General features: G+C 32.7%; 2 protein-coding genes across 2 annotated transcripts; both read right to left on the minus strand.

The window, feature by feature from the left end:
* Positions 1–38,680: 38,680 nt before the first annotated feature.
* On the minus strand, positions 38,681–40,070 carry LOC124940411 (probable purple acid phosphatase 20). Its single transcript, XM_047480928.1, has 3 exons — positions 39,185–40,070; positions 39,004–39,092; positions 38,681–38,926 (listed from the first exon to the last, which is right to left on the minus strand). The coding sequence occupies exons 1-3, from the start codon at positions 40,043–40,045 to the stop codon at positions 38,749–38,751; spliced, it is 1,128 nt and encodes a 375-aa protein (XP_047336884.1). The 5' UTR covers positions 40,046–40,070; the 3' UTR covers positions 38,681–38,748.
* A 5,340-nt stretch (positions 40,071–45,410) lies between these two features.
* On the minus strand, positions 45,411–50,210 carry LOC124940410 (ribosome biogenesis protein WDR12 homolog). The gene is made up of 14 exons (XM_047480927.1): positions 49,924–50,210; positions 49,565–49,665; positions 49,180–49,286; positions 48,517–48,552; positions 48,334–48,419; positions 47,844–47,911; positions 47,656–47,766; positions 47,455–47,580; positions 46,890–47,033; positions 46,659–46,767; positions 46,229–46,365; positions 46,098–46,133; positions 45,899–45,998; positions 45,411–45,778 (listed from the first exon to the last, which is right to left on the minus strand). The coding sequence occupies exons 1-13, from the start codon at positions 50,084–50,086 to the stop codon at positions 45,909–45,911; spliced, it is 1,314 nt and encodes a 437-aa protein (XP_047336883.1). The 5' UTR covers positions 50,087–50,210; the 3' UTR covers positions 45,411–45,778; positions 45,899–45,908.
* Between the last annotated feature and the right edge of the window lie 10,738 nt (positions 50,211–60,948).

Consider the following 60,948-nt stretch of genomic DNA (forward strand, 5'->3'; position numbering starts at 1 on the left):
TTGTTTCACTGATGATCTGTTCTTAGTGGCTCACACAGATGTTGAATCTGTTATTACAATCAAGGAAGCACTGAAAATGTTTTCTAGTATTACAGGTTTATTCATTAATGAAGACAAAAGCTATACTTTCTATGGAGAATGAATGAAAGAGAATTTGAAGCAGAATATATTTAATATCATGGGGATAAAAGAATGAACGCTTCCAATAAAATAACTTGGAGTCCCCTTATCTGCAAATCAACTTCAAAGCTCACATTTTCTCCCACTTATTGAAAAGGTCAGAAATTATATTTTAGGTTGGGCTACAAAAAACCTGCCTTATGCAGGAAGAATAGAGCTTGTGAAAAGAGTGACTATGATAATCATTGGCTACTAGGCACAAAAAATAGTCATTCCCAAAAAAGTTATGGATGAATTGGATAAGATGATGAGAGACTTTATCTAGGGTACTCAAGGAAGAGGAAGAAAAAAAGTCAAATGAGAAACTGTATGTACCCCAAAGGAAGAAGGACGGCTTGACATTAAAAATGGTGTCATATAAAATCGAACACTCAAAATCAGACATGTATGGGCCCTTGAGATGAAGACAGATTCATTATGGGTCAAATGCGTTCATACGAGATTCATGAAAGGAGAAGCTAGCATATGGACATGCCAATTCAAAAATAAAATGGCATGGTCCTTGAAGAAAATCCTAAGAACTAGAGGAGAGGCATATCGGATGATGAAGTTCAGAATCGGGAATGGAAATGGAATATTATTCTGGCACGATCCATGGTTAGAGAATAATCCCATAATTCTTCGGGAGGAATTCCAATCTATTAGAGTCAGAATTAGAAGAAAATGTATCTTGTACTCAATTAGAGATATTCAAAAAGGAAAATGAAGCTTTATTCTTAGGAGTGTTCCATAAGGAGTCAGAATTCTGAATCTGATCAATAATATACAATTCAATGGAAACATTGATACAAAGAGCTAGGATACTGTTATGAATAGAAACTTCGTGGCAGGAAAAGCATGGGAGATCATTAGAACAAAGGAGGTGGTGGTTGATTGGCACAAATTAGTTTGGTCTTCAAAGTTTATACCTTGAAACTAATTCATTATTTGGCTTACATTCAGGAAAAGATTGGCGACAAGAGATAGAATTAAGAAGTATATGAATATTTCAGATGTCAATTGCCCAATCTGCACAGAAAAAGAGGTAAGCATTGATCACTTGTTTGGGAATTACACATTTATATCCAAATTGTGGATCAATTTTGCTCCGAACATGAATATCACTAAACTTCTAAGTACATGGAACAAAATCATAGAGCTTATAAAGAAAAAGGCTAAGGGCGATAACTTTTACGCGAATGTTTTCAAATACTTTTTTGGAGCCCTGGTCTACAATACCTAGAGAAAGAAATACAAGAATTCATAGCACAAATAAGAGAACAGAAGGAAAAGTTTGGGATAATATTGTTTCTGATGGAAACGCTCTCATAAATACATGGAGGGGAATTCCGATTAATGAAGACAGTTGGAAGCTCAGCCAAAGATGAAATATCCCCTATAAAATCATTACAAGGAAAGGAAGATTCAAATAGTTCTTGTTTGATGATTTGTTTGTAATTCAATTGTTTGTTGTTCTGTTTATTCTGTAATTCAGTTGTTTGAAACTCATTTGGTTTTTTTAACAAAACTAGGGTCTGTCTAGTTTTGTTTTTTGAAACAAAATTTTCCTCTTTTGGGGTTTTTAATGAAATGAGACTAAGCCGTTTTTCCAAAAAAGTAAAATTAAGAACAATATTTTTAAAAAATATTCTTAATATTTATATGATCAATTTGATCTTTTGATTTTTTTTAATTGTTTTTAAAATAATATATATATATATTATTCAAAAGTAAATTAAGCCAGTGAAACCAATACACTAAATAACACTAGTATAAAATAGAGTAATAGTGATGATATTTATTGTCGCTATTGATCAATTTATTGTCGCTAAAGATGAATAACTACAGTAAATGGACCCGTCGCTACTGATTTCGTAGCTAAAAAATAGCTACATGAATAAATACTGTGACTAAAAGATGGCTACGAAAATAAATTACTATGACTAAAGATGACAACGGGAGTGAATTACTGTACTACAAAGGTTATTACTGAAATAAATTATTATAACTAAATATACATAAATTTCTATTTTTTTACCAAATCAATTTACCTATAAAAATGTTCAAATTTATTAAAATATAAATTTTTAATAATAAACTAAATCATTTTATTATCAAAAGAGTCAAACATAATATTTCTATCATAAACAAATATAATTTTTCAATCTTATAAATCTTATAAAGTGAGCTTAAAATAAATATAACAATTTTCTCCCTTTTCCAAAAATCTTTTTTTAGCATTATCATCCATAGTCATCATAGTAATCCCTGTCAAAGTTCAAACTGAAAAATATTATTAGTGATCATAAAGTACATAATATTTAAATCTTGGTAATCAATGATTTAGATAATAAAATACTTAACCATCAATAGTTAAATATTGATATTGTATGAAAAATACAACTATTTCAAGATTATTAGTGAAATCAAACTCCCCCATTGAAGAATACAACTATTTCAAGATTATTAGTAAAAAAATCACTAATTGATAAAATACTGTTCTAATTTAGTAGTCCGTATTGAAAATTATAATTATTTCAAAATTATTAGTGAAACCAAACTCCCCAACACCAACCAAAAAAATTGATATGATATGAATGAACCAAGATTATTAGTAAAACCAAACTCCCTAACCAATATTTTGAAAACTCACCAAGATATACAAAAACATAGACAACAACTAGCTTCACCAAATGACTAATACAAAAATTCACTATGTAACAGATGAAAAATCCCACGTTATTCCACGTACTGAGCTGAAAACAATAAACAATTGATCAATGAACTTAATTGAAGACATAAAAAAGGCTTTGTTCAATTAGATCCAAAACTAAATACCATAAAAAAAAGGTTTTGTTCGATTAGATCCAAAACTAAATACCTGCATGACTTTCCTAAAAGAAAATCTAGAGGATAGACAAATAATTCTGATAAAGCATTACCAAATCCAAAAAGGAATGAACTCAATAAATCCCCTATTTTCTCACTTCACAATCACGAAATCTATGTTTGCCCTATCAGTTTAGAATTAAGTATAAGAAATATAATCTGAATTCCAAAACTAAAGTTGGAATTTATAGTTCAATGTTTCATTCCGATCAATTAAGTAGAAATGACCTAATTCTTGTATAAAACATGTCAATATTCCTAAAAGAACTCACGTTTGAAATTAACATCTAGAATTGAAAAAACTCAAAAAAGATTTCAAAGTACAACTAATAATATTATCTATCATTGGCTTGGAATTTGTTCTTTAACAACTCTTTTATAGCTTTAACTTCAGCTTCTAAGCTCTCTACTTTTGATTATAGCAATCATTATTCACATTTACTTGTTGTTTGGTCAGAATATGTCCTCTTAGATCTTTTGGCTTTACTCCACCTCCATTAGGGGCGAGCAAATGGGTAAAATCAATCCGTTTTGTCCGATCCGTATTAAATCTGATAAGAAAAATTAAGAAAGTTAATTTTCAAACCGGCCACACATTAAAAATTTTGAATATTTATTCTAAATAATCAAAAAGGGAGAAATTGATAGAAAAATTAAGTAAAGTTAATTTTTGGAACCGGCTAGAAAAACTAAACAGTTGTTAACTTTTATGTGCAGGTGGAGGCCAAATCGTATGAACCAGTTGGAGCCTCATAAACCGGTTGCTGAAATACTTCAAAGAAAGCAGTTCCAAATGATCAAGTCAAAGGTCAGATGAACCGGTTTCCACTCTCTCAAGTGACCGGCCAGCAAAGACAAAAGTTCACGTACTAGCCGGATCATATCGCACAAGAGACAAAACCGGAAACTTCAACCTACAAGAGTGATGTAACATGACGAAATAGACGTGTCTCGAAGGAATAAAAGAAGATCAGATCCGATCGGAAGCATGCGAGGAAAGCAATGATGCTTTACTGATCTGAAGTTGACAACCTGAGGTGCATGTCTGACACGTGTTCAAATATGAAAACCGATTACGTCATCTTACACTCAGAGTTGTCTGCATGATTGCCAAGTGTTGAGGAAGGTGAAACGTGCAAGTAACCTTTCTGCATCGGCGTGATAATGTTCAACCAATCCAGAGGAGAGAGAAGAAAATGATCGTTGGATCTCATCAGCTATAAAAGGAAGATGAAGCGTCATCATTTAAAACACAGTCAACGAATCATCAAGCGAAAAATACGAATAACATTTTTCTAAGAAAAGCGATAAGTTAGAGAGATAAACTTTTACGATCCAAAACCGGTGTGTCTAAAACCGGAAGCTTTCTGTGTCTTGTTGTGTTGAGTTATTGTATTACATCAAAGAGTGAGTTGGTGTAACCGGCGAGTAGCGAGTTGGGCTCGACCGGCAGTGTTGTTGTAACTATAAAAGTTAGTGGAGATCCTTCTTATAACCAGAGAAGAAGGGGTGACGTACGAGGGTTTACTCCGAACATCCATAAAAATCCTTGTCTCGTGTTCTTTCTTTCGTTTCATTACCTACTCAACTAATCTAACCTCAAACCAAATTAATCATACTCCGTAAACCGGTCCACTCATATCTCTAAAATCGACACCTTCTAAAACATCATCTAAGTCGCATACGTTGCTTCAAACTAAAAAGGACATTTCCGCCCTTGAACCCGATTCAAGAGTCTGTGACAGTTTGTGTAGTGCTGAGAACGGTTATAGTCTCTAACCGGACTATCACCAAAGTGTTGTGTGTGTGTTGTAAGCGGCCACCCTTCCTGAAACCGGAAACACCCTAGTCCTCCAAGGGCGTCCCCGATCCTAATAAGTGGTATCAGAGCGAGGTTCTTAGCACTCAAGCAACCGAAGAAGATGGGAAGCATGACCCACAGCGACGAGCCGTCAATGCTAAACAGCGAAGCGTTTAGCAGTTGGAAGAAACAGATGTATCTACATCTGATTACGTTAGATGATGAGATGAGCCGATTCCTGAAAGAGGGACCGATCAAGATCAACAAGGAGGCAGATCAATGGTCAAATGAAGATCGAAATATTTTGGGAATTACTAATCTTAATCAACTCATATCATGATTATGCATATTAATTACCTAAGTAACAATGAGAAACCGGGATATGTGTTCAGGGAGAAGCTCTCGCTTCTCAAACCATATTCAAATAGGCCATTGATAATTCAAAAATGCTAACCGGGAAGAAGTCTCCGGTTATGCCCGATTACTTTATAACTTCAAATCACATGTATACTTACTATACGGTTGAAATAACCAGGTTGAAGTGGATATACTCAATCCAAAGTTGAACAAATGTTGACGTAACTCAACATTTTTTCACAATCGGAACAAAACATCCAACTAAAACCGGTCATGGAAAACCGCTTAGTACAAATGCATTTTGGTCTGATGGAATGAACTTCTCCGGTTAACTTGGGATGACTAACTGAGTTTTCATGCATACTTTGATAAATGAAGCCTATAATAAATGAAAATAGTCTACCACAATCGAGATGACGACATGTGTCCATCATCAAGAGAGGGAAACTCACATCTTGTCAGCAGATTTTTGTCATCATGAATATCTCGGTAATAATTAGTTTTTGCCTTGGAAATAAACATTATTTACTTCAACAAGTTAAAGCCTATTAAATAACTGATGACATCATCAAGCATGCTTAACCTACTAATTTAGCCGAACCCCTGGCTATATAAACCACCCTTAAATCTTCACAAATCTTCACAAAATTACTATTCACAAAAACAGTTTTGAGCTTAAAACTCTCTCTCAAGAACATGAACTCCAACTCGTCAGCAAAGAAGATCCTATTGGAGGATTTTAATTCAATCTACCAATATGAAGACCATGAGGTTAAAGAAATGTTCTTAGTCGTTGAAAGAAGCGGGCTAAGAGGATTCCTCGAAAACAGATTCATTCTCGACTACCTAGTAGTCGAAGAATTCTTCCAGACCGCAAAGGAAGTGCATCGAGACATAATCGTTGCACAAGTTTACGGTCAGAAATTTATATTCAGCGAGATGGATTTCGCTGAATACTGCGGTTTGCCCACTAAAGGGGTAACTGACTTAACCTACTCCCCGGTGACCATGGAAGAAATGTGTCGTCGGTTCTCAAACTCTGACATCCCGGTTAGACCCTGGGGTGCTAAAAGCCAACTCTCTCACAAGTACCAGCTTCTTTGTGAGATTCTGGGAAAGTCCATCTTGGGCAGAGAGAAAAGCTACTATTACACCCAAAGGCTTTTCGAGATGATGATTGTTGTAACGGTTGGGATACCGGTTAATTGGTCCTGGATTATCTTCAGCAACCTGAAGAAGATGCTCCTCTCCAACAAAACCGGCTACGCTTCTCAGCTGAGCGGTTTTGGGGCAGTCTGGACATCCACTCCGGACCTTTCGTAACCCTCCATCCAAAGCATGTGCTCACTAAAGAGAGAGTACAAGAGCTGGTCGACCGGTGGGAAGCAGTTAAGGCTAAAAGAAATCAAGCGGCCGAATCATCTAACGTTTAGCCTGTCTACCCTTCTGTCTCCTTCCTTTTTTTTTCAAAACCGGTAATTCTGTTGTACTACCGGTTTGGTACCACCATTAATGAAGTTTATTTCCTTCCATTTTAAAATCATAAATGATCAAACATTTAATGCGTCATACCAAATCAAATCAAATCACTCTTGGAAACAGAAATCTCCATTTTCAATAAGCATGCCCGATCTGATTCGACATGACATGTCTTTATTCTCTTGAAAACTCACAAAGTCATTAATGACCAGACATAAACGGTTAGATTTTTCAAATATCCTCATTAAATGCATCCAACCGTTTCAAGCTATAAAAGGGGACTCAATCTTCCATCTTCAAAACACATTTTCTTCACCCTTCTCTCTAAAGCTTGAAAGATCAGAAAAACCCTTCAACCTTTCTCACTCTTCCTAACAATGTCTGCTGAACTTAGAAACACTCTCATCGTCGACTTCGAAGACGTAAAAGATAGTAGATATCATGACTGCATCTTCCAACCGATCATCGAATCGGGGCTTCAGGGATTCCTCAAAGGCTCAGACACTATCCTCGTAGAGGAGGTGTGCGAGTTTTTCAATAATGGCCACATTCTAGATGATGGTAGCATTCGCACCATCATCGACGGTCAATTTCTTCGGATTACCGAAGATCAATTTGCAAACTCCTTTCACCTTCCAACCGAAGGCTTTTCTGACTTCCCAACGCCATTCCTTCCGGCTAAGGAAGACTTCTTCCAGATCTTCTCTTCTTCCAACGTACCGATCAAGGACTTTGGGAAGAAAGAGAAACTTGTTCCTCACTACCAAATCTTACATGATTTGGTTCAAAGGTCTATCATGGGCCGAATGCCAAACCAGAACTACAACCGGGAGGCCTTCGACATCAAGATAGCCATCATCCGCAACTCGTCAATCAACTGGGCAACCTACCTCTTCAACAACCTGAAGTCGCTCATAACCGCTTCAAGGGGAAGGACCAGTTTCGCCCCTCAAATCACCCGGTTTCTGATGGCCCAGCGTCGTACCTCGAACCCGGTGTTCCGGTCGGACCGTCCAACACCATCACCATATCCATGCTGGACAGATGGATATCAAGGATTGAGGAACGGACACCCGACAACACCGTGAACAAGTGGTTCGACAGAATGGTGGAAGGGGATTGGTTTAAAGAAAACTAAGTTAGTTGTATTTCTTTCCGTTTTTTGGTCATTTTGTTGTACGACCAAAACCGCCTGATGTTAACTTTTTATCATTTATAAAATCTCTAATTTTAAAAGTCTCCGGTTTTCCTTCCATATCTTTCCTTCCGGCTTTTAAAATCTAATAAACACAAAACCTCATGTTAAACGAAACTTCCGGTTAACAACGCTTCAAGTAAAACCGGAATCTCAAGCAAAACGAAAGGTTTGAAAATTTACCGCCCACGGTTTTATCTCCCAAAATTTACTGCCCATTGATTTTCCACATTTACCGCCGAAAGTTACTATAGTAACTTTTGGAGGGAAAGTTGGCGCCAAAACACTAACAATTGACGGTTCTTCTTCCAACCGTTCGGAACCGTCGTCTATATAAGTTCAAATCAGCCCATTCGTCACATACGCTTTCTCTCTCTAAAATTTCCAAATCTTCAAAGGCATTCTAAACTCCGATCATCATCGTTCTTCATCCTTTCCTCTCAAAATCTACCATGGCTCTAGTCAAAGCACCCTTCCAATGGATGTTGCAGGTCGATTTCGCAGACATTGATGAACACGCTGGAGACAAAAACAAGGTTGTTCTCCAATCTCTAAGAGATTCAGGATTAGAGGAGTTCTTATCTGGTCCGTTCATTGTGTATCCGACGGCGGTAATGGAGTTTCTCGCGACGGTGACGCTAACAAAGAGGAAGGTCTCCGCCACCGTCAACGACAAGGAAATTCTGATCACCGAGGAGCTATTTGCTGAAGCCCTCGGTTTGCCCAACACCGGTTTGGATCTCAAAACCGACCTAACCGATGTAGAATCTAATGCTGTCCGGTTGGTGATATCGGCTAAAGATCAGGATCTGGTGATTCACTCAAGCCGGAAGAACAAGTTGAAACCGGAGTTCAAGTGGCTGCTGAACATCATCACTCGTTCTATTCAGGGAAGAGGAGGTAACTTCGATAACCTGACAAAACTTAAGCTCAAAATGATGATGGCAATTGTCCGCGGTGACAAGGTGGATTGAGGAGCTGTCATTTTCGAAGAATTCTGTGAGATGGTGATTCAGAAGGATGGCCGGGTTCAGGCCTTTGCAATGCAGATTGTCAAGATTCTCAAGTTTCTAAAGTTAGAACTTGGTGAAGGTGAACCACTCCCACCCAACAATATTCTCAACTCCAAGTCGATGATTGAGAAGCCCGACAAAGCGGTTAAACCGAAGTCCTCCGGAACGAAGTCTTCCAAGGGGACCAGTTCTTCCGCTCCGGCTGAAGAATGTTCAAAACAAAAGAAACCGAAGAGAAAGGCGGTTGAAACCGAAGCCGCACAAGAAACAAAGGGGAGGAAGAAGTCCTCTGCAAGGAAGAGCTCCAGCAAGCCGTCGGACTCTGAGAAAACCCTTTCCTCGGATAATCCACCAGAGAGAACCAGAGACATCTTCCAACCCATCCCTATCAATACCGTTCGTCCTATTCCTGTTCACTCTAACTCACCAAGGCAAATCGAACCCTCGGGAAGCCACAAAAACGAGTCCGCATCAAAGGAGGAAGCAGAGGTAAGTATCAACTCTGAAAACTCCAAGTCCCCAAGCAAAAGGATCGAAGAGGTAATAGCCGACGTAGGCTTAAATACCTCTAAAGCTATTGAGGACATAGTCCAAAACATTGCAAGGGAAACCGAAGACGATGTGTCAAGTCGTCGTAAGTCAGTTGATCAGGTTGAGATACCCGATCAAAGTGAAGTTCAACCGGCCGAAGAAACGGCCAAAACCGCAAACATTACTTCTCCGGCTCAGGAGGGTAGCTCTGAAGAACAGGAACCATCCGGTTCCGCAGGGAACAAGTCAATTCCAGATGACACAGCAAACCAATCGGCTCAAGATGGGCCAACCGTTTCATCTTTCATACCTGAAGGGTCAGTTCAGGTTAACAAAGGAAAAGAGGCCCTTGTTGAAGATTCGACAGTGACGGGGAAAGGTACTCTACAAACCGGCCCCCAACCAGAAATCCTAACCGGGGACACGACCACTCTTTCCGCAGAACAAGAGGAAGAATTGTTCGAGGGGCTCATCAGGGATATGAACAAAAGTGCCAGTGATGTGATATCACCATACCTCCTATGGGTACAGCTTCGTTGTGAGACAAAGCTGTCGGATATGGTTCCAGAGATGAGCGGCAACAAACATTAGGATAAACTCATAAAATTGGAAGAAATGGCCCTCAAGCTGGCACACACCAATCTTATTCAACCCGACTTCAGCAAAACCGCGGTAATTCGCGAATACGCTCGGTTACAAGCAGTTGAGGATGCATTAAAGGAAGTGGAAGGAGCAACGCTAACTCCAATTGAAATGAAAATGTCTGAACGATTTCATCCGGTGCGGGAAAAGCTCCTGCAAAGCCTTGACCATCTTGATGCACAATGGAGAAACGGTTGCCGACACCAACTTAGCAATGCCGACCTATATAAGAGTAAGCCCTTCTTTGTTGTCGGGGAGACATCTAGAACAGCGGAAAACCGGGAACGAGATCCTCCTCAAAATGCTAAGGCTCCGGAAATTGATCAAATGAAGCAGGCGGTAATCGACACCATTGAGTCATGTCTTGGACATTACAAAACTGCAACCGATGAGAGGATTGCAACAGCTGAAGCGAATCTGTCAAACACTATACGGGGATCTGTTCAAACCGAAATAGCCAACACCGTTCAAACATCTATCAAATCCATGATAGATGAGGCTGTGCAAACCTCCGTCAAATCCTTGATCGCACAGTCCATCCAAACCGCAACCGCTCCTCTGATAGATATGTTGCAGACAATGGCTATTCAAATTGGGGAGTTGACCAAACTCCAAGTAAGCAAGACTTAAGAGCAAATCGAGTCTGATGCCGAAACCGCTAAGAGGCTGCAAGAAGAAGAAAGGGAAAGGGAACGGTTGCAGAAATAAATTGAGGAGAAAGATCATGAGTTTGCCCAGAAATGCAACGAGGAAGAACAAGCAGCTATCCAGGAACCCACACCAGCTCAACCGTCTCACGCAATGAAAACACGAAACAAGAAGAAAAGGAAGGCGGTTAGGGAAGTAATAAAGCTGGCAGAACAAAGCAGCCAAAGAGTAATTGTACCGGTCGGCTGAACGTGCAACCTATTGCTGATGAAGAAGAAGAAGAGGATATCGAAGAACTTAACCGGCAAAAGAAAAGAACAATTGAAAGGTCAACCGCAACTCCAAGCTCCAGACCAATTGTTGTTCAACTGCCTCATCCACCAAAACCAGTCTGTGCCGGTTTTGGATTCGGCAAAAGGACTCCCGGCATCTCAAGTGTGTGGGCCGGATTTCAGATTGACGCTGAAAGACGCGATAGGGAGTGGAAGGCAAGGGAAGAGGAAGAAAGAAGACGGCTTGAAAAAGAACTGGAGAAAGAACTTGAAAAGGGGGGACCATCCAAGCCTTAGTCCCTTTTTCTTTCCTTAAAAACAACTTATGTTTAACTTTGTTTCAGAACTTAGTCGTTTTATCATACTTTTGAATTTTTTAGTCTCTACATACATTTTTGAAAAACTCAAACACATGTTTTGAAAATTTTCTTCAAACAGAAAATAATCAAAAAGGGAGAAATCGCTAAACAAGTTTTTCAAACCGGCCACACATTACAAGTTTTGAATATTTATTCTAAATAATCAAAAAGGGAGAAATTGATAAGAAAAATTAAGAAAGTTAATTTTCAAACCGGCCACACATTACAAGTTTTGAATATTTATTCTAAATAATCAAAAAGGGAGAAATTGATAGAAAAATTAAGTAAAGTTAATTTTTGGAACCGGCTAGAAAAACTAAACAGTTGTTAACTTTTATGTACAGGTGGAGGCCAAATCGTATGAACCGGCTGGAGCCTCATAAACCGGTTGCCGAAATACTTCAAAGAAACCAGTTCCAAATGATCAAGTCAAAGGTCAGATGAACCGGTTTCCACTCTCTCAAGTGACCGGCCAGCAAAGACAAAAGTTCACGTACCATCCGGATCATATTGCACAAGAGACAAAACCGGAAACTTCAACCTACAAGAGTGACGTAACATGACGAAATAGACGTGTCTCGAAGGAATAAAAGAAGATCAGATCCGATCGGAAGCATGCGAGGAAAGCAATGATGCTTTATTGATCTAAAGTTGACAACCTGAGGTGCATGTCCGACACGTGTTCAAATCTGAAAACCGATTACGTCATCTTACACTCAGAGTTGTCTGCATGATTGCCAAGTGTTGAGGAAGGTGAAACGTGCAAGTAACCTTTCTGCATCGGCGTGATAATGTTCAACCAATCCAGAGGAGAGAAGAAAATGACCGTTGGATCTCATCAGCTATAAAAGGAAGATGAAGCGTCCTCATTTAAAACACAGTCAACGAATCATCAAGCGAAAAATACGAATACCATTTTTCTAAGAAAATCGATAAGTTAGAGAGATAAACTTTTACGATCCAAAACCGGTGTGTCTAAAACCGGAAGCTTTCTGTGTCTTGTTGTGTTGAGTTATTGTATTACATCAAAGAGTGAGTTGGTGTAACCGGCGAGTAGCGAGTTGGGCTCGACCGACAGTGTTGTTGTAACTATAAAAGTTAGTGGAGATCCTTCTCATAACCTGAGAAGAAGGGGTGACGTAGGAGGGTTTGCTCCGAACATCCATAAAAATCCTTGTCTCGTGTTCTTTCTTTCGTTTCATTACCTACTCAACTAATCTAACCTCAAACCAAATTAATCGTACTCCGTAAACCGGTCCACTCATATCTCTAAAACCGACTCCTTCTAAAACATCATCTAAGTCGCATACGTTGCTTCAAACTAAAAAGGACATTTCCGCCTTTGAACCCGGTTCAAGAGTCTGTGACAGTTTGTGTAGTGCTGAGAACGGTTATAGTCTCTAACTGGACTATCACCAAAGTGTTGTGTGTGTGTTGTAAGCGGCCACCCTTCCTGAAACCGGAAACACCCCAGTCCTCCAAGGGCGTCCCCGATTCTAACAAAATCCAAACTAAATTTATTCAATCCGCAATCCAAATCATTTTACTAATTAATACGGATTGGATTGAAAATGGATTGGATAATCCAAACTAAAAAATATTTATATATATCAACTTGAAATTAGTCAACAATTTTTTTTTAATTTTTTTAAAATTAAAAAAAATATTTTTTAAAAAATAAATCGAAATTTTTTATTATTTTTAAATTTGAATCTGAAAAAAATAATAAAATAAAATATCGTTGTCAAAGCGATGATAAGCAAATATATATTATATTGAAATGAAATTTAATTTAAAGATAAATAAATTAAAAAAATATAATTTTATTTAGATAATTTGGATAATTTGGATAATCTTAATCCAATCCGATTTAATTCAATTCGAACTCTATCTGATCCGATCTCAATCCAATCCGAAATATTCAATCCGAATTAGTATTTAGAATTCAGATTGGATTGGATTTTGGATTAATTCACCCAATGCTCACCCTTAACCTCCATAACCAAATACATGACTATGTTTCTGAGTTCCAAAGCATTTCTATATGACTTGAAAAGAAGATAAATGGAGTTCCTGACTATGAACATAATATATTAATTAAGAAAACATCTCTTTTGTGGATAATCATTTTGTCTATCATGTTATTGAATAATCACAAATTTCTTAAAATAACATGAACATGATAAAATTATCAATAAATGAATTAATAGATTAGAACGATATAACATGCTTAAGTTGAACAACTAAGTGTAACTCTTTCATAAACGGGATAATGTATTTGCATTCTTCCCAAATAATGTTCAAAATCCTTAAATAGGCAGGACAATATAGCACAATTGGAACTTTAGATGGAAATGGTATTTTAACATGACATCATAATTCAAAAAACTCTTATAAACAAACTCAAAATATATTTTTTTCATTGAACACTACATTCAGAATTTTATCTTAAATTGTGTAAACATCAACTTTTTGAAAAGTCCAGTCAATATATAATAAAATATTATTTTGATTAATATTATTTGTATGGTAAATTACTAATATGTTCAAATGCAGCCTATTATGGGTAATGTTATACTATGCAAATTGTTAAATTAGAGAAAATAGACATGTATCAGTAATTACATTCTCTGAATAAATGTTAAAGTGTCAATTTCTTTTGATGGTAATTTTTTGAAAAGAATACCAAAATAAATACATTTTCATTGACAAATATGTGGAGATCCAAATAGAAAATGTTGACCAGAAGAATATAAAATCTTACAAAGTAAAGTATTTGACTTTTTGCTATTACTTAACCATGTTGTTTATAGGGTTGTATTATGAATGATGAAAAAAATTGGAATTAGAAACATGGCATGATCTGGGTAAAGTCTACATAAACTTATCTCGATGGCAGGATGCCCGATTATGTGTTTCGAAATGTGAAGGCATCAGCCAATATTCTTCTTCGACATGGAATCTTAAGGGTATACAATTTTGTGTTGACTACTAATGAAAATCTATGTTTTATGGGCAATTGATTAGATATGAAATATTGTGGGTGGGGGTGGAGGATGTGATGGGGTTTAGTCTTTTTTACTTAGAACATGTTTGATTCATCCAGGGAAGGGTGAGAAGAAAGAAGTTGTTAGAGATTTCTCAAACTCTCTAATAATTGAGCTGAGGCACATACAAAACCACAATGGAAGTTATTCTGAGGGAAGAGGGAGGGCAGGGTCGATTGTTGGTTGAAGCCTTCTGACAGAAGTAGTGAAGTTGGATAGGATGAATGCTTCGACTTGGTATAATCTTGGAGTTCTTTATAGAAATCATTCATAATACCACCCACTTATATTATTAAATTTGGTGAAATCTAAATGACATATTCAAACCTATAATGATCTTTAACTCATAGTATATCTCATGTATGAACATTCAAAAAACAGTTGAAAGAGGCAACTAATTGATTTCAATTTTACATCTTATTCCATAATCAACCATACATGAATAAATATATTTTAATAAACAATAAATCCAAAAGAGGGTTCGGTACACCCATTTTAGTGAAATTGAAAAATCCAGCTTCCCACATACTTCTGAACATGATAAATAGGAATTTAACTGTAATTTGTATTAGTTGTTTAAGTTGTCCTTAGTCTCAAATAGTTTTTAAATAAGACAAAGAAGAAGTCCTTGTGGACATTTTGTTTAACACCTTTGTGGACAGATAATAGAAAAATATGAATAATCAATTATGGTAGAGACTGAAGAATATGAATAATCAACTGGTATAAAACAAACAAAATAAAGAGGACTTTATTTTTGTATGACCAAGAAGATAGAAGACTAACAACATAACTAACATACCTTCGAAGTGATCTCTTCGTCAAAATGTAGAAGTATTTGCTGAAAAAGAACCTAGTTTAACGGAATTCGATCTCAATGGAACAGAATGTTGTCAGCTCCGACTGCATCTTCTGACTTGGTCATCGTCAAAGTTTATCCATCGTCAAAAGAAGCAAGAGAGAAGTTGATGTTTTTAATCGACAAACTGAACGAGAATGAAAGAGATCGCACAAGTAAAAATCGACGAACTGAACCATAGACAGAGAATCAAGGAGATCGCAATACGAAACAATCTCCTCGTCTAAATGTGTAAAAGTGTTTACACACTTGAAAAATAAACCTAATCTAATGGAACATCTCAACATAACTGAACATTGTCGATTCTGATGTTAATCTTCTAACTTCGTCACAACCAAAATTGATCTGATTTGCTCTACTAATTGGAGATAAAGAGGTGAAATAATAGTTTGGTTGTCTACGTATGAATCTCTCTAACTTCACTTGTAAGAAGACATGAAAAATAAAGACAATCAGTCCACATGTAGCAAGATCAAAATGAAAGTTAAAAAATAATTGGACTGCTTTTAAACCATCTTTAGTCCATCAGATTTAAATGAAATTGGATCTACTTTAAGCCACCTTTGATCCAATAATAAAAAAATAATGACCAGAACTATTTTTAGACCACTTTAACCTAATAGATAAAATGAAAGTTATAAAATAATTAGGACTACTTTTAGAGTTTATATATATAACTAATTTGGTGTAGCTCAATATTTTTAATTAATTTTTTTTGTTTAAAATAATAATTAATAATTAATCTTTTAAAAAAATAAAATAATTTAACCACAGGATATAATAATGGCAGCTATTGATAAATAGTTATTTTATTTATTTTGATCAAGAGCGACACTAAAACTATAATGTCGCCAAATTCGGTCGCTAATAATTCATTTTTTACTAGTGTAACCCCAATTAGTCAAGTTTAATTAACAATTAATTATAAAATGATTCATTATATATAAATTAGTTCCAAAGTATCAACAAATGAGACAAAATAATCAGATCTAGGGAGGTAAATGAATCGAGTCGAACCGAGTACCATACTACTCGAACTCGAGAAGTACATTATAAATACTCGAACTCGAACTCGATCGAGTACCAAAATTTATACTCGAACTCGAAAATTAAATTTTATTAATTAAAATTATAATTTACCACTAAATAATATCTCAAAAATAATATAATATTTATTTGACAAACTACACATATATAATCATAACATTATTTTAAAATAACAAATATAAATACCATCACATAATTTAAAGATAACAAATGTTAATTCAATCACAAACATCATTTAAAAGTTACAAACAAAATTGAATATTTAGAAGATGTTCATCACAATTCAAAAATACTAAAAGTTACAACATGAAATTTGTGGAATATTTAGAATATTCTTGTTACTTCATGGCTCAAGGAATTTGAAGCGCAATTTCTTTAATCTTCGGCTCTTTTTGTACATAAGAAAATACATTTAAAATTAAAAATTATATTACAAATATTTAAATGTAAAAATTTACCTTTGTCTGTTTTTTTACTCCATGAAGGCACATACACCAATCTCCTGCACACATTAATACTTGTACTGTTTCTGGAGCCAATGATGAACGATAAGCATCAATGACCCTCGTTCCAGTACTGAATATTGATTCATAAGACACTGTGGTTATTGGAATTTCCAAAATATCTCGGGCCATCTTTGACAATATCTTATGTTAGCCTACTCACTTTCCACCATTCCAAGCAATCAAACTTCTCTCAATTCACCTATGGCTCAACGAGTTTAGATAAATAATCATCCAACTCAGAATTCGTAGGGCATAAACCTTGATTTGTCTTTATATATTCATCACAATCATCCCAATCTTCTTGTGGTTGACCATCACCTCCAACTTGATTGCCACTAGAATGTTCTTGTTCTTCAATATTGTTTGCAACCACATATTCATCATAGAGATCATATAAAGCTTTTTTAATCTCTCTAAGTTTTTCTTGGGCATCAGCATTCAAATATATTCTTGAGAAACAAAATTCAACACTTAACATTTTCAACCTGGGATCCAAAATAGCTTCAATGGCCATCAATAAGTTGCTCACTCCCCAATATTTGTCAAATTTAGCTTTCATTCTTTGAATCATTGCTTGTACAAAACCATCTGCAACATTAGAATTTCTATCTAACATCATTTTAATCTTTTTCACTTCTTGAATGAACAAATTTGATGTTGGATATTCACTTCTAGAAATAACTTGAGCATACTTTCTCAACCTTTACCCAATCTTCTAAACTATGACAACAATCATAATGTGGATCTCGATAATCAAATTGTGGAAACACTTCACGATATTTAAGTGCACAACTTAACATCTCATATGTCGAATTCCACCTTGTTCGACAATTATGGATTAATTTTTTCCCAGGCAATTGCAATTATTGCACTATTTATAAAATAATAATGATTCTTCCATCTGATCGATTAATATAATCAACACTTTCTCTTATCTTTCTAGTGATGTCAACAATCTCGCTTAACCCATCTTGAACCACAAGATTTAAAATGTGTGCACAACACCTCACATGAAAAAGTTTTCCTTCACATAACAACTTGTTGGCCCTTGAAAAATTATCTTTCAATAAACGAATAGCTGAATCATTGTTTGAAGCATTGTCAACTGAAATATAATATATTTTATTTTAAATTCCCCAATCTTTCACACATTTGAAAATGGCATATGATATTTGGAGACCTCTACGAGGGGGAGGAATGTGTATAAAGTTGAGTACTCGCTTATGCAACTTCCATCCAGAATCGATCCAATGTCTAGTCATCACCATATATTCAATCTTTTGATTTTTAGACTTCCACATATCCGTTGTTAAACTCACATGTTCAACCTTGCTTAATTGATTCTTCAACTTCTTCTTTTCTTGTTCATACACAACCACACAATCAAATTTTCCAGTGACACGTGATATTTTTTTCCATTCAGGCATACCCATCTTTAACATCATATTAAATTCTTCTTCTTCTAAGATAGTGAAAGGATGTTCATGCATCAGAATTCAATGAGAAACTGCCTCTCTCATTCTTTCCATATCAAACATTATAGAAACAAAAATAGGCCGATAGGATGCACAATTGGTTAAATTGTAACTGAATAATGTTTTTTGTTGTGCATTCCTTTGATTGTTCAATCTTACACTACATGTGTCTAAATGTCTGTGAAAACTAGTGGTCTGCTTGCTTTTAGAAATTGTCAAATTTGCTTTACAATGAATGCACTCTACTTTTTTGATACCATTGATCTCAACTTCTTTAAACTCTTCCCATACGCCAGATTTTTTAAGTCTCTTTTTCGGTAGAAATAAACTCGTATTATCCTCTTCCATGCAATCTTCTAATGTTTTGTCCTTATCTAAGTTGTCTTCAATCTCTTAAATAACATCATTAGATATTGGAAGTGTAGAATTAACTGGCGAGTTAGATTCTATCATATTTGAATTAGAAAAGTTTGATAATCCTAACAAATGAGTTGAACTAGGTTCAATAAGATTAGAATCACTTATAATATTTAAAATAAATTCAATTAAACACATTTAGAAAATATCGTTCATAAGGAAGAACATAAACAAACTTATAGAGGAAAATGCATAACACATACCATTAACCTTATTCTATTATTAATGAACATGCTATTACTATTGATAATAGAATGATATGCATTCAACTAAAATCTAAGTACAAACAATTACATTATAGAACCAACACAAATACAAATATATTGAGGTACTAATATTTTTCTTCATTCAATAATGTTAGAGCATTTAATACTATAATGTTTTTCCTTTTACAGATTTTCAAAAACAAATGTAGATTAGATCACTAGAATATGAAGTACCTGAGTGATTTTGAGGAAAAAAACTGTTCATTGAACTCAAAGTTTGATGAAGACTAAACTAACTGCTCCCTCCGTTAATAGAAGAATCCGAGAAATAGTTGCTTTCGAAGTTCTAAGTATCTTTGATGGAGAAAGTGTCTGGCTGCTGTGATAGGATAAAATTAGGGTTTTATTATATATATATATATGAATATATTATATATTATATACTATATATATATAAATATATTATATACTATATAAATAAATAACGAGCTACTCGATCAACAAATATAAAGCTCGAGCTCGAGCTCAATTTTATAATCGAGCTACTCAAACTCGACTCGAGCTCGGTAAACCGAGTTCGAGTCGAGCTTTGACCGAGCTTCTCACGAGCAACTTGACTCGTTTACACCCCTAGTCATGCCTAAAAAATCTCATAAGTAAACGAATTTGTTAAAAGAAAGTGCTTTAGTGAAGATATCTGCAAGTTGAACTCCAATCTTTATGTGCTTGATCATCATTTCTTCATCATTCATTACTTCACGAATGTAGTGATGTTTGAGGTTGATGTGTTTTGTTCGACTATGAAATACCGCATTTTTTAATATAGAAATTGCTGATTTGCTATCGCAAAAGAGAACCGTAGCCATATCTTATTTCTCCCCATGTCTTCTAAAATCTTCCTTAACCAAATCACTAGTTTGGTTGCTTCATTTTCCGATACGTATTTGGCTTCGGCGGAGGAATGTGCAAGTCTCTTTTGCTTCTTCGACGCCCATAAAAAATACCTAAATCGAGTGAAAAAAATATCCGGACGTACTCTTCATGTCATCCATGCTTCCAGCCCAATCGCTATCATAGAACCCAAACAACTTAATATCTTCACTATCATTTCTTTTAAACATGAGACCATACTCCATAGTCCCTTTAATGTATCGCAACACTCTATTTGCAACTCCAAGATGAATTTTGCTTGATCGCTGCATAAACCGAGATAATAAACCCGTAGCATACATGATATCGGGTCTCGTAGTCATAAGGTACAACAAACTCCCAACCAGACATTTATATTGTATTGCATCAGCATCACCACTAGCATCATCTTTCATTAACTTCTCATTCACTACCAATGGATTCATCACGGGATTACAATTCTCCATTTTGAATTTTGAATGAATACTTTGGGCATACTTATTTTGACAAATAAACACACCTCCATCATTTTTCCATCTCAATACCCAAGAAGTAATGTAACAAACCCAAATCATTCATCTCATATTTCTTCATCATATCAGTTTTGAACTCATTAATCATGTTTTCATCATTTCCTGTAAAAATAAAGTCATCAACATAAAGAAAGGCTATGAGCATATCGGATTCACCGTGCTTGATGTAGAGTGTCGGCTCGCTAAGACTCTTGAAAAATCCTCTCTTAGAGAAATACTCATCGATATTTCCATATCATGCACGAGGTGCTTGCTTCAATCTATACACGTTTTCTTTAACTTGTATACTTTTTTCTTCTTCTCCTTCAACATTGAAGCCTTAAGGTTGTATCACATACACCTCTTATTTCAATACTCCATTCAAGAATACAGATTTCACATAAAGTTGGTAAAGTTTTCAACCTTTGTGAGCAGCTAATGCAATCAACATCTTTATCATTTTGTGTCTCGCAACCGATGCAAATGTCTCATGATAGTCGACTACGGGTTGTTAAGAATACCCTTTTGCCACCAATCTTGCCTTGAATTTTTTAACCGAACCATCGGGACTCATTTTCGTCATGTAAAATCACTTCAACCCAATCACATCTTTTTCTTTTGGCTTCTGTACTAACTCCCAAATTTCATTTTTTCAATCATGTTGATTTCTTCTTCCAACGATTTCACCCAAACCTCCTCTTGAATAGCTTGTTCAAGGCTTTTAAGTTCTACAACACATAAATTACATCGAGCATATATGTCGTTCAAATTTATCATTTTTACCGAAGTAAGGATTAGAATGGATGAACTCGCCCCGGGTTGTGTTGTCGGAGATTGTTGATGCTCACGTTCTTCATATCTTTTTTTTGGAAAACGGTTATAACCATTTCATTAAAATTCCAAAAGTGGGAGGGTCAAGAATCAAATATAGACAAATTTAGCTGTGATTAAATGATGACAATCAAAGACCCTAAAGAACCTGATTAGTAGCAATCAAACATACAAGAAACAAAGATTACAAACAAAGATTACAAACTGTATCAAATCCTAATTATCCCAATCAGGATTTTTATTTCCATACCAACCTGATGTTTCAACATGTTGTCTTTATCTTCCCCTTGTCCTTCCTCTTCCTCTTCCCCTTCCCCTTCCCCTTCCCCTTCCTCTTGCAATGAAAGGGGGTGAACTGAAGAGGTTGATGAATACTGCCTATTCTCATTTTGATTTATTTCTTTATATGAACCTATTCTGATTTGATAAAAATAATTATTATTCAAAATTTCCGGTCTCTTCACATTGTTGTTATCAACTTGAATTTCGAGATCATTGTCTTTATTTCCTTCAACTTCAGCTTTAGAATTCTCAGTAACTTTGGATTCCTCTGTATCAACCTTAGAATTCTCTTCTTCCTCTTGATTAACCTGAGTATCTTCCTCTCTATTTTCTTCAGCAACCACTTCAACTTGATTTGATTGAGAATCCTCAACTATCTCTTCAACATGATTAGGTTGAGGTTCCATCTCCTTCTTCGTACTACTTTCTTCTTGTATATAATTTTCTTTATCTTCTGTTTTTTGTTCTTTAACCACATTTTTCTCTTTGAAAATAGGCACATCTATTTCATTTACTTGCATATTTACTTTATGGCCTTTATGAATTTTCTTATCTTCTTCCTTAGCCAAATCACATTTTGGGCTTGCATGTTGGAAAGTATTACAGGTCTTGATCGGTAACCACAGATTGAAAGGTCTTTCTCCACTATCTTCAACAATTTATGAGCGTCTGCCGAACAGTCAGCCTAAAAGTCCTGATAGTGATGTCACTCCTGCCAAAGACTTTTCACTCATAAGTGATTTCACTTTTTATCGGTCAAAAATTTCTTTCAGTAGGTTTTCCTTTTCTATCTACTACGGTCATACTTTTCGGCAGTATGCTTCTAGGATGCACCTCAATGCTAATTCTAGCAAATGTTATGTGTTCTCCTCCTTCAGTAATTGGATCCATGTATAATGGTCTACACAATAAACCTGCAAAATGACTAAGTGCTTCAGAATTTTACATATGTACAGGTATATTTCAGAGCTTGAACCATATCTGTGCAGTTTCTATTGGCTTACTCAATAGGTTCAAGTCTTCAGACCATTTTTTCAATTTCATACAGTTGGATCCTATATATGTATGCTCATTTTCTAGAATTTCATGCAGATTAGATCCTTTCTTGAATTTAAAGAAATATAAATCATGGACATTTGCTGAAATATTCTCTAGCCCTTCTCCTTCCCATTGCTTCAACAGTGCATCTTTAGTAATTGGGAAGGATACTCTGTTTTTCCCTATTTGTTTCCCACAAGTACATTTTCTCATTCCTATATACAGTTTTCTTCTACTTCAGTAGACAATTTAAATTCAAATTGAGAATTCAATACCTCCACTTTTGTTTGTGTATTACCCAAGTAGATTTTCATTGACTTGTCTCGATATCTTCTTCTGATCTTCTTCAAAAATAGGCATTTGTACATCCTCTACACCTTTCTCTTTCCAATCCCATTGTTCTTTTTCATTGAAGATCACATCCCAACTTTCAATCTCTTCGACATGGTGCTATAGCCAACGAATATACATTTTTCACCTTTATCTTCAAGTTTTTTTCTCATTTGCTTCGGGACATGAGCATAGCAAATGGATATGAACACTTTCAAGTGATTGACTAACGACTTTCTACCCCCGGATCATACCTTGAATGGTATTTTGTTTTCAACCGCCTTTGTCGGACATCGATTTAATAAATAAACTGTTGTATAAGTTGCTTTGGCCCAAAAGATCAATGTTAACCCCTTTGTATTCATCATGCTTCTCGCCATCTCGACAATTATTTGATTCTTCCTCTCAGCAACGCCATTTTATTCTGGCGTAAAACTCATCGTCAATTGTCTTTCAAGACCAATATCTTCACAATATTTCTCGAACTCCTTCGAGTTGTATTGTCTTCCTCTATCAATTCTTAACATTTTAATCACCTTATCACTTTCTCTCTCAACCATTCTTTGAAACTTCTTGAAAATGGAAAATGCTTCTGATTTTAGCCTCAAAAAATAGACCCTAACACATTCTTGAAAAATCGTCGATAAAAGTGATAAAATTTTTGTTATAACCTCCATGAGAGTTTTTGGACATCGGACCACAAATATCGATGTGAATGAGCTCCAACAATGATTTTGCTCTCCAGGCTTTCTCTTTCAGAAACGTCTCTCGATGGATTTTACCAAGAGTACATGTCTCGTAAACATCATGCTTGTCGTCAATATTTGGCAACCCATACACCATATTTTTTATACTTAGCAATTTCAAGCTCTCAAAGTTTACATGCTCAACCCGTTTATACCACAACCATAATATATCTTCAACATTGACCTTCATCGATGCACAACTTGCAGGTTTAAGATTAAGATGGAAATTTTGATTCCTCTCCATATTGACAACCGCAATCAACTATCTATTATTTTTCTTGTCAAAATTTTTACAATAATCATCATCGAATTATAATGCATGATTATTTTGTATAAGTTTCCCAACACTCAGCAAATTTTGAGCTAAATCCGGAACAAACAACACATGCATCATGGATTAACAATTTACCTTTCTTTGAATCTATGGAAATTGTACCTCTTCCATTTGATTTCACCACAACACCATTACTCATTGTGATCCGATTTATGTTGCTCTTGTCATGTTTCCAAAAAATCAACTCATCTCCGGTTATGTGATTGATGCACCCACTATCAACATACCACTCGTTATTATTTTTCCGCTAGTCGCTTGACATGCAAAAAATGTGCTTCCATCACTCTCACAATTTCTTTTCTCCTCGGTATAATTGGCATGCTCTCTACTTTGATCTCGATAATCTTTTTGCATATGACCAAACATCTTGCAATTAAAACATTGAGGTTTACCTTTGTGATAACAATTTTTTTCAATGTGACCCGATTTTTTACAATGATGGCAAAATTTGTTATCATGGAGTTTTTACCTCTTCCATAACTTCCATCGTCACGAGAAAATTGACGTTTACTCGAGATTTTAGTATAATCTTCTTTTACACTCACTTTTGATTGAAAGGAACTTTCAAGGGAAGTTTTAGTATGTCGCTTCATCTGTTGTTGATGCATCTTAAGAGAACTCATCAAATCGTGAATACTAAGTGACGAGAGGTCCTTCATTTCTTCAATAATGGTCACCATATTGTCATACTTTGGAGAAAGACTTATCAAAATTTTCTTACAAATCGTTTTGTCGGTCAAGTCGTCGCCAAGACACTTGATTTGATTTACAACTTCGATCACCCTTGAGAAATACTCTTGTAGAGTTTCTTTCTCCTTCATCCTCAAATTTTAAAACTCTCGTTTGAGAGTTAGGAATTTCACTGTCTTCATTTTGTCGCTTCCTTCAAATTCCTTTTGCAATATATCACATGCTTCCTTCGATATATTAACCCCTATTATTCTCCAAAAAGTTTACGAGAAATACTTTGTTGAATAATAAACAAGGCCTTCGCATCTTTCTTTTTGTTCTCCTTTAACTTTTTATCGGATGACCGATCTAATGATCCTGCGGCATTCTGATCTTTAGTGTGTCCGTTCTCCACCAAATCCCACTAATCTTGTGAGACCAGGAGTGTCTTCATCATAACACTCCAATAATCATAATTTTTTCCGTCGAAAACGAGTTGGGCTCCTCGTATCGGCCAAGAATCTCCTATCATTGCCATGAATTGATCTCGAAGCTCTAATACCACTTTGTTGGGTTGAAGAGAAAAATAAGGAAAGGGAGGTTACAAAAGGAAATGAAATATTATTATTTTCTGTTTATTCAATCATACCATTACATTACTATGTAAATATATAATCAAGATAAAAATATTTTCTCTATACTTATAACCTTATAACCTTCCATATTATTCTAATCAATATTAATTAATTAAAAATATTAATTTTAATTAAAAACATTAATTTCAATATTATAATATAGGATGATAAGCTATTATCTTACAAATAAGTTAGTTTGATCTTGTAGACCGATTCAATTGAAAAAAGTACCACCAAAAAGTTGTTCATAACATTTATTTTTAAACTCTTTTCTACTGAAGATTTTAGATCTCAAACTTTTAAGAGATATTCTAATTATTTACTAATTTTAGAGTTTGTCACAATTTTACAATTTCAAATTCCCCACAATAGTTTAAGAATCGAAACTGTTATTTCAAGAATAAGTCAAAATTAAAACACACAACTTTCCGTTATCTCATTGATTGTGGAGATACGTTGTGTTGAGATGATGTCTTATAGGACACATTTACAACAAATAAATCACAATGTAACAAAATAAGTTATAAGTAACACTCATATATATATATATGTTTAACAATATATAGAATAGAGGGGCAAACATAAATGATAAATGTACAACTATGAAGAAAGGCATAATAATAGGGTTCAAATTTAACTGACAAGAATACAACAAAAGAAAACTGCATTAATAACGGAATTGATAGTGGAACTACACATGTAAATTAAAAATAATGCGCTAATTACTCTAAAATAAAGAAACTTAAGTTGCACATTTATGTAAAAAATGCAATTTGATTAGGAAAGTCTAAGATGTTGACAATTCAACTTAGAGTTTCCAAACATAAGTTATTAGTCGATTAACCTTGGCTAATAATGCTCTTAAATTACATATATAAAGAGTGCTCGTATATAAATTAAGAGAGTCCTAATTCATTAGTTAAAAAAAAGGAAAAAGTGTTAATAGAAAAAGAAAAGAGATATTTTTTTTCTTTATTTTCGGACAATCAAATTGCGCCACGTAAATCTCTTGCACATCCTTTTTTTCAAATTATCTCCCCCTATTATTTCTCAAAATAATTTATGTGATTAAAAGCGTCTTAACTGTATTTGTTTGCTGGGAAAATTGAAAGATTATAAAAAGAAAAACAAAATAATTTGAGTTTCGAGAACTTACCGTACAAGTTTTTGTGAAGCGACAACCAACAAAAACTACATGTTAAGAAAAAGATTATTAATCTAATGGAATGTTGAAGAATTGAAGTATATATCACTAAACAAATGACGTTGTTTTATCACAGTTTATCTAGAAGATTCAGGACAAATTAAATAAAAACGTAAAAAAAAATACCACATATTATTTGTTAGAATAAATAGAGAAATTGTATTATGTTAGAATAAATAGCGAAATTTTATTAATTAATAATATACCGAATTACATAAATTATGTCTATATAATATAATATTTATGTTATTACAACTAATAAAATTATCGCACAAAAATAAAAACAAAATAAATTTAAAAAACTATAATATATAATTAATATTTAAAATTCTTAATAAATAACGAATAATATATTAAAATAAAAAATAAAACGCTCTCCTTCCACATTTTATTCACTTCGATAAAACAATTTATCTTCTCACATATTTTTTGGAATGAACCTCTCATCTCGTGACCTTACACTTTCACTTTATCAATAAAATATTTTATTCATATTTTTTAATATTTAGCATCGTGACCTCACACTTTGGTCAATCAAATATTTGATTCATATTTGTTTAACCACTTCCAATTGATACCGACCTATTATCCATCGACAAACCACATCACAATCACACTTGGTTAAAGGGTTGTACTTGTTTAATTAGGTTGCAAGTTTGAAACATACATATAGCATTTTTAATTTTATTTTTAACCGTTTTAAGTTTATGGGCGGGTCAACCCACAATTCGACTCAAGTATTCATTTATTCTCACATATATATTCAAATTAACAACAGCTCTCAACCCGGAAATTCGAACACTTTAAAAATTAAGCATCATTATATATATACATATATAAATATATATTTATATACATATTGATTAGCTAGTTAAAAAGTTGAACTTATATTGTTAAAATGTCTCAGATTCAGCAAATTTGGTGTTGAATTTAAAATATAAAGTGTTGTTAGCCTAGTTGGTTAAAGGGTTGTACTTATTTTTGTTAGGTTGCAAGTTCGAAACATACATATATAATTTTTAATTTTATTTTTAACTATTTTAAGTTTATGGGAGGGTCAACCCACAATCCGACTCAAGTATCCATTTACTCTCACATATATATCCAAATTAATCACAGCTCTCGACCCGACAATTCGAACACTTTTAAAATTAAGCATCATTATATATATATATATATATATATATATATATATATATATATATATATATATATATATATATATATATCCGATACGGTTTGGATACGACTTGGATACGTTTTGGGTAATTTTAAAAAAATAAAAATTTAAAGAGGACTTAAATGCTTAAAATAAAACTAACCTTAAACTAATATTTCCTCCTCTTGACTAAAGCGTCCCTCATCTTACTTTGTCTCTCAAATGTGCCTTTTAGATAAACTTAAGATTTACATTAAATTATTGACTAACTCTTAATATATTTTATTTTATTTTTAATTATTATTTTATATAAATTTTTTAATAATTTTGAATAATATGCGTATCCTAAACGAATTGTATCATATATTTTCAAAATTTTCCGTATCGTCGTATCCGTATCGCATTTGATGCGATACCCGTATTCGTATCAGTGCAACATAGCACACAACACTCTGTTAAACAAAATAACATCTGTTTAACTCACAATACTGAAATCTCATACAGAAAGAACAGTATGTAATACAACTTAACAATCTAGCAAACTTGTAAACTCTTAGAAATTGAGAGCTTGAGCGCTTGAAAGATAATTCACACAAAAAGCTTGAGACTCGTAAGAAATTGTGATCAAAAGGTTAAGAACAGTGGTGCAAATTTTCTTCCAATTCTTCTTAAATAGATAAGAGCTCAACGGATAAATTTGCTTTAGAGGACACCTGTCCTATTTCGGTTGGATGTGTGTCAGGGTAGTACATCAAAGAATATACGTTAGAAGGTGGATGTACTAGATGAAGATAGTGCGTCGAATATTCATTAATGGATCGTGGTGTACTGGAAATGTACATCACATGAGATTTGAAATAGTTTGGCACGTGGTAGTCTTTTATAGGTTTAGCTTAGCTGTTGTGTCAGACTGCCAATAACGGATGCTTAATCAAATACCAAATTTGATCAAGAACCGGAAACGCTTCATAAAACTGAATTTAATCAAATATCGAGTTTGATTAAATACCGGATGCGCCTTGTATAAAACCGAACTGGTTAAATACCGGGAGCTGATATAACACTGAATTGGTTAAAATACTGGACGCGCTGATATAAAATCGAACTGATCAAGTTAAAGTAGATAATATCAAGGCTGATGTAGGGGATACCAAAGTTGATGTTGAAAGAAACAAATGCAAGAATCTTGAAATTCAAATAGAGGACAACAAAGATAAGAACCTAAAGTCCAAAAAAATAACTTTTACTATCATATTAGCACGGACTCGTACAAAGAAATATTACACCATGGGAATAAACAAGTCTCGTCATCTTCTTCTATTTAATCTCCTTAAATCATAAGAGGAAAGGGAAGGGGAAGAAGACCTTATGATGCAACATATTTAAATGGAAATAAACACCCTGATTGAGATAGTTATGATCTGTTTTTTATTGTATTCTTTTCGTTTGTAATTTTTGTTATTTGTTTTTTATAAATGCTACTAATCAGTTTCTTTAGTTTTTTTTATTGTTAACTTTTAATCATAGATAGGGTTTGTCTAGATTTGATTCTTAACCCTCCAACTTTAGAAATTTTTAATGAAATGGTATTAACCGTTTTAAAAAAAGAAAAAAAAAATCTAAAATTTGAAAATCAACACTAAAGTTTTAATAATACCAAAATATACATATATATATATATATATTTTAGCCATAAATTATTTTGGCGTTTTAATATATGTTTTAGCCGTAAATTACTTTGATTGTTTTTCTTAATAAGGTGAATAAATACATATAATAGAAGATTAATGAATACACATTCCATTAATCAACGTGACCTTTGATATACCCAAATAAAGTAACTGAGATAAAATTAACTTTTGTGGTTAATTTTTATTGTTATACCGATGATGAGTTACTAACCCAACTAGCATGTATCCTGTGCATTTGCACGAGTAATAATATAAAAAACTGTAAAAAAATATTACGACAAAATTTTTATGGGCGGGTCAACCCACAATCCGACACAAGTATCTATTACTCTCACATATATTCAAATTAACCACAGCTCTCGACCCGGCAATCCGGACATTTTAAAAATTAAACATCATTATATATATATTAGCTAGTTAAAAAGTTGAATTTATATTGTTAAAATGTCACGCATTTATCAAATTTTGGGTTGAATTTAAAATATAAAGTGTTATTAGCCTAATTGGTTAAAAGGTTGTACTTGTTTTGTTAGGTTGCAAGTTCGAACCATACCTATAGCATTTTTAATTTTATTTTTAACCGTTTTAAGTTTATGGGCGGGTCAACCCACAATCCGATCCAAATATTCATTTACTCTCACATATATCCAAATTAACCACAGCTCTCGACCCGGCAATCCGGACACTTTAAAAATTAAGCATCATTAAATATATATGGAGTGTTATTAGTCTAATTGGTTAAAAGGTTGTACTTATTTTGTTAGGTTGCAAGTTCGAACCATACCTATAGCATTTTTAATTTTATTTTTAACCGTTTTAAGTTTATGGGCGGGTCAACCCACAAAATCCGACCCAAGTATCCATTTACTCTCACATATATATCCAAATTAACCACAGCTCTCGACCCGGCAATCCGGACACTTTAAAAATTAAGCATCATTATATAGAGAGAGATTAGTTAGTTAAAAAGTTGAACTTATATTGTTAAAATGTCACGCGTTTATCAAATTTTGGGTTGAATTTAAAATATAAAGTGTTATTAGCTTAGTTGGTTAAAGGGTTGTATTTATTTTGTTAGGTTGCAAGTTTGAACCATACCTACAACATTTTTAATTTTATTTTTAACCGTTTTAAGTTTATGGGCGGGTCAATCCACAATCCGACCCAAGTATCCATTTACTCTCACATATATCCAAATTAACCACAACTCTCGATCCGGCAATCTAGGCACTTTAAAAATTAAGCATCATTATATATATATATATATATAGATTAGTTAATTAAAAAGTTGAACTTATATTGTTAAAATGTCACGCGTTTATCAGATTTTGAGTTGAATTTAAAATATAAACTATTATTAGCCTAGTTGGTTAAAAGGTTTTACTTGTTTTGTTAGGTTACAAGTTCGAACCATACCTATAGCATTTTTAATTTTATTTTTAACCGTTTAAGTTTATGGGCGGGTCAACCCACAATCCGACCCAAGTATCCATTTACTCTCACATATATCCAAATTAACCACAGCTCTCGACCTGGCAATCCGGACACTTTAAAAATTAAGCATCATTATATATATAGATTAGTTAGTTAAAAAGTTGAACTTATATTGTTAAAATGTCACGCGTTTATCAAATTTTGGGTTGAATTTAAAATATAAAGTGTTATTAGCCTAGTTGGTTAAAAGGTTGTACTTGTTTTGTTAGGTTGCAAGTTCGGACCATACCTATAGTATTTTTAATTTTATTTTTAACTGTTTTAAGTTTATGGGCGGGTTAACCCACAATCCGACCCAAGTATCCATTACTCTCACATATATCCAAATTAACCACAACTCTCAACCCAGCAATCCGGACACTTTAAAAATTATGCATCATTATATATATATATATATATAGATTAGTTAATTAAAAAGTTGAACTTATATTGTTAAAATGTCACGCGTTTATCAAATTTTGGGTTGAATTTAAAATATAAAGTATTATTAGCCTAGTTGGTTAAAAGGTTGTAATTATTTTGTTAGGTTGCAAGTTCGAACCATACCTATAGCATTTTTAATTTTATTTTTAACCGTTTTAAGTTTATGGGCGGGTCAACCCACAATCCGACCCAAGTATCCATTTACTCTCACATATATCCAAATTAACCACAGCTCTCGATCCGGCAATCCAGACACTTTAAAAATTAAGTATCATTATATATATATATAAATATTAGTTAGTTAAAAAGTTGAACTTATATTGTTAAAATGTCACGCGTTTATCAAATTTTGGGTTGAATTTAAAATATAAACTATTATTAGCCTAGTTAGTTAAAAAAAAATTTACTTGTTTTGTTAGGGTGTGTTGGAGAAATCGAATAATAGCACATGTTTAGCAATTCAGAAATAAAAAATCTACAACAAGGCCTAACAATTCTTTTTCCCTTTTGTGTAATCAAATAGGCAGCCAAAACAATTGAGCATCAAACAATCAAACAATCAAAGAAACAGAGAGCAGGACACCAAGATTTTACGTGGAAAACCAAATTAGGTAAAAACCACGGGACACTTCGGTCACTTAAATCATCCACTATATCAAATGGGTATACAATGTAGTTCAATACAAGCCTAGAGGTAATCTAACAGAATTTATCAATTGACCTCATCCTAACTTGTCATTCACATACATTATCATCATCACTAAAGATGGCTAACCAAATGGAGAAGAGATAAAGGAAATCAGAAGAAGAACCTGCTACTGCAACGGAGGAATTGTTGCTTCAATGGAGGAAGAACTGCTGGAAGAGAGAGAGAGAAAAACCACCCAAAAACTGCTGTGTTTTTTTTTCCTTAATTAAATATGCCCTAATGGGCTTTATTAATTTGTTAGGCCTAGCTGCCAAATGAGCTGACCCAACAAATCTCCCCCGTCAGCGCAACTTCGCGGGCTCCAATAAACCCGCTCTCTCCCGACAATCTTCAAACTTGTCCTTAGGCAAGGATTTCGTAAACATATCGGCACCATTCTCACTTGTATGAATCTTCTCCAAGTTCAGTTCTTTTGCCTCAAGCACATCACGTATCCAATGATATCTCACGTCGATGTGTTTGGATCTCGAATGAAAAGCTGAATTCTTTGAGAGATGAATGGCACTTTGACTGTCGCAAAACAAAGTAAACGTCTCTTGCTTTTGACCCAACTCTTGTAGGAACTTCTTCATCCATAACACCTCTTTACATGCCTCAGTTGCTGCAATATATTCAGCTTCTGTAGTAGACAAATCAACACACTTTTGTAACCTTGACTGCCACGAAACAGCACTGCCTGCAAAGGTAACCAAAAAATCTGATACAAATTTTCTTGAATCAACATCACACGCCATATCAGAATCTGTAAAGTCTTCCAAAATAGGAGTATCACTTCCGAAGCATAAACGTGCTTTCGAAGAGCCTCGAAGATATCTGAGAATCCACTTAACAGCCAACCAATGTTCTTCTCCTGGGTTGGAGAGATACCGACTAACAACACCAACTGCGTGTTCTATGTTCGGTCTTGTACATACCATGGCATACATAAGACTACCAACTGCAGAGGCATAAGGTACATTCTTCATTTCATCTTTCTCTTTCTCACTTGTAGGACATTGTTTAGAACTCAACTTGAAATGACCTGCAAGTGGAACTGAAACCGGTTTTGCATTTTTCATTGCAAACCTCTCAAGTACCTTCTCAATGTACTTCTCCTGTGATAGCCAAAGTGTTATGTTCTTTCTGTCTCTTGTGATTTACATGCCTAAGATCTGCTTCACTGAACCCAAATCCTTCATCGCAAAAGACTTGTTCAAATCCCTTTTGAGCTTCTCAATTTTTGCAATATCTTGCCCAACAATCAGCATATCATCAACATAGAGCAGAAGAATAACATAATCATCAACACCGTATCTCTTGATGAAAACACAATGATCAGAAGTAGTCTTACTGTACCCATTTGCTTCCATGAAGGAGTCAAATTTCCTGTACCATTGTCTAGGCGCTTGCTTGAGCCCATACAAGCTTTTCCTCAACCTGCAGACAAGATCTTCTTTACCTTTAACTTTGAAACCCTCAGGTTGTTCCATATAGATCTCTTCCTCCAAGTCACCATGGAGAAATGCAGTATTCACATCCAGTTGTTCAATTTCCAAATCTTGACTAGCAGCCAATGCTAACACAACTCTGATGAATGACCTCTTCACAACTGGTGAGAAGATCTCTTCAAAATGACAAAATCAATCCCCTTTTTCTGTCCAAAGCCCTTCACAACCAGTCTTGCTTTGTATCGAGGTTGTGAGCTATTCTCTTGGTACTTCAACTTGAATACCCATTTGTTCTTCAAAGTCTTCTTTCCTTTTGGAAGTTTCACCAAGTCATAAGTTTCGTTCTCTTGCAAGGAATTTATCTCTTCTTGCATTGCCACCGACCACTTGTTCTTGTTTTCATGAGACAATACTTCTTGATAGGTTTCTGGTTCTCCCCCGTCAGTCAACATCACATACTCATTGGGAGGATACTTACTAGAAGGTTGTCTCTACCTACTAGATCTTCTAATATGTTGATCATTAGGTGGCTCTAGAGAACTGTCATCATCTTGTTCAGCTTCCTCTGTTGGTTCAGCATCAACTAGAGGAGTCTCATCAACCGCAACTTGGGCATTTTCCACATCATTGGGCTGTGATTGTGGTGTACGAATCCTACCATTGTCAAGCAATTCATTCTCTGTAGACTTCGGCTTTTCTTTTTTCTCAAAGTCTTCAATGGTTTGATCTTCAAAAAATACCACATCTCTGTCTCTAATGAGTTTCTTGTTAACCGGATCCCAACATCGGTACCCAAATTCTCCGTGGCCATACCCAATAAAGATACACTGCCTCGTCTTGCTATCAAGCTTAGCTCTCTTATCTCGAGGAACATGAACAAACACTTTACAACCAAAAACTCTCAAGTGATCATAAGAGACGTCTTTACCTCTCCAAACTCTTTCTGGATTGTCGCCATCTAAAGGAGTTGAGGGTGAAAGGTTTATCAGATCAACCGATGTCTTCATTGCCTCTCCCCAAAAGGATTTTGGCAACTTAGCATGAGACAACATACACAAAATTCTCTCATTGATAGACCTGTTCATCCTCTCTGCAACTCCATTCTGTTGAGGTGTTTTTGGCACAGTCTTCAAAAGCTTAATCCCATGACTTTTACAGTATTCCACAAATGGCCCTTTGTATTCGCCACCATTGTCCGAACGAACACATTTCAACTTCTTCCCAGTTTCTCTCTCCACTTCAGCGTGAAACAACTTGAAGTAATCCAATGCTTGATCTTTAGTCTTCAAGCAATATGCCCACACCTTCCTTGAGCAATCATCGATAAAAGTGATGTAATAATGAGCACCACCTAAAGTCAAGGAATCCATAAAACATATGTCTGTGTGAACTATATCTAGGATATTGGGCTTCCTAGATGGAGAGAAACTTTTGAAGGAAACTCTATGTTGCTTACCAACTAAGCAATCTATGCATGTCTTCAAATCTGTGGACTTTAAGCCCTGGAGATCGATTGTCTTGGAGAGAACTTGCATGCCATTCTGACTTAAGTGACCAAGTCTCTTATGCCAAAGCTGTGCTGAACAATCATTAACTGCATTTGCTTCTCCCCCGTAAGACTTAGTCTCTGTCACATAAAGAGAACTGACCTTCTTTCCTTTATCTATCACCAAAGACCCCTTAGTGAGTTTCCATTTTCCTTCACCAAAGTAACTATGATAGCCCTCATCATCAAGAATACCAGTAGAGATCAAATTTATCAGAATATCAAGAACATGTCGAACATTCTTCAAAAGTAGTTTGCACGAAGTGTTAGTATCCAAACAGACATCTCCTTTTCCAACAATCTTACACGTAACATAGTTTCCCAACGTCACTGAACCAAACTGTCCACTAGTGTAAGAAGCAAATATATCACAACGATTGGTGACATGATAAGAAGCACCTGAGTCTACCACCCATTGTGTATCTTGAGAAACAAGGTTGATACTATCATTTTCGTAAACAATATCGATGTCGTTACCACCCACATCTGCAACCTTACTACTTCCATCTTGCGTATTCTCCTTTTGTTCCCGCTTCAAAGATCTGCACTGATACTTCTTGTGTCCTGGCTTGCCACAATGATAACATGTAATCTCTTTTCTCGAGCTGGATGTTCCCCGTGACCTGTCTGAACTGCCACTGCGATTCTTTGGAGTTTTACTTTTACTTCTACCCCTTTTCTCAGTCGCGAACACCTGACTTGGAGTCGAGAAGCTCTGTTCTTTTCTTCTAGCCTCTTCATTCAGCACGCTCTCTTTCATCATTTTCAAAGTGAGCTTACCTTGTAGAACAGAATTGGTAATTGAAACCACAAGTGTTTCCCAACTATCAGGCAGAGAATTAATCAAACACATAGCATGAAGCTCATCATCAAATTCCATTCCTATCGCAGCCAACTCATTTAGAATCCCCTGAAAAGCATTTAGATGCTCAGACATAGAAGACCCATCTTGATATTTCAACGAGCAAAGCTTCCTAAATAGAAATGCTCTGTTTTGAGTGTTGTTCTTCTCATACAGTTCACTCAAAATAGTCCACACCTTATAAGCATTAACTTCAGTAGCCACATGCTGATACACACTATTGTCAACCCATTGCCTGATTTTACCAACTGCCTTTCTGTTCAGCTTCTTCCAATTTGCATCTGTCATAACCTCTGGTTTGCCTTTATCACCCAAAATAGTGTCTTCATAATCATAATTACACAATAAGTCCTCCATCCGTGACTTCCAGATTGTGTAATTGGTAGCTGTGAGTTTGATCATCGTTCCATTACTGCTCAACGATTCTTCCATTTGAATTATACAAAAATCACCACCAAACGAACTCAGCTCTGATACCACTTGTTGGAGAAATCGAATAATAGCACATGTTTAGCAATTCATAAATAAACAAGCTACAACAAGGCCTAACAATTCTTTTTCTCTTTTGTGTAATTAAATAGGAAGCCAAAACAATTGAGCATCAAACAATCAAACAATCAAAGAAACAAAGAGCAGGACACCAAGATTTTACGTGGAAAACCCAAATTAGGTAAAAACCACGGGACACTTCGGCCACTTAAATCATTCACTATATCAAATGGGTATACAATGTAGTTCAATACAAGCCTAGAGGTAATCTAACAGAATTTATCAATTGACCTCATCCTAACTTGTCATTCACATACATTATCATCATCACTAAAGATGGCTAACCAAATAGAGAAGAGATAAAGGAAATCAGAAGAAGAACCTGCTACTGCAATCCGGACACTTTAAAAATTAAGCATCATTATATATATATATAGATTAGTTAGTTAAAAAGTTGAACTTATATTGTTAAAATGTAACGCGTTTATCAAATTTTGGGTTGAATTTAAAATATGAAGTGTTATTAGCCTAGTTGGTTAAAAGGTTGTACTTGTTTTGTTAGGTTACAAGTTCGAACCATACCTATAGCATTTTTAATTTTATTTTTAACCGTTTTAAGTTTATGGGCGGGTCAACCCACAATCCGACCCAAGTATCCATTTACTCTCACATATATCCAAATTAACCACAACTCTCGACCCGGCAATCCGGACACTTTAAAAATTAAGTATCATTATATATATATATATATTAGTTAGTTAAAAAGTTGAACTTATATTGTTAAAATGTCACGCGTTTATCAAATTTTGGGTTGAATTTAAAATATAAAGTGTTATTAGCCTAGTTGGTTAAAAGGTTGAACGTGTTTTGTTAGGTTGCAAATTCGAACCATACCTATAGCATTTTTTATTTTATTTTTAACCGTTTTATGTTTATGGGCGGGTCAACCCACAATCCGACCCAAGTATCCATTTACTCTCACATATATCCAAATTAACCACAGCTCTCAACCTGGCAATCCGGACACTTTAAAAATTAAGCATCATTATATATATGTATATATATTAGTTAGTTAAAAAGTTGAACTTATATTGTTAAAATATCACGTGTTTCTCAAATTTTGGGTTGAATTTAAAATATAAAGTATTATTAGCCTAGTTGGTTAAAAATGTTGTAATTATTTTGTTATGTTGCAAGTTCGAACCATACCTATAGCATTTTTAATTTTATTTTTAACCGTTTTAAGTTTATGGGCGGGTCTACCCACAATCCGACCCAAGTATCCATTTACTCTCACATATATCCAAATTAACCACACATCTCGACCCGGCAATCCAGACATTTTAAAAATTAAGCATCATTATATATATATAAATACTTTACTTATGTTTGTCGTCTAAGCCTATATGAAGAGCACAAATCGACCTGAACAACGAAAACAAGTGTCATTCAAATATTTTAAAAACCTAGAAGATATATGATATGAATGTTCTATTTATGGGTAATCAAAATTAATGTATCAATAGGTAAGTATGATGTGTGTGGATATTAAAGCACAACTAGTTGGACCATATTGGGCCTGTAAGATATAAATTTATATATATAAATAAAGAAAAATAAAATAAATTTTACAACCTTAAATGTATGCGTATTCAAATATTTATCTAAATTATGTTGGGTTGGTAAACATTTTCAATTTCAAATAATTACATTATACATTATTAATTGTACCTAAGGTCATAATAATTTTATAAAGACCAAAATTATACCAGAATTTACAAAATTATACCAGAATTTACAAAATTCTGTACATTTTTAATAGTGTTTAAACATGCATTATTTGTTTGTTTTTTACTTTTGGGACAACCTTATATATTTACATATTTAATATTGATGTGTTATTGTTTTGTTTTCTTAACTAAATAAACACATAAAGTTATTCAAAAATAAATAAAACAGAATTATAAATAGATTATAAGATTATGATTGTATTTATTTGAATTATAATTTATATGATTCTGATTTCTGATTATTACTCTGTTGCAAATGAATAAAAGAGTATTCAATAAAATAAGAATGGTAAAATTGAGTGAATTTAATTGAAATTGAAAAGATGTATATCCATAAGTCCTACATAGAAGGCCAAGACATTGAGAAGCCCAGGGCCAAGACATTCATCAAATATAAATAAATAAATAAATAAATGTAAAGAAAATTAACATTACCCAATCAAAACCAATATATAAATTAATCAAATTTTCTCAAAAATAAAATAAAATTAATTAATCAAATTTTGTTTCCATAATATAACTTTTTTCAAACTATTGTTCAAACAATTTTTAGTTAGTCATCATAAGTGATAAGTTCATAGTGTTAAAGATTTAAATAAGGTAAAGCTTAACAAATATAAGACAAAGGTGATTAATTTGAGAAATGAATAACAATACAAAAAGAAGTATATAAGATATGTAAAAGACAAAGATATTTTGTATTCAAAGTTCAAACCCTAATACATTGATAGGAATAACACATTCTAACATTATTTTCTTAATTTGTTTAGCAAGAAGATATCGAAGAAAGAGCAGTTAGATGGATAGTGTCTGAGGTAATAGCTTCATTGTCGTCATTTCGGTGCCATGTCCATTGAGCCTGAGTTCCATTAACCATCAATAACTGCCCATGCCCAAAACTTGCCTCCCTAAACTTTGATATATTAGGTTGTGGCTCTATATACCTGTCCAAAACAAATATTATTATACAATCTTTGATTCTTATAACTTTTTCTTTAACCTAGAAGAAAATAGGACTTACTTTGTAGCCAGTCCCTCGCGGTTGCCTCCGTCGCCTATGTTGATATAAACGGGTCCACATTTGTTGAGTTTTTCTTTATAAACACGATCCTAATATAGTAACAATGAATAAATTTATGTACGTGTTAGGCACAATTTTAATATTTTTTTCCTCAAGGGTTACATATTAGTAAATTACTTACAAATCGTTCATATGCATGTATGTGTCCGGCAAACACAATATCCACTCGAGCCTTAAATAGTAAGTTTTCCATCGCAGCCTTCATTCCATCAGCTTCGGACTCACCTTGGTGGTCCGTGTTTGAATTGTACCACGGTGCGTGCACCACCACTATCACCCATTGCGTTCTCTTCCTATCGATTCGGGACAGGTCACTCTCAAGCCACTTGAATTGATCTGAACCCTCATCAAACTCCACGTATGAGCCCAACATAATGATATGGGCACCAGCAACATTAAACGAATAGTATAAGTTGGAGTTTGATCCGCTCTCCTCGTAAGGCATGTGCCATCTAGTGTTGTAGGCCGTGAATGGATGAGAATGGACTAGGGGGATTTTCTCAACCTCATGGTTACCTTGAGTAACCATCCAAGGCCTACGACTAGCTTGTGGCTCGACTAGTCGGCCAAAGGAGTCCCACATTGGTTGTATCCTGTCGGCATATGATAGGTCCCCGGGATTAATTAGTACGTCGTAGGTTGATTTTGCAATGTGTTCAATGGTGGATTTGGTCCAATATGTTTGACCTAAATCACCGGTAACGACGAAGTTTACGGGGAATTGAGCAGGAGGGGTCTTGAGGTTATACTCGGGGCCTTGACCTTCCGAGCCACAAATGTAATAGTATTGAGTGTTAGGTTTTAATGGGCCAATGACAACTTCGTGGATCTCATCGGATTGGTACCACATATATTTATAGGAATTTATTGTCCCACTCGAAGAAAATTTGTAATCTCCTGGAGAAGTTCCATACTTGACTATGGCCGGAGTGTCGGGCGCTTTTGTTATCCACGATATTCTCATCTTGTCGCTTCCCACCATCGATATATGCACCTATACTCATTTTTACAATAGTTAAATTTGTTCACATAAATTTAATACAATGAATTTAGTGGTTAGTTGAATAAGGTCATGAAAACAATTACTATTGATCTAATTCGATACTAATTGTAAAATTTATTTATAATAGAGATTGTTAATACTAGCCCAATTTTTTTTTTTAAATGACAGTTTTTAATCCAATTATATTGGATCTTATAGAAGATAAGTCAATTTATTGATAAAAACAAATACATAACTAATTGATATAAGGTAGATTTAGAGAGATTTGAACAATTTTATGTTTGATAGATAATCTCACCAATGAAATAAATATATGAGCATTTTAATTTTGGATAATTGAGCCAAATAACATCAATTCTTTTTATGCAAAATTTTAACTAAAATTTTATTATTTTATTGAAATAATCCAATAATATCAAACAAGACCTAAGAGGTGGTTGATCTGTATACATTCCACATCACCGAAAATTCAAGGCATCGTGTTAGTTTGAGTTATTTAATTAAATCTCAAATAACTCAATATCCTATCGAATAAGTATAAAAAAAAAAAACTTTGATTAAAAATGAATTATATCACCCAACATAGAATACTCGAATTTAAGGAATCATTATTCATGAATGTAGAATCATCTACTAAATTAAACCAAGTAAAAAAAAAAATTAGAAAACATTTCCATGAATGGATAATAATATTTTCCTTGAAATAATACGTGTAAAATACGATTAAATGAAATAGCTGCAATTTTAGAAAGAAAAACAAAAATTGAAGCGGCAAAAGTCATCTTTCAGTTTTCACACTGTTTAAGCTCCTTTGATTTTGTTTTTTCAACTACGGCATTTCTATTATATAAAAATCATTCTCATTATCAAATTACTTAATATCAACTATAAATTACCAAACTATATCTACTCTATTTTTATTATATTTTAATTTTAAACATAAAAATATTGAAGAAAAAAAAAACGAGTTATCGAGCTCATAAGTTTTTTAAAAGAACGGATAACTCTTTCAAAGAATTTTAGTAGTTATGGTTTTGGATTGTATCGTTTATGTATTTTAAAATCAAGTCTATGGTTTTTCTAGCTCGATTCAAATAATTTAGGTCCGTTTTTTATTTCTCTTTTGATGGGAGAACGACGTATCACCACAACACTAGCTGAAAAATGATAAAGGTTGAAGAGTAAAAAGAGATCAAATTTATTAATTTTTCAACTAATCATATTAACCCAAATTAACTCTCCCTTCCAAATTTTTTTAGAATATTTCTCATCTTTTAGTGAAATGACCCAAAATCATTTAAAAAAAACTCTCCCCGAGGATTATAGTAACTTTCCGTAGAAGTAATAATTAAAATAAAAAACTTAATTATTATTATTATTTTAAAAAAACTCGTACAAATCCTAAAAATATATCTCAAGATCAAACAAGCTCTAAATTGTTTATCATATTTTCACACACATAGATCTTCCCTACTTAAAGTTTGGCTTAATTAATCAATATGAATGTAATTTTACATATACAAGTACGAAATAATGAGCGGAGGATACTATATATATATATATATATATACCTGTTCAGGCAAAGCATGATTCTGATCATCGGAATGGAGAATCATCGGAGATGGACGGGCCGGCGGGCGTTGATAAGCAAAAGAACAGGACATTAATGTTGTGAAGACAACAATGATCACCATTAACGTAAGAGACAGTTCATTTCGAGAACCAGCAGATATAGCCATGGAGGTATAATCGAGAGAGAGAAAGAAAGAATAGAGAGAAGGAAAGGATCTCAATTTTTAATATATATATATATTTATTTACATAGATATTGTATGGTCAAAGATTGATGTCATCTGCGTCTTCTTAATTTCCTTTTTCAATTATTTAAATAATTCATTTTCATTTAAATCATTAAGAATGTGTTAAAATAAAATAATCTGAATAAAAATATGATTAATAGAACTGTAGTGTTTATTATAAGTATAATATTAATCATTCTAAATTCTATTATGGTATTTTAATATTTTTATTCATGATTAGAGAAATTATTAATATTATTTTGTAATTATATTAGATTAATATTTTTATTTTTTTATTATTATATTTTATTTAATTAAAAATATAAAATATTATTATTTTTATATTATAATAGTTTAAAATATATAAAGTATTAAAATGTATCATAATTTAATAAAATATAAACTTCTAATATTTTATTATATTAATTATATATATTTTTTAAATACACATAAACAAATAGTTATGATTCAATTTTTTATTTAATCAAAAAATTATTTATCAAACTCTTTAAAATATTATATATTAATAATTAATTAAATTAAATATAATGTTTTACTAAATAATATATATTATAATATTACATAATATTTTTTAATAACATTTTATATTTAACTTTTTTAATATTTTTTAAATATTTATTTTATATAAAATTGTTATTTTATTTTTAAGTTTTTTATATTTTAATTTATTTATTATAATTTTATTATTAATATATAATATATAAATTAATTATATAAAATTAATTTTATTATTGTTAGTTATATTTTATTTTATTTTATTTTAAATAATTTTTCAATATTATTTAAATAATTGAAATAATTTATTTAAATAAATAAATTAAATTTTTTATTATTATTTTAATTATAAAATAACATCTTATATAATTATAAAAGAAAATATATATATATAATATTATAATTATAATCATGAGGGAGAACGTGGGGGAAAGTGAACATGATGGGATAGAAAATGTATTATAAAGGAATAGATGATTCATAAGTATCCGAAAATTAAATGAATGTTCTGAAATGAAACTCATCGACCAAACACTTCATTTTATTCATTTTCTATTACTGAATAAAAAAATCACATATTTTAATATTTTAACTTTTATTCTAGAGAATGTTAAAAAAATCTTAATTCAATGTATCCTTAAATATAATATTGATGAAATCTCTAAATTGAACCAAATTTACGTTAACTTAAATTTGATACAGACCACATTTTTTTCTATTTACTATAATTTGACTTGGGGGAATTGGAGTCAAACTGAAATCTGGATCAATTATTTTATTAAGATTAAAAATATTATAAAAAAATATAATTATGATGAAATTTATTATAAATTAATTATAATTATAATGATGCTTAATTTCTAAAGTGTCTGGATTGCCGAGCAAGAGCTATGGTTCATTTGGATATATATGTGAGAGTAAATAGATATTTGAGTTGGATGGTAGGTTGATTCGCCCATAAAACTTAAAACAGTTAAAAATAAAATTAAAAATGTTATATGTATGTTTAGAACTCGCAACCTAACAAAAACAAGTATAACATTTTAACCAACTAGGCTAATAAAACTTTGTATTTTAAATTAATCACTAAATTCGATGAATGCGAGATGTTTTAACCATCTTAGTTCAACTTTTTAACTAACTAATATATATATAATGATGTTTAATTTTTAAAGTGTTTGAATTGTTGTATAAGTTCTACTTTTATATATATATATATATATAATTTTCAAAATGTCTGAATTGCAGGGTTCGAGAGTTGTGATTAATTTGAATATATATAAGAGTAAATTAAAAATATTATCGCACATTTTTACTATATTTTTTCGGTTTTTATATCATTACTCGTATAAATGCACGAGATACATGCTAGTTTAAAAATAAAATCACTTATTATAATTGATAAAAATATAAAAAAAAAAATTAACAACTACATACCCATCATTTCCAATTAGTACACATGAATGAAGAACAATATTTTTAAAGCAAACTCTTAATATTTATATAATCAATTTGTTCTTTTGCTTTTTTATTTAATTGTTTTTAAAATAAAATATATACTATTAAAAAGTAAAAAAAAAAAAAAAATCAATATGTATGATTATGCCGGTGAAACCAATACAAAGTATAATCTCGATAAATGTTTGATAAATAAATAACCTCGTCTAATTAATAATTTTTTCTTCGGTCTCAGCTTAGTCCAATGGACTTAACGAATAACCTCGCTTAATGCATTAACGAATAAATATAAATGAATAAAACGTAATTTAAAAAAAAAAAAGAATAGCCTATTCCTCAGTATCTCATATATGTTTCATAATTATAAGAATTGGTCAAGATCTTTTAAAAAAAAAAAGATCGTTCTTTACTTTATGTTTAATGTAGAATAATAAAAATAAATCAATGAGATAGTTGAGTGGACTAAAATGTCAGATTGGGAAGTCCATAGAAAAACAATTACTAATTGACCGAAGTGATAAGCAAAAAGCCGTTCAAGGAAAAGTAGATTCAACATTTGTTCCAATCCGAGACATAAACAAGGGAAGGGTAATCAAAAATAAACCTGCTAAAAAAACAAAGACAAGGTTAATGAGGACGGACAAAAATTCGTAGGCATATTTCTATAGTGGGATCTTTGAAAAGTTGATCATTATGAGTGTTACGGACGAATTTGATTGAGAAATCCAATGGCAAAAAGAAGGGATTAATTAGCTCGTTATTCCACTATATTTCAAATAACATATTTTTATTTATATAATATATCATAAATATATTTAATCTGACTAATTTTGAAACACATTAATTAGTAACAATTTTTTAAAAATATTTCCATAGATGATTGACCATTTTTTAAAAATACTTCCATGGTTGATTGTTTTTTTCCTCCCAAATATAATATGAATGTAATTAAGGTTTGCATGTATATATATATATGAACTTAATAAATACAAATGATATAATTACAAAAAAAAAAAATATATGATCTAAATTAATTCTACTGTACACTAAATAACTACAATTAGCCAAGTTTAATTAACAATTAATTATAAAATGATTAATGATATATAAATTAGTTCTAAGGTGTTGTAATTATATTGATGATAAAATGCATTTGAAAGACGAATTAACATTAAAATTTTAATTTTAATTTAATTTTAATTTAATTCCATAATAATTAATACTCAATTTCTATGATAGAAAAAAAATATAATAGAAATAATTTAAATACATATTAATTTAACATGTTAAGTCCCTATATTTAAAAAATCATAGTAAATTGTTATATAATAAGATATTTTGTTGGAAAAAAAAATTATATATATATATATATATTAAAATTTTATTTATAATAAGTAGAATCAAAAATTATAAAATCACCTTAATTTAAAATTCCAATTTTAATTTTTAATCTTAAATAATTTATTACAAATAAGAAATAAAAATTACACCACAATTCCAATTCTTGGGAAAGGACATTATGTAAATGGTGATATTGTAATATGCAAATAATATGTATTATGTGGTTCAAGAGATGACCAAATAAACTGAAAAAAAATTACAATTCATGGGAAAGCAAAATGCATAAAATTAACAAATTTTCAATATTAGAAATAACCCCCAAAGTAGCTTCAATCTTCATCCACTGAACATAGACCCACCACATCACCTTCAACATACAAGGTTCATCTAAGACTCAAAAACTTGAGGTTTGGATCAATGCATTACACCATTGGATAGAATCACAATTGTACAACAAATTTATGGTCCTGGGGAAAAATTAACCTAAAAGCTCAGCTAAATTACTAATTAACATCTCAAAATTGGTTTAAAAGCCACAAAAACTCTACTGCCAAACTTGTTTTGCCTGAGATTTTCATCACCCCATAATCATTCATTGCTGCAGATAAAACAAAAGCATTGGCAGAAAACAGAAGAAGCATTATAATCAAGTCGACCACATTATAGTTTTCATACATTTTGGATGAAAAGATTGAAATTAATACAGCAAAAAGTCTACCTCTTTGTTACTAAACAGAAATGCCCGAAGAAATGCAGAGTTTTGAGTCTGCACCTCCACTTACGATGCTATCGTCTTTCCACCAATCCACGCATAACACCTGAAATTTTAAATTGGGCACAAAATTTGAGGGTGATCTCTTTTCAGCTCACAAGGCAATCTCTATATAAACTTAATAAAGAATGAAACATTAAGATACCTTGTCATTGTGGGAACCAATAATTGCCAGTGGCCACTGCAAAGGTGAAATTAAGAAATCAACAAATCTTCCTTTCTATTTTTTTTTTGAAGAACATAGTATAGAATAGATAATACTATTGACCACATTACCGCAGTTCTTAAATCCCACAGCATAACTTTTCCATCATAAGATGCAGAAGCCAGATGAAACCATGATGTCTTGTGCCATTTGCAAGACGAGATCCAGGAACCATGTGATGAAAACTGGAAAATAGGAGCCGTAGTACCTATACATAAATATATGAAGCAGATGGATATTATGAGTAGTTAATAAGTCCATGTTTGGTTAGGATGTAACTGGAATTTGGAATTATAATTCCATTAAATTGAAATGTACATAATTTTTAGGTTTAAATTTCTTCCTTCCCACTTTAGAATTACAGTTCTACTACTTCTACAAACATAGTAATTCAATTCATACAGAATTGGGATGAGAATCATAGTTACAATTTCAATTCCAATCATACCCATCCAAACATAGCCCAAATGAAGTTGCTATATATAAGAGCAAGGGAAAAACCTGGCTTGCGAGGATCCCATACACGGAGAACTGAGTCAGAGCTCCCAGTTGCGACGAGAGCAGAGCTTTCTCCTCCAACATCAAGACAGTTGACAACTTTTCCAGTATACTGATAGAAAACAAGGATAATAAATATACAAAAAATAATAACAAGTGGGTAGGTAGAGTTGGTTGACTTTGAAAAGTTGAGAATCACGATAATTATAAGAAAGTGTGACAAAGGTTACATACCCTTTCATCTGTAGCCTCCTCTCTTTCAATATCCCACTTTCTAATGGAATGATCCCATGATGCAGAATAAATGGTGTTATGTTCTGGCCAGGAAACAGAAGACACACACTGAGTGTGACCCACAAGGGTGGAACTAGCTTCCCCCTTATACAAAAGAAAATCAACATAACAGTTAAAGCAAGTTAGACACTTGAAGAAAGAAATCACACTCAAGCTTATCATAATGGAAAAATATACTTATGGGATTTTTTTGGTGTGTATTGTTGTCCATATGCCCTTTAAATGTAGTTGAAAATGCATATTTAGGTCATTTTATATTTAAAAAAAAAATATATAAACAATAAGAAATGTATTTTGGTCGATGATTTGAATGACGGTGAAATAAGGGACTATTTGAATTAAATCCAAATAAGTTTCCTTAAACGAGGCCTATAAGACTATTAACTTTTAAACTCCATGTCATAACACCTGTCATTCTGTCACAATAAAATAGGATAAATATAATATTTTCAACAAGAAAATCATCGAGTTTTAAGTGATATTTATATTCCCAGGAATATACTACCTCTGTTTGAACTTCTACATCATCAACTCCTGTTTTTCTCTTCTTGGTAGATACTTGATCACTTCCTGCATCAAGTTGATCTGTTCGCCACAATTTGATGCTACAATCCCAAGAACCAGAACAAATCTGCAAACACATGATTAAAACAGTGTGAAATATCTCTTTAATGGTTTCCAGTATGTCGATAAGAGATTTTCTGACCCTATCTCCAGAAGGCTGTGCTGCAACACTTTGAATAGATGCAGTATGTCCAGATAAAATCTTGTAAGCTCGAATCTTTGTAGATTGTTCAGTGGAATCCTCTACATCAAACTTTAAAAAAATAGTATATGCTGTTAAAACTGGGTGCATTCTAGATAAGCATGAAATCTAGGCTGTGCTCTTGATACCTTCCACAGTCTAACTGTTTTATCTTTTGAAGCAGTAGCAAATGTTGTATGGTTGGAACTTGACAAACCTGCCCAATGCATTACCCAAAAAGTAAGAATTAAAAAGAACCATGTCACAAAGAAATCAAAGTTGGTTAAGTTGAGTTTGAGGAGAACTGTTTTCACCAAAAAAACAAAATGTAGTCAGCCTAGGGCATTTTTTGGTAAACCCAAAATTTTACCCAACTTAAACAACCATTTAAAATTATCCATAAGATTTTCAGGTGGTATGGGTCCTGGGTGTATAACTTGGATCAGAAATGACACATGGCCTCAATGCTTGGCCCCTCCAAATAACTAGAACATTGTATTGTATTGTACTAAACACATCCACAGATATTTTCACCAAAAAAATGGCATTGAGGGTTGAAACTAGAACATTGTACTTGTATTAAACACATCTACAGATATTTTCTCAAAAAAAAAAACACGACTATAGATTTTTTTCTACCTTTCTGATTAACAATAGTTATGGAAGTAATCGGATCTCCATGTCCCTCTAATATATGCGAACACAGATCAGCACCCTTCCACACCCTGCACAAGGTGATGCAATTAATAGGTTTATTATTCTTCAAACATCGTATATTTCATTGTAGACAAAATTGCCTACATTCTAAGTTTTAGCTTTTACCTTCCTAAATTGTCATAGCATCCTGTCACGATGAACCTGTGTGATAGAAGAACAAAGTTTGAAAAAACACAATACTTGAAGCTATTATAATGTGTAGCATAAAAAACATCCAGGAAAGGGTTACAAAGGAAGAAAAGGGGAGAGTATTGCAATAACCAATTGACTAACAGTACAAATTGTTTCTTAATTCAATATCTGATGTGGCCAGCAATAGAAACTTGCGAAAATATTATGTTCCAACTATTCATGACAACAGGCTTCAAGAAAACAGTTGATACAACTCTAGATTTTCAGACCAAAGAATTAAGACGAAAAATTCTTTGAGATCATAGAAAACAAAGGACTTCACATAAATCCTCTGGAACTAATTAGTAGGACTTCAATATACAAGTACCAAATTTCTACATGCACACCCTAACAAATATACATGAAAGGATTGCTATAGAAAATCATCAAATAAAACCAAGCCCGTTATTCACCATTCAACTACAAATAGAAGAAGCATGTGCATAAAACTATTCTGCACCCAGATAACAGTATTCTAATGACACAAATGTCAGATTCCTGAATACAACAAAGTTCAACAGTTTGTTGTTATTTGAGAGGAAACATCGTCGAAAATAAAGTGAATTTACATAAGTTTGAGCAGCATAACTAGCTTACCCAGGATTGGAACCATCAATAGCACTGACCCAATCATCATGTAAAGAAGGTTCTTCCTCTCTTCTTGGGATTGCAGCCTTTCCATATTCAATTTCTAAAACTTTCTCCTGTAAGACAAAAGAGCTTGTTTGAAGACTGGTAGATGTATCTCAGACATGAATAAACATTATTTCCCTGCCCTATGAGTGTCTTTGCACTCCTATTCTATTCTTGTGCTGCAATTGACAACATAATGGATTCAATACTATAGTCATGGGTGGTTCAGGTGCTTCAAAGAAATGGAAATAATTACAGACACTTCAAATTACATAAACTCAACCTACATACAGTACCATTAATTGTCTAAGCTAAAAATGACTGAAACACACTTAGAATGAAGAATTACCGCAGAGATACCCTTGGCAACTAGAAACTCTTCAAGTGACATCCGAATTAGCTCTCCCCCAATAAGAAAATCGAAGGGCTCGAGTTGCCAATCATCATTAACTGGAGTTGAGGAACAAGAAACATAGTTAGTTCATAAGAATAAAGAACAAAATACTAATTACTAGCAGATTAATGTTCAATCATCTTCCTTTTTTCTTTTCTTAATTATTACAGTAGGTGATCTATGTTCAATTACCCACTCAGCATTTCTTTACAAGCTTGTACCTTTGAGTTCAAAAATAATTGATTCCTCAATAAATTCAAAATAAAATTGCTAAAGAAAACCCATTTCTTTGTAGAAAACACTTGGGTACCTACCAGCTTGAAGAAGGTTGTTGACGATGGCTGAGAGACCCATTCTGGTAAGGTTGGATGGAATAGCAATAGAGGTGCTCGGAACTTTGAACGGAGCCTTAAGTTTGGTGACGAAGCGTACATGAACACGCCTTGATGGTTCATCAGAAGCTCCATCGTTATCCATATCTCAGTAAAGAAGATGACTGAACTGAACAACTGGTAATCAAGAGAGATGATGAAACTATAAGAGGCGACTGATATTGAGAAACAGAGAATAGGGTTTTGAGAATGGTACTCGTAAATCTTAAGATGATAAACGTTTTAATTTTTTAATTTTTTATTTCTTTTTACTAATAAGAGACCAGACGTTTTAATCTATTTTTTTAATTTATTTATTTTTAAGGGTTTCAGAGGTTGGGCCGTAAAAATAAAGTAACAAAGCCCACTCTCTTGCATATAAATAATATTAAAAAGTAAGTACTACAAATTTATTTTCCTTAATTTTTTGTATTTTTTTTTTGTGTCAGAAGTTCCCTTTTACGACTTTCTCATGTTTCCTTCACATGTATAAATAAAATGGTCATATTTTTTTTTTAATATTTTTTATAAGAAATTAATTCATAATAAATTTAATTGTTAGTCAGATATAGAGATAGTACTGGGTACCGTTATATTCGATATTCGTCGACACTCGATGGAGGGTCAAATTCGAGTTCGTGCATGGGGAGGAAAGAAGGTACCAAATCGAGTTCGAGGTAAAGGGTACGAGGATTTAAACTCAAACCTAAAATTTAATACACAATTATATTAATATTAATATTTAAAATAAAATATTTTTTTTATTAGGTCTTAATGTGAACTTTCATATTAAACATCACAATAAATATATCTCTTGTCTACCCGCAGAATAAACAAGAGTTATTATTAAAGGTAAATGGTTGGTTAAATGTTATTTTTCTCCTCACTCTTCATCTTCAATCTTACATTTTAATTTTTTTTAACCTTCATTCTAATTTTTTTATTCAACTATAATAATAATAAGTTTAATATTTTCTTCAACATCTATTAAAATAGTATGTAGCTAAGTAATTATGCATTATGTCCCTTTATTTTCTTCAACATCTTAAAAGTATGTTTATTCTTTTTAAATTTCTACAATCTTATATTATGTATTTAATTGAGTAATGTGTTACCTGAAAAATCAGAAACCAGAATAGAAATAGAGATAGTCGTCGATAACGAGTCCGATAGTAAAATAGAAATCAAGATTTTTTTTTTTTTTTGGTTAAGAACGTACTTCATTACCTAATGGTACTCTGTCAATCCTTAGTTAATTAATTAGTAAACAATATAATATAACATCTATCCAATCAAAATAAATAGTTTATGATCTAGATGTAAAATTGTATAAACAATTTATAAATGATGAATATTGAAGTAGAAGAGTAAACCGAATGAACAATTAAACGGTATCAGAAAAATATTTATCAAAGTTTTCAAGTGACAATTAAAACTATCCTTAATCGATTATTTGTAAGCAACGCTGAAAAATCTCATGACAAATGTTATTTGACAATAAGGTCAACTTGACCGGGCTCTTCACCTATTATCTAAGCAACACTGAAAAAAAAATACTTATCATCATCTTCTGACAATCTTGCTTACATCGAATTTCTTCTTAAGTGAAGTTTGACAGACTTTCTGTAACCCTAGTAGAAATTATTTTCGTGTATGTGTATCAATAGGAAATTATATTCGATACTATACTTGGATGATTGATCTTCTCTTCCCCACTAAGAAGAATTGAAGTAATATCGATATGAAAGGCGATCTGGTATCGCTTCTTTTGTCTTCCTCCTTATCAGAAGTTCAGTAAGAGTAAGATCGGTGTCATACTTCTTTGTTCTTACTCACATCCATCAATAAGATCAGAGTGAAGTCCGTCCAACTCACTTCATAGTGATGGAAACCCTACGGGAAGCTCTCATTTACGAATGGTGTCACTTCTTTTGTCTTTCCTCCTTATCAGAAGTTCAGTAAGTGTAAGGTCGGTGTCTTACTTATTTGTTCTTGTATCCATCAATAAGATAAGAGTGAAGCCTGTTGGACTCACTTCACCGTGATGGAAACCCTACGGGCTACGGGAAGCTCTCTTTTACGAATGAAGGACCTGAGGAAGGGATTTTGATTTTACTTTCTTTCTTGTATTCGGTACACTAAACACAAAGTCAACCCCCTTTCATCTTGGGCTACTCCATGCCTTCTTAGTTCTTGGGCTAGACAATTTATTTTTACTTGGCTTAGTCTCTTTGAACCTCTACCTAGAGCATCGTTTTTTATTTTACCTGATGAAAATGATGGGTTCACTAGATTCGCTTTGATGTAAGAATTTGGGTTGGTCTAGTTACGTTAGTTTGTACCCTAAACCGAATGTGTTTGTCTCGGAAGGATGATCAAATTTACTATTAAACTATTTTCCTGTTCCAAGTCAACGTAGGATAAGCAATTCATCATTTTCAAAATAGACTCATGTCGACACATATAAGTGGAAAAAACCGCTTCTTCTTCCTCATCATCTTTTCATAAAATCATTTGGCGACTCTAATTTTCAAATAAATAACATTTTAAATTAGTTATGTTTAATTAATTTAAACTAGGGTCTGGCTAAATTGTTATTTAGCTCCCAACTTATTAAAATTTGAACAAAATATTAATTATTTTTATATAATTAATTTCTTACCTTTCTAGGTATTTTCAAAATATTTTGAAAATTAAATATTTCATTTTAAAAGATATCTAACATTCAAACCAATGTTGAAACGCATCGAACCTCGAGTCACAATTCGATATTCCTTCATATTGTCACGCGTTCGCCTCACTGCGGTCCGCGCTAAGCTATGGGACGAGAGATAAATCCTAGGGGTACGTACATATAAAAAAATATTTAAAATAAATATGACATATATTTTATCAATTTTTTTTTATTTTAAATTTAATAAATAATTTATTTGGGATAAAATGGATACACCAATTATCTTAAATTATTTATTTTAATGGCTTTATTTTTTTTCTAAAATTAATTTGAGATAAAATGAGCATAACATTTATCCCAAATTATTTTATATATTTTTCTTCAATGTTATTCTTAATTAATTAAGATTTAATCAGCACAATAATCAGCATAATAATTAATTCAATTAATTTTTATTTTATGTTTTGGCTTGGTTTTAATTATTTTAAATTTATTTATTTCAAATAATTATTTATAAATTTATAGATTGGGTATGTAAAATTTTAATTTTTACACATTTTTTTAATATATATTTTTGAACTAGTAAAATGATTTTTTAATATGTGAAATTGGAAAAATATAAATTAGGTAGTAAAAATATGATTTTTTAAAAATAATTATTTTTAATTATTTAGTTATAAACTTTAATTTAATTTTCATATATTTTTTCTAATTTATTCTAATGGATTTTGTATTATATTTTTATATTTATTGTTTTATTTTAAAAACTATTATTAAAAATAATTAAAAAATAAAATATCAATTTTATAAATGTATCAAAATCAATTAATTTAAAAGTTACTATAATAAAAATAATTATAGAAAACTTTAAATTATATTTAATTAAAAATATAAAATTAAGTTTATATTGAGTAATTAAACACTTCAACATAATATTTATCATAAACATAGAAAATCATTAATTCCAGAAATTAAACGTGATTTAAACATGTTGGATTAAATGTGATTTAGGCATGTTGGAATGATTAACATAGTTCACTTTAGAAATCGATCTCGTCTGGGCTAATAAAGTAATCTCTCAACCACGTTTAGTTTATCTAAAACCTTTATAACTTGGGACATATTTGGCCTACAAGATGGATTAGTATGAACACATTGAACAATCAATCTTTTAACAATTTTCCTATCAACATGATTAAATGTTGAATCATTCTGTAAACTCTTGTGCACGAGTATCTTCTTGATGTCGTTTGAAGTAAGCGACCATCCATAGTAGGAAAACAATGACTCCATTATATTTCTTTTAGATATCAAGCAAAGAAGAAGTACCAAAAAGGAATATACATCGCTTTTTTAGTCCAAATGCCTACAAAACAAATGATTTAAAAAATTAGTTAAAAGTACAATTTTTTTCTCAAACATAAGAAAAAAGCATACCACTTCTGTCATAAGCCGGAAACACTTTGGATCAAGTTTGATTTAACCGCATACGTTGGTCGATTTGGAAAAATCCCACCAGTTATTAGGCCAAAATCAATTAACTTTGGATTGTATTCCTGAATATCATATTGTTTAAGATATCACAAAAAAATAAAAACAATGTTTAAAATATCACAAAAAAATAAAATAAAGACCTCATCTAAATAATATATGAGCTGCATCCAAATTACGAATAATGAAAGGATCCATGTGATACGATACATCATGCCAATTTCATAAACTTAATGCAATATAAGTATCAAGAATATAAACCACATAACTTTAATACAACTAATGGATATAATGAAAATGTAAGATAAATAATATACCATTGAACTTCAAACAACAATGTCACCTTGTTTTCATATATGCCTTGTAATTTATCAATTCAGAAAATCAACTACAAACACATTCAAACTCATAGACGGAGATTTCAATGTTATCAATTCTTAATTGTTGCATCCTAGTTCTTTTTTTCTTCTGATTGTAAACAGCTTCTATACCAAAATTAATCCACAATCTTGTAAATTCCTAACATTTCTCTCAAAAGTGATCTCATAATGGGATGGATGTCTTTGAGTGTTTTTTGGCAGAAAGAAAGAGATTACAAATGCCATGCATGTATTACCAGTAAAAAAGAATGGAAGACAGGTTAGAATCAGATAAGGAATTAGTTTTACAACTTGAAAGATTAACAAAATAGAATGACATTAAGGGTATAATCTAAAATTTAAAAGGGTAATGTCAAATTTTATGGGATTTCTCAAATATAAATATATAAAAGCACCTACTATATTTTACATGTAGACAAAATAAGTAAATAAAAAACATTGCCATATTTTGTTTAACCCACAATTTGCACCTACATGGAAGTATACAAGCTTAACCTCTAGGATTGGAGAAACTTGAGGAATATATGATGAAATAAAAATCGTGACCACAACTATTTTAATGATAACATAGAGAAATTAGAATACATAAATGTCAGGATTTGTATCTCCCAAATCCGACCAGGATTTGTACAAATGTAAGAAAGAAGAACACAAAAAGATACAGATTTATAGTGGTTCACTCAAATTGAGCTACGTCCACTTCAGCCACCACCAGATTTCACTATAAAGAAGAAGAAGGATTACAAAGTTTTTTTGCCTCACACTTTATTTTTCTAGAATTCTGTCTTCACCTGTAAACCCTTAATAATCACATATTTATAGGGTAAACATTCAGGTAATAAACCTAAATAACTCTTGGTCAGGCCCAAATCCAAAATCAAATACAAACCCAAAAAACTCTAATTAACAATGTAGAGTTTATTATAAGTGTAGGCTCCATAACTCAACAATCTCCCACTTGGAGACTAACTTCATCATCTCTCGATCGGTAGTGACTTTTTATCTAGTGTCTTAACGAAGAAGAACAACTGAAATTGCACACAACTTTAGTTTCACATTTGTCACAGCTTTCGTCAACATATTAGCTGGATTCTCACTCCCGAGAATCTTCTCAAGAGCTAATACTCCATCTTATAAAGCTGACCGGATGAAATGATAACGAACTTGTATATGCTTCGTTCTTCCATGATAAACATGATTCTTTGGCAAATGAATGACACTCTGATTGTCGCATCGTAACACACTTCCCTCGTAGTCTTGACCCAATCTTTGCAAAAAAGGTTGTAACCACATCATCTCCTTAGTAGCCTCTGTCACAACAACATACTCTGCCTCACAACTAGAAAGAGAAACAATCTTTTACAATTTTAAAACCCAACTGATTGCAGTACCTCTTAGAGTATAAATGTACCCTGTTGTGCTCTCCCTACTATCAACATTACCACCATTGTCAGCATCAACATATACTTTCAAACCCATATTAGACTTTTGAAAACACAAAGCAAGACCCATACTTCCTCTTAAGTATCGTAGTATCCACTTTACTGCTTCCCAATGTTGTCTACCTAGGTTCCTCATGAATCTGCTAACAACTCCCACTGCATGTGCTATGTCTGGTCTTGTGCAAACCATCGCATACATAATACAATCAATGGCAGAGGCATACGGAATAGTGGCCATATAATTTTTCTCCTCCTCTATTGAAGACGACTGGTCTTTAGATAGTCTAAAGTGACTAGCTAAGGGGATAGTAAATAGTTTTGCATCATACAAGTTGAACCTGCTAAGAACTTTCTTCACATATTCTTCTTGTGAAAGCTTGGGAAATTATTCATTCCTAAAAATTATCATCCCAAGGATTTGTTTAGCAGCACCCAAATCCTTCATTACAAACTTTTCAGACAACTCTTTCTTGAGTTTGTTAATCTCATACAAACTTGCTCCAGCAATCAACATGTCATCAACGTAGAGAAGCAGAATAATGTACGATTTATCAAACCTCTTGATATAGCAGCAATGAACAGATTCACACCTTAAAAAATTGTTACTTTTCATGAAGCTATCGAACTTCTTGTACCATTGCCTTGGAGCCTGTTTCAAACCATACAGACTCTTCTGAAGCTTACACACAAACTCATCTTTTACTTTGATTTCAAATCCTTTTGGTTATCGCATGTAAATATCTTCATCTAAATCACCATGAAGAAAAACAGTTTTGACATCCATTTGTTGAAGATGAAAGTCTTCTTTCAGAACCAAACTCAAAATAGTTCTAATTGTCATCAATTTAACTACTAGAGAGAAGATATCATTGTAGTCAATACCTTTTTTCTATTGAAATCCTTTCACATCCAATCTTGCATTGTACCTCATGATTTTATCATGTTCTTCTTTAATAATGAAGATCCATTTGTTGTGAAGTGCTTTCTTTCCCTTTGATAGCTCAGTGACCTCCCAAGTCTGATTCAACGTCAAAGAGTCCATCTCATCTTTCATCGCAGACTCTCACTTAACTGATTCATCAGATTGTATTTCTTTCTCATAGCATTCAGGTTCACCTCTATCTGTCAACAATATATAGTTTAGAGATGGAGACCAGCTCTTGACTAATTTTCGATTCCTTGATGATCTTCTCAACTATATAACCGGTGTTTGCTGATTTGCCTCAAGGGCTATGTTCTCAACGATTTCATCTTCAACAACACATTGTTCTTTTTTGACAGTCGGTATATATTCATATGAAAATTCTCTCAAATTGACTGTATCAGTCTCTTTCAACTTGTAATCACCATCTGATGTCTTCCTAACATAATCTTTGTAGAGAACCTATTCATTAAAGATAACATGTTTGCTACAAATGATCTTCCGAATTTGATTATCCCAGAAACGATAACCAAACTCGATATCACCATAACCAATGAAAAAACATTTATTAGACTTTGGATCAAGCTTGCTCCTATCATATTCATTAATATGAACATATGATAAACAACTAAACACTTTCAAATAAGAAAGGTTTACCTTTTTATTGCTCCAGGCTTCTTCAGGAATTCTGAATTGAAGAGGAACATAGGGTCCCTTGTTTATCAAGTAGAAAACAATATTTATAGCTTATAACTAGAAGGTTTTAGGTAACCGTGCATGCAATCTCATGCTTTAGCACGCTCGTTCAATGTTCGATTCATTCGTTCAACTACTCCATTCTCTTGAGGCGTTCGGAGAACAGTCTTCACCATACTGATTCCATTCACAGCACAATACTCTTTAAAATCTGATTGATATATTCACCTCCGTTGTCGGATCTCAAGCACTTAACTTTCTGATTTATTTCATTTTCAACTAAAGTCTTCCATTTCTTGAAAATAACAAATACTCTAGACTTGTGCTTCATAAAATATACCCATACATTTCTTGTCGAATCATCTATAAATGTCACGTAGTATTGTGATTCACCAATAGAAGAAACATGTGCAAGTCCTCACACATCAGTGTGTACCAACTCTAGCCTTTCTTTCTTGAGCTCCTTCCCAATCTTTAAGAAACTCACCCGTTTCTGTTTTCCAAGAATGCAGTTTTCACATAACTGATATTCAACAGACTTTAGTTATGGAATCTGTCCATTCTTGAAAATAATTTTCATCCTTTTTTCGCTTATATGGCCCAACTTGCAATGCCACAGCTCACTGCTCTTCGAGTCATAAACTACAACAACAACTGTTTCTCTGCAAGTTAAAGTCGTGTATAACGTTCCAGTTTTGTGACCTTGAGCAACAATTATTGTTTCTTTAGTCACCTTTCATGCACTATTTCCACAAATGAAATTGTGACCTTCTTCATCAAGCTATGTAACCTGGAATGCGTCTCACCTTATTAATCTTCCAAACAGAACCCCATGCCATATCCAGTGGCTCACCATCTGCAAGATATACTTTCCCACAGTTTCTAACCACATAATTCTCCATTAATTCTTTATGAGCAGTGGTGTGGAAAGACGCTCTTAAGTCCAAAACCCATGAATCTATCGGGCTATCAACAGACAGAAGTAACGCATCAGTGACAGATTTTGTAACAATGTTGGCTGCATCATTTTTATCATCACCGTTTTTTCTTCGGTGCTTTGCAATTCCTCTTTAAATGACCCTATTTACCACAATTCCAGCACTCAAATGTCCGCCCAGACTTGGACTGACTCCTCCTGCTCCTTGACATAGATCTACTCTTACCTCGATTGAAATTTCTATCATTACCTCTACCCCTGTTTTATACATTCAAAGCAGAACATTTGAATATTTCACCAGAATTAATTTTACGAACCTCTTTAGCAAGAATACGATCTCTAATTTCAACAAATTTCAGTTTAGCATTTTCAACTGAATTACTAATTATTGCCATCATAGGTTCCCAACTATTTGGTAGAGATGCTAACAAAATCAGGGCACTAACTTCATCCCCAAAATCAATCTCAACAAATAGCAATTGATTCACAATTGTATTGAAATCATTCAAATGAGTAGTGACAGAAGCATCATCAACCATTCTTAAGTAAAAAAGTATTTTCATTATGTGTACCTTGTTATTAGCGAATAGTTTCTCATACATATCAGAAAGAGCTTTCATTAGACCCATGATGCTCTTCTCCTTTGCTACATTGTGAGCAACCGTCTTGGCTAGCGTCAATCGGACAACCCCCAAAACTTGTCTATAAAGAGTTTCCATTCAACTTCGTCCATCTTCTTTGGTTTCTCACTCAAAGGAACATGAAGTTTCTTTCCATAGAGATAATCTTCAATCTGCATTCTCTAGAAGGAATAATCTGTCCCATCAAATCTTCCAATCCCATATCCTATATTATTCTCACTTGCCATCATTTCCAATGCTCAAACTTAGCCTAGCTGCTCTGATACCAGTTGTTAGAATTTGTATCTCACAAATTCGACAAGCTTGAAACAATCTGTAAAAATGCAAGAAAGAAAAACACAAAAAGACTCAGATTTATAGTGGTTCACTCAAATTAAGCTACGTTCACTTCAGCCACCACTAGATTTCACTATGAAGAAGAAATACAATTTTTTTGTCTCACACTTTATCTCTCTAGAATTTTGTCTTCACCTGTAAACCCTTAATAATTATATATTTATAAGGTAAACATTCAGGTAATAAACCTAAATAACTCTTGGTCAGGCCCAAGCCCCAAAACTAAATACAAATCCAAAAAAACTCTAATTAATAATGTAGAGTTTATTACAAGTGTAGGCTCCATAACTCAACACTAAATACGTTAAGTGGTTTTGAAATAAGTCTGTGTCCCAGTAATCAACGCATCCATAAGTTGGTTAATAGAATATACTTGCTTATTTGGTAAAAAAACCACTAGTTATCATGCTGAAATCAACCAACTTTGGGTTGTAATTCTGCAAATAAAAAGGAACAAAAATTAAGTATAGTGAACAAATTGTTATTAAAGATGCAAAAAAAAACTACCTCATCCAACATTATATGTCATGCAGACAAATTGCGAATTACAAATGAATCGAGATCTCCACGTTTAGAGTGCAAAAATGCGAGGAGACATGCCAATCCAAATGCAACTTTCATCTTTGTAGCCATGTGAAATCCTCTAGTATAACAGAAGAAATACTTAGATAAAGTTGCAAATTATGTATAAGAAAATGATCAAATTTAGAGGACCAACATGAATTTCTAAATAATAACAATAATTATTACATACATAATATGTTTGACTTTCTAAATGTATAATATAAATGTATAATAGGGTTAGAAATCTCTTGTAAACAAATATACACAACTATTGTGCAAAAGGTTAATAACTTAGTAATATTTTGAATACAATTTCTCTCTATATTATTAAAGGTGCATGTCTAATGCACACTAGTTTTTTCATAATTATATATTTAATATAAATTCTTATAATTAATAAAAAAATATCAATTTTTATATATCTTGATTTAAAAGTTATTATAATAAAAAAATTATAAAAAACTTTAAATTATATTTAATTAGAGTAGCTAAGAACTCAAATATAATATTTATCATAACTTTGGATTCTTTTGCTACTCCTTTTGTTACTAACATTGAATACTACTTTACTGCACTTGGCATTATTGACATCGGATACTATTATAATGGGTTGATGTTGTCAATTAATTATCTTACTTTTCAGATTCGTAATAATGGTGTTGGTGTTGTCAATTCATTTTCTTACTTTTCAGATTCGTAATAATGATGTTGGTGTTGTCAATTAATTATCTTACTTTTTAGATTCGTAATAATGGTCTTGGTGTTGTCAATTCATTTTCTTACTTTTCAGATTCGTAATAATGGTGTTGATGTTGTCAATTCATTATCTTATTTTTTAGATTCGTAATAATGGTGTTGGTGTTATCAATTCATTTTCTTACTTTT

This window comes from Impatiens glandulifera, chromosome 5, assembly GCF_907164915.1.
Source record: "Impatiens glandulifera chromosome 5, dImpGla2.1, whole genome shotgun sequence".
Taxonomy (NCBI): domain Eukaryota; kingdom Viridiplantae; phylum Streptophyta; class Magnoliopsida; order Ericales; family Balsaminaceae; genus Impatiens; species Impatiens glandulifera.

What these genes read in the sequence shown, in the direction of transcription:
- LOC124940411 (XM_047480928.1), bottom strand. Translation starts at nt 40,045, where the DNA reads ATGGTGGGAAGCGACAAGATGAGAATATCGTGGATAACAAAAGCGCCC. An exon ending in TACATGCATATGAACGATTT is followed by an intron (nt 39,093 to 39,184) that starts GTAAGTAATTTA and finishes TTACTATATTAG; the next exon opens with GATCGTGTTTATAAAGAAAA. An exon ending in CGCGAGGGACTGGCTACAAA is followed by an intron (nt 38,927 to 39,003) that starts GTAAGTCCTATT and finishes TGTTTTGGACAG; the next exon opens with GTATATAGAGCCACAACCTA.
- LOC124940410 (XM_047480927.1), bottom strand. Translation starts at nt 50,086, where the DNA reads ATGGATAACGATGGAGCTTCTGATGAACCATCAAGGCGTGTTCATGTA. An exon ending in CAACAACCTTCTTCAAGCTG is followed by an intron (nt 49,666 to 49,923) that starts GTAGGTACCCAA and finishes CCTCAACTCCAG; the next exon opens with TTAATGATGATTGGCAACTC. An exon ending in CACAGCCTTCTGGAGATAGG is followed by an intron (nt 47,581 to 47,655) that starts GTCAGAAAATCT and finishes ATGTGTTTGCAG; the next exon opens with ATTTGTTCTGGTTCTTGGGA.